The sequence below is a fragment of the Castanea sativa genome, chromosome 11 (assembly GCF_040712315.1).
Source record: "Castanea sativa cultivar Marrone di Chiusa Pesio chromosome 11, ASM4071231v1".
NCBI lineage: Eukaryota > Viridiplantae > Streptophyta > Magnoliopsida > Fagales > Fagaceae > Castanea > Castanea sativa.
The window spans coordinates 36770602-36833675 of record NC_134023.1 but is presented as its reverse complement, the minus strand read 5'-3'; the positions used below and the strand labels follow the sequence as shown (position 1 = coordinate 36833675).

Below are 63074 nucleotides of genomic sequence, written 5' to 3'. Positions count from 1 at the left end.
AGGATAATTAGCTTTATTAGAAAGAAAAATATAGGTGGGTGTGCGCATTCTCTCATGCCTTCAAGCAAATCCCTAAAATTGTAAACCAATAAAAATACCACCTAATTGAAAATCTTAAACGGTTTCACACCAAGAAAAAAAAGGTTGTGTGAGTGTGTTGAAATCATCATTGACAATCAATTTTCTCTAATGGCTCAAGGTTTCAATTTTGCTAAACTTGTCTCTAACATGTACAATATATTGTCAACATTAGTCACTTAATCTCCCACATAATCGAACACCAAACAATCCCTTTCTTTCTCTCTAGCACCAAAATCAAATTAGATTTAAGCTTTTAAACTAAAACTCAATTCTTAAGAAAATCATAAATTTTCATATCTTTTAGTTGAATTTTACACTTGAACTATGAAATTTGATTCTTCATATGAAATTAGTCTTAGTTTGATTAGTATTAATTATGTATTTTTTTATAAAAATTAAGTATTGGGTAGGTTGAGATTATTTGGTAATTTTATTATTAAGTGATCATTTTATTATTCTATTTTGAAACTACACTTTTTCAAAGTAAATAGTAGATGAATTTAATTTTTTTTTTTTGGAAAAAATATCACTATTTGTGTTGCATTAGACCATACAACCATCTGGTTGAACTTAATAAGGGAACCTAACGTAAAAAACCTAATTTTAACATTTGTTTAACCATTCCAATATGGTGGTGATGCACAAATCCTCTCTAACCCAAATTTTGAATGGTATTGGTTTGGGTAGGGCCGTCCAGTGAGTTAGGTGAACCTACTAAACCGACCCGATCCGCCCTACCTGAAGCCCAACGGGTAGGCCTAAATGGTATGGCTAGCCGAATTCGAATCCTTAGCTATCAAAAACCAAAAATTCAGTTTGGGTGACACGTTAAGGAATTTGAAACCCGTAGAAACCGACCTGATCATTCATAAATTTAAAAGGAAAACATTTTGGGTATTACCCATTTTCACGCTTAAGACTTGAAGATTGAAGCATATTCATTCTCTCTCTCTCTCTCTCTCACACACACACACACACGAACACACACGCCCTAACCCTAGCCTCTGTCTTATTGCCATCGTCAACAAATTTCCCCTAATACCACCATCTTGGGTTGAGTTTCGCTTAAACCCCACTCTCTTGATCTGCTTGAAATGGCTTTGATCTTTTGCAATTTGATGGTGGATGTACTAATCTTGTGATGGATGCGGTGATGGTGGGAGGAAGGAGTGGTGGTGGTGGTGCTAGTTGAGTCATATTTCTTGTCTTTCTCTCTCTTTCTTTCAATCTCAGATTTGGGTTTATGATATTTTTTGTGCTATTTGGTTTCATTCTCAAAAGCTAGATCTGGGTCTCCTCTTTCTCTCTCTTTCTTTCAATTTCAGATATGGGTTTGTGGTGTTTTTTATGCTATTTGGTTTCAATTTCAAATTTGGGGTTGTGGTATTTTTGGTATTATTTGACTTCGCTAGTTTTGGATTATGGTTTGAGTTATGTTCTTCAAACCCAAAATCACCTGACGCCTCTAACCCACTCAACTAATGACCTAAGCTACTAGGTCCGACCAAAATATTTTGGTCAATTGTAGGTCCATTTTTTGAACATCTGATTCAATCGAGTTGGTTGTGGGTCAACCCCAAACCTGATTCAACTCGACCCGTAAGCAACCCTAAGTTTGGGGTTTATTGGTGGGTGGGACCCAATATGAGAAAGTTTAATACTCTATGTATGTGTAGGACAGTAGATTATACAAACCTAGCGGAATAAGTAGGTGCTCAAAAAGCATACAGGAGACAGCTTATGGGAGCACCAAATTAGCACTTTTGATGATGAGTGGGTTAACTTTACCAATTATGAGAAAATAGAAGAAAGGGAAAATTCTTAAAAACCAGCACATTTTTTTGGGCTAGACAAATTTTGCAGCTTTTTTCATTTTTATTTCTTCTTAATTTTAAATTCAGTTTCTATAACTTTTTAAAATCTTACCCTTTTTTTAAAAGTATTGTTTTACTTTTACACATCTTATTATTTAAACAAAAATACAACAATAACAGAGCCTTAGTCCTAAATTTTCTAAGGTTGACTATGAATTCTCAGGGTTCGGACACATGTATTCTTAACCTCCACTAATAGTAGCAACTTGGTTGTTCTTGCTGTATTATGAAAAAAAAAATATATATGTATATATATACCTAGTGCATATTTTTGCCTCCATTCCTTAAAAATAGGTTGCAATTGTGGATCCAAAACCCCCTAAATGCATGTATATACCAACAAAAAAAGAACATATTGTTGCACTTTCAAGAATGACCCAATGTTTCTGCCATAACCAATTTGAATACAGGAAAAGGGCAACACCAAAAATACCATACAAGTTTTTTCCTTTGCATAGTATGATGCAATACATTTGAAGGGCTAATTGTTGTTTCCAAACTCACACTATATGAAATCTGAATAAATCCAACAATTATACTCTAAAAAAGCCGTGCTACTTCGTAGCTGAGCACCGAGACTCCTACTTTACAATCTTTGATCCCTCAAAAGGTTAAAACAAAGAAGAAAGAATCAAAAATCTACTTGCTACCTTTGAGACTATAGTCCTGGTGCCTCTCTAAATTCAACGCTGACACTATTTTATAGACCCTTCTTACCATCACCTACAAGGTCTCCTTTTCGCATCATCGACACAAACTCATTGTAATCTATTGTTCCATCTTGCGAAATTGATAGAAACAAATTATAATAGGCATCACACATGAGAGGAATGAGCAATTGCTGAAAAGTGGATTTCTTATCCTTGGCAGGACTTGCACCTAATACCCGATCTATTTCCACCTACCTTTTTACCACTTGGTGTCAAGACTCTTGAGCTGGCTAAATGAAACTTACTACTCTACACTATTTGAATGGAAAGAACGATATGCAGTGTCAGTCATGTCAATGTGATCTAGAACCTAATAATTAGGCTCTTTTGCATCAAATGCAGCCATTAACCATTGCATAGAAATGGTCTTCAAGAAAAAAGTTAAATAGTTGCAAAAACTATATCATCTTATTATTTAGGAAGATCAATCAGAAAAAATTCATATCTCAACCCCCCTCCTTGCTCCAAATGCCTAATAACCATGGCATGATAGTTTTATCTTTTAAATTGTACTTAACTTTCATTTTAAAAAAAAAAACCATTAGTTAAATCCAACTTAAAGTGAATTTCAAGTTCTCTTGGATGGACATATAGCTTGACCAAAGTGCTACCCTAATTAGGTTTTACTGAGTTGTCAAGGTCTCAGAAGGAAGTAGTGAAGAAGGGTTGGCTTCTGAGGGAAGGCCATAAAGATTTTTCTTTCAATTCTTTACCATAGTACTATTGAGAAGATATGATAAGAGAAAACACTCACGTTGTCCTGATCAACTTCTAGGATCAAATCTTCCAGGCAAACGTCTTCTATGCCAAACTCCTCACAAGCTTTTTGAATCTCATCAATAGTAACAAAACCACTTCCATCCTTATTGAAGTAGGAAAAAGCTGCAAATAGATGATCCTCTTTCTCAGTTTCAGATGCAATGTTGCAGCAATGAATTCTCCATAATCAATGGTTCCACTATTATCAATATCTGCCTACAATTTAGTAAAACATCATATTTAAAATATAATTCAATAATACAACATTATTTCATAGTCGTATGGCAACTAACGAAATTCTCAGAAATATTATAGCCCTTTTAAATATTCTTGCCTATAGCACATTCAGTTTCCCAAGTGAGCTCTCTCAGAAAGCAATTCTAGTCACTCTATTTTTTTGGGATATAATAGAATGCATTGATGTTCTCATAAATCAAAATAATTTGGAGAAATAGAAAATTTATACCGCTCGAAGTAATAGCACGCATCCCAATCATCCATGTAGTTAAACCCTCATATAAAAATAACATAACATTAAGGAGGAATTATTGTTTAATTTTCGTTTTCAAAACATTATCCATCATGTTGTTAGTGATATGAAGAAGAAAACACCTTCCTTTTTTTTTTCCCCCTAGCACGTTAAAAGCTCCTTTAGTCCCCAAAAACAAAAAATAAATAATAGAAGAAAAGAAACAAAATAATGAGAACTTTCGTGTTTTGTATTTAACTTTTTTTTAACTCGATAACAACAAGATCCCTTTTGTTGTAAATGGAGGATCCCTTTCCTGTTTTTGAGCCTTGACTCTAGTTGGTCTTTGTTTCTGTTATATGTGTTATGTTAGCTGAGTTTTTTAGGTTCTGTGTGCAATTGCTCTGACAAACATTTAAATTTCAAAAATCTTGATTGCAATCCTTTTATAATCTTCTACCCCAATTAATATCTCACTAATATTACAAATGTTCCAAGAGAGTCAACATGGAATGACTAAACAAGCTCATGAGTCCCTTAGTTGAAAGTAACACATACTAAAAGTTATTAGCTTTAAAGATATGTTAAATTGACATCTTGTTATCAACTTATACGCCTATATAATACATACTACCATGGAGTAATAGCTAAAATTTTATTTTGTACGAAAGAAAGAGAAAAGTTATATAGTGTGTTTTTTTTTTTTTTTTTGTTCCACTGGCTTTCAAATTTTCAATAAATTAAAGTTTAAAGTTGGGACTCTCTCTCTCTCTGCTCCCTCCCCCCCCCCCCCACCTTTCGATTTCTCTCTTCCTCTCATTTTTCTTTGTATACATGTATTAGTCTTTTGCAGAGGTTTGATATTCAAAAACCTTTTTTTCACAACTAATAATGTATATCAATTGCAAGAAACTGATTGAAGTGTTTAGCAAAATACTTGGACCAAAATTCACACAATTCTTGCTGCATGCATTAGATCATGAATTTCAGACTCCTTAAGATTAGCTCCTACTCTTTTCAAACTAGCCTTGAGTTCTTCATAAGTGAATTGACCACTATTGTCCATGTGTATCATTTTGAACATTTCTTATAGGCCAACTATCTTTTCCTTAGATAAGCTCTTTGCAATGACCTGCCAAAAAAAAAAAAAAAAGAAGAGTGAGAAAAGGAATAGTCATTCTATCTAATAGAAATCCAAAAAATTGTTTCAACCTAAATTTGTATACACAAATTATGTAGTAACTCTATCTATTGAGCTTTTCAGTGATTTTATATTCAAATGTAATCAGCCTTCACATCAAGACACTAGAGCCATTTTCTTGAGCTTGTTCATAGTAGAAAACTACTTTAAGCGACTTAAAACTGCAGAAACATGAGGCTTGTCAGGAGCAACTCCATCAATTTGCACCCAAGGATGACCTACAGGAATTTAAACTATTTCTTAGCTAGGAAAACAAAAACCCACTATGTGTAAACTAATATAAGTATTATAGGATTTATATACGTTTATAATGACGATGATTCAAGACAAATGGTAGAAGCAGAAGACCTGGTCATTCTGAACAAGTCTGAAGTTTAAAAAGGGAAAAATAGAAAAATAGGGACAAGATTCTTTGTTGTATATGAAATTTCCATTGACATTATGGATAATATGGCAAACTTGGGCTGAATGAATTCAATGGCATTTCAAGGTTTCAACAATTTAGAATCTGTTTGGTTGGAGGGGTGGAAAAGTAGGAGGATGGAAAATTGTGGGAGGATAAAAAATATTTAGTTTTCCCTCTTGTGTGTCCGGTTGGAGGGGTGGAAAAGTGGGAGGGTGGAAAATATAATTTATATAAATTGACTATTATACCATTGTTACATAATATGTAAGAAATAGATTTATTTGTACTCATTACATAATATAAAATGTTCAGGTAATGTTGAAAAAAAAAACGTTCAATGACGTTGAAGAAAAAAAAAAGTTCAGTAACTTTGAAGAAGAAAAAAAAAGAACGTTCAGTAACGTTGAAGAAAAAAAAAAGATTAGAAGCATCAGGTGGGATGGGGGCTTTTTAGTAAAAGCCCCCATCCCAACGTTTTCTCCCCACAGTTTTCCTCCCAATTTGGGAGGAAAATATTTGTGAGCCCAAGAGGAAATTTTTCCTCTCGGTTTTCCATCCTTTCTTTGTTTTCTTTCCAAACGAACAGTGAAAATGCCTATTTTCCTTCCTTTGTTTTCCATCCTCCCTATTTTCACTCCAAACGGATGGGGCCTTAATGATCCAAAACACAGCCAACAAGACCATAAAACTGCTTTAGTAGTAGTTCTCAATAAACCTTTGAAAGACAAATTTCTTTCATCATTTGGAATACAAAAGCCAACATTACTATTACATTGAAGATACTCTCATATTTCCTTCAATCTAATTTATGTATGCATGCATCAGGGCTCATAAAGTCACAAGAAAAACCTTAAAGGAAAATATTATAAAATCTTATAATGGTTACAATAGAAATAGATAATATTCAACCCCATTCCCTAATCACATAATTCCCACATATTGGAATTAATTGATCAAAAAACAAAACAAAACAAAACAATGGAGGACTTACACAAAACATCATGCATAGTTAGCTGCCTTCTAGGATCTCGAACAACCATTTTCCTAGTCTTCACTAAATCTTTTGCACTTAGGGGTGTTCACCAAACCGCATAAACCATACAAACCGCACCCAAATCGCACCCAAACCGCCCGCAAAATGGCATAATTGCACCGCACCGCACCACACCGCATAGTGTAGTACAGTTTGCGGTTTTATAATAAGAAAACCGCACAAACTGTACTGCAACGCACTTTCTCTATATATTAATATATTTAATTATTTTTAATATTAAATATATTATTAATAGTTTAATAACCCTAGTTTTCCAAAAAAAAATTGTTCGATAACCCTAGCAAGTGTTTATTAGGAAAGCTAGCCCAAAATAAAGAAAAACTAGCTCAATAGTTTAAAATTTGGACCAAAACAAAGGGAAAAATTAGTTTTGAGCTAGGCAAAAAAAGCCTAAAATTTGAAAAATATACCAACTTCAAATCATTCAAACTGCATCTTATACACTCACCGCATATGTGACCACAAAAATGAGGTGCAGTGCAGTTATGGTTTTGGCTAAATTTTAAACCGCACCGCACCACACCACACCGCACATGTGACCACAAAAATAAGGTGTGGTACAATTATGGTTTTAGCTAAACCGCATAGCAAAGTGTGGTGCTAAAAATGGCCCAAAACCGCACCGCACTGCACCATAAACACCCCTATTTGCACTTTTGGATATACTAGGCCATGGTTCAGAAGTGAAGTCAAGATCACCATGCAAGACCTGTTCGAATATCCCTGGCTCGGATTCTACATAATCATTACATGGATGAAAAGAAAAAATGGGGAAAAAGGAAAACAGTAAGCAAAATTTGGAACATATTTAGATAAATACAGGCAAGAAAGTAATGAAATTTCAAGAACTGGTAGATTCCAAACTTCTTACCAACCTAAAAAGGAGGCACTCCACTTAATAGAATGTATAGAATCACTCCAGCACTCCAAACATCTTCTTCTAGACCATAAAGCTTTCCTAGAACTTATTTGTACCTTCAATTCCATCTAAAGTGACCAATCTTTAACCACAAGCTGATATATAAAAACTTGAGAGTAGGGAAAGAAGAAGAAGAAAAGAGAACTATCCATATTTTTTTTTACAGTCTTATCCCATAGTATATGAATCTTTTTAGAGATATATTAGACATATTAGTCCAATATAATAGGCCTAAACCCACTCTTCTTGTACTAGTAGTCTAGGGTTTAGTTGCCTATATATACTCATGTTAGGGTTCATTGTAACATTGATTATTGTACTACACTCTTACATAATAAAGATGTAGCCCTTAAGGGAATCTTTCGTGGATGTAGGCCGACAAAGCTGAACTACATAACTCTTGTGTTCTCGGTGTACTTAATCTATGCTTCCCCTTCCGCATCTACTCTAGCATATACAACATAGTATAACACATCGCGTTGCTAATAATATATTTAACATGGTATTAAAGTCAAACTTCGTTCTTGGCATTAAACAACTATCTCTACGCAGCAAAGAAGTTTCCCATGTAATTAACACAGATCCACCACAGTGACACTGCTTGCCCATAAATCTAGACTTCACGGCTTCACACAGCTCCCATGGAATTACCATTGTTGTCCCACCACCATGTCTTCGATCTCTCAAGCATGCCATACCTCCCCTTTCAGATTTGTGCAAATCTAGCCTTCGCCCGACGAAACCAACCATACAGAAATTCTCTTCAACCTCTCGTGAGAAAAACCCAGAAGTTCGGCAACCATAGGCTATCGCACGCGCCACCATATGCATATAGAGTCCCCTGCTCATTCTCCCACGTGCCGCCACGATTTCCTCATGTGTAGCTCACTGGCCATGTCGACCGCCAATCTGCCTACGGAAGAAATCTGGCTTTCAACCACTGACGCACTCGCCTCCACGTGCCAACTGATTTCTGGGTTCTCCTCCACGCGCCAGTGGTCATGTCATGTGCCAAAAACCTCTGGTGATGCCATCCTAACATCATCCAATGATGTCATCAACCACGCAAGCACGACCACGTTAGCCCTAATCCTAGTCAATGCCACGTCATAGGATGACGTCAGCATCTCTGTAGCACTGTTTTTAGACTCGGACCGGACCGGGAGGTCGGACCGTGAAAATCAAGAATCGAGATGAAAACCGGTTTTTTAAGCATAAAGAACCAGATTTCTTGTTAATTCCGTGAACTCCTAAAACCGGGGTTGAACCGCATGAACTGGTGGTAAGAACCGAGCGGTTCAACCCCTTAGCAATTTTTTTTTTAATAAAAGCAACTTAACACAATTTTATTCTACTTAATTAAATTATCCATCTCTTATAAGGAATAAAAAAAAAATTATAATTAAAATCCTTCAAAGATATTCAACTTTACTTCAAAAATTAATCATAAATTTTAATGTTTTAATGATTATTATTTTAGTTTATTAACTTTCTTATTTAATTATTAAATATATGCTTGAAAATCATTAAATTTACCTCACATATATAGATATAATAGTAAATTTTGCTAGTTTTATAAATTTAATATCTATATTTAGACCTAATTAATTATTAAATTAATTATGACATTATCACAGTTCAACCTCGGTTCGACCTCAAAAACCTTGAACTTCTCCCTTTTACGGTTCAATGAACGGTCTGGGTTTCAAAACCATGCTCTGTAGCCAATCCGTGACCCGACCCGGATTGTATAGGCCATTGACTTTTCTTGACCGTTGACTTTGACCAAATTGTTGACTTTGACTTTGCGTTGACTTTTACCAAAAGTCAAATTTTTTAAAAGGGCCTATCTTGCTCAGTTTTTCACGTAGATTATGATTTTGGACTTCGTTTCTTCATTTGAAACTCCAAAATTGGTCAATTGACATATTCTTCATTGTGGTTTCTTCAAAGGCATTCTTCATGTGATCTTCTCATACTTATCCAACCTCAAACCTTCATCGAGCTTCCGTCTTGAGTTTGAGGAAGGGTGTTAGAGATATATTAGACATATTAGCCCAATGTAATAGACCCAAGCCCATTCTTGCTTGTACTAGTATTCTAAGGTTTAGCCTCCTATATGTACTCATGTTAAGGTTTATTGTAACACATGTTATTGTACTACACTCTTACATAATAAAGATATAGTCCTCAAGGGATTCCTCAGTAGATGTAGGCCGACAAGGCTGAATCACGTAACTCTTGTTTTCTCGGTGTTCCTATTCTATACTTCCCATTTCGCATCCACTTTAGCATATACAACATGGTATAACACATCTTGTTGCTAATAATATATTTAACAAATCTAAAATATTGTTTGGAAAACCACTCTTATGGTAAAAAATATTTGGGAAAATAAGATATTTTTATATAGACAAAACTTAGCTTCAAGTACTGTTCCACTCAAGAGACACTCGTGACCCAAAATTTAAGGCTGGCATCTTTTTCAAATTAGAAGTTAAGCATAACTCCAGAGATCAAAAAAACAATAATGTTCAAAGCACTCTGAAGATACATTGAATGATAAAATAATGTGTTTCAAATGAAACAGAGTAAAACTCACAAATAAGCACTAAAACACAATTTTCTAATGATTTAGAAAACTAGGCAACTTTACTAAAAAAGATTAACCCCACAAGACCTATCATGGTATTATTTTTCAAGCCCCTTTGGTATTTGACTTAAAAACATAAAGATTCTGGGTAGAATTCAGAAGGGTAACTCACAATTAGAAAGTTACAAGTAAAACAAGTTTGAGTGAAAAGCAACAAGTCATAGATACAAATAGATTGTAACTTGCACAAAAAAAGAAAAAGAAGAAAGTATTGACTACATAACTAACATAAATGACATTGTCAATTTGAAATCAACAAAAAAAAGGAAAATCAAATATGCAAATAGAAAAGCACAAAAACAATAGACATCTTCGTCCAATGCCCATTAAAGGTATGCTTTGCAATCATTATATCTACTAAAGTTCAAGCAATATAGCAATATAGCAATATTGTAAATGATAGAAGCATAGATGCATGCTCAATTCTCTTAACATAGAAATTTACCCTAACTGTACAAGTGGACAGTTCACAAGGGTTGTTATTGAGTTAACCAAACTACGAACAAAATTAAAGAATGAAGGGTGGAGGGGTGGTTATGGGGCGCTGGGATGTAATTACTTGAAACATCAGACATTCAGATATATAGTTCAGCAAATTAATGATTAAAAAAAGTATCATCAGACTTAGAAATGGTAGTCTTTTTTATTTTTTGTAAGTCTCAGTTAATAGTCTCAAGGCTCAGAAATCAGAACTAGGAGAATCGGAAATTTCAATCGTTTGACAGTCATCCTAGTCTGCTAATTAACCAATGAGAAATGGAAAATTCATAGCGCTCAGATGCAACTAAACAACAAAAACTATGTGGTTTTAAAATTTCCAGGAAACCACAAACCAAAGTAGCAATATCCAATCCCCAAATACGAAATGATGTTAGCCAATTTACCACAAAAACAACATAAGAAAAAAATAAGGGGAAATTACAGTAGCCCCATCTATGATATGGCCCGTTTTCATTTTGTCTACCCGTGGTTTAAAACTTAACACTTTGTCCACCTGAACTTCAATCTTTTTGCTCTCTGTTACCCACCCCACCCTCAGACGTTACAAAAACACATTTTTAACACAAATCACAACATAACACGAATCAAAACACGAACCCTTTGAAATCTTTCCTCACGAGTCCTAGAATCACGAAAAATCCTTGTATTGAGCTGGGGTTTTGATTTTTTTAACCGTGTTGCATAAAACTTTCATGTTCCCAGACATTCTGACTTTGGGTTGTCTTGAGGCATTGGATATTCAAAGATACAACAAGCCAAGTATGCAAATTTTTGCTTTATGTGTTTTGGGCTTTCACCTTTTGATGCTAGCTTTGATTCACACGAAATTTAGGCAGAAGTTGATAAGCGATGTCTTCTTCGAGTGGAAATTACTCAGGTTCAAGTGGGCATATGTGTACATATGAGACTTCTGTGCTGAGAACAAGTCTAACAGTGGATAATTTTGGGAAAAGGTTTTTGGGTTGTAGCCAATATAAGGTAAGTATAGTTTTTAGTTAATCTAGTTGACTCAAGTGAGTGTGGAATGTGATATGTTCAATTCAATTTATGAACAAGTTGGTCCCAAGTGCCTTTTCTTTCATTGGATTTATAATCCCACTTTTATGCGTGGGAACGAAGCTGCCGATTTGGTGCAACAAAAGCTGGATTTATTGAGTGAGTTGCAACTTGCAAATGAAATGGAAAGAACAACTACCCAGATTGTAGTAAAAGCTACCCAAATGACAAAAATTGCTCAAAAAATGGTAGCACAAGCTACTAAGAGGAAAAGAAAGTTTCAAACTTCCTCTGTTAAAGCCAAGGAGATATTAGTGAGAGTTTTAGAGCAAGAGAGAGTGCAGAATTGCACTAATTCTGTCATGTTCTTTTTTTTTTTTTTGATTATGTTGTTTTCCTATTTTGGCTCAAGTGAGAATGTTGGAATGATGAGATTTAGTCTGCCTGGTGGGTTGTAATGTATGAATAGGTCCTCAATTGGCCAATGTTGGCTTGAAGCCACTATGTATTGTAATAGAACTATGTTAGATGCTATTGGCTTGAAGCCACTTTATAATATAAGCTTCTCAAAGATAAAGTGTTATTTATGTTAGATGTTGTTGGTGTTTTTGTTTAAAGTGAATTGGCAACTTGTGTCTTGTGGTATTGTTGGATGTTGTGAACTGTGTTGGATGTTGTGACTTGTTTAAAGTGCAAAATTATATCTGGTGTTTGTGCAGAAAGTGCATTGTGTGAAAATAATTGTGTTGAAAGTGACTTGTTTGAAATGTTTGTGTTGAAAGTGTATGACAACCATCTATCAACTTACAAGAAAAGACAACAAATGCACACATAAACCTGTTGTATATAACACATAAACTTGCTGTATTCAATACATACACACATAAACCGGCTATGTTAAACTGCAATAATCAACCACATGACAACAACTAGTCAAAATAATAATTTTGAACATCTACCGTTAAGTTGGGAAATTGTATACACATTTAAAGTGGTATTGATAGTAGTTGCAATAGGAGCAGGTTGGCTGCTTGAGATCTACTCAGACTGGCCAGGCATAGGAGGTATGGGTGCCTTGTATGTCTCTACATAAGTATCTTTGTAGTAGCATGGATGGGTGTAATCCTCTAGTTTCTCACAATTCACAAAAATGGTTGCAACTCTATCCTTGTAGGGGATTCTTGTCAAGTCCCATACTTTACAACTGCATGTCTTCCTTAACAAGTCCACCATATGCCCCTCTCTCTCATTGTTAACTTCATACACAAACCTCCTAGATGGCATTGCACAAAAGTCCTTAGACTCTACTTTCATCTTCTCCAACTTGTCCTGTATGCTTGGACACAACTTGCCACCATACTTTTCTATGTCATTCCTCTTTATGTACAATCTGCCCATAAGCCTAACCCTAATCCATTCCAACATTGATAATATTGGCTTGTCTCTAGTTTTCACAGTCATAAAGTTAAAACTCTTACTCAAATTGTTTACTAGACAATCTATCAAAGCCCTAGGAGAAAAGTGGGATCTGGTCCACTATGCAGGATCTATATCTACAAAATACTTTCAAGCTTCTTCATCCAAACTCTTAAGATACTGCATCCCCCTCTCAAATTCCCTAGCTAATGTTGTGCCAGCACACCTCCACAGTACACTCTTCAGCTCCATGCCCTCGTGGTTAACCTTGAAGTTGTTGTATGTGTGCTTCACACAATACCTATGCTCTATAGTTGGAAATAAAGTCTCAATTGTAGGAATAAGGCCCTGAGTATTGCAAGAAAGTAAGCAAGTTAGCAAGTAAGCATTTAATATGAAATCACAGGCAAGTAATAAACATGAGCAAGTTACATTCTACCTGTCACTGATGAATACCAGATTAAGATCCCCTATCCTGCCAATGTCATTTGCAAACTGCTCCAAGAACCATATCCAGTTGTCATTGTTCTCTTACTCAACCATAGCCATTGCCATTGGGAATATATTGTCATTTCCATCCTTGGCAGTGGTAGAAAGTAATTGCCCACCAAACCTACCCTTCAAGTGGCATCCATCCAACCCAACAAATGATCTACAACCACCTAGAAACCCTAGTTTCTGAGCATTGTACCTAATGTACATCTTTTTAAACTTGGGTTGTGGATTCTCATCTTCCATCTCTGTTTGCAGTATCACCTTGCTTCCAACATCTGTTCTCCTTATCATTTTTGCATAATCTCTCAATAGACCATATTGAGACTCTTCATTCCCAGTTATCAAACCCCTAGTTGCCTTTCTTGATCTATACACTTGACTAAAACTTAAGTCAATTGAAATTTGCTGCATAACATGGTTCTTAACACCTGAGACCTCCCAATTAGGATTTTTACTAAAATCTTCCAAATACCTGTTTGCCATATATGCCAATGTAACTTGCCTATTTTGAAATGATAGGAGGTAGGTACACTTAGGATTAAGTGTCTTGATCTCAAATGTGCAATCTCCAGTCACCATAGAGGCATAGCACCTCCATCCACAGTTATTCTTACAATGTACAAAAATCTTTTTCTTCTCATTCAACTTCCATTTGATATCAATGTAATGCTGAATCACATACTCTTTTAAAGCCTTCCTAAAAACCTTGGAGTTAGGAAATGTCATCTCTTTTACCAACTGAACATTTGTCATATCAGTCCTTTCATTGAATTATAGGTTGCCAGGCCTCTGCTCATCATCAGAACCATTGATACTTGCAATATCATCCTCTAGAGCTGGTTCAGCCCACTCCTCATCTAAATCTACAGTGCTTGGCTGAGGTGTATTTGTGTTTGGCTGAGGTGTATTAGTGTTTGGTTGAGGTGGATCATTGTTAGGTTCAGGTGAATCACTGGGAGGTGGAGAAGATTGGCCAAAAACATCATCACCAAAGTCTTCTCCTTCCATACCTTCATTCAACCAATCAAACTCCTCTTCTTCCCCCACACTAGCATCACCCCCTCTAGCAACCCCTCCACCAACCCTTTCACCAACCCCTCCATCTATCCCTCCACCAAACCCTTTAGGAACTTCAACTGCAAGTGGAGCATGACCACTTTCCACATATAGTATGATGGTGCCTCTTGGCCCTCCTTCATGAAGCTTACACATAGACACCACATCTCTATCATCATGTATGAGCCTTAAGTCTTGCTCCAGGAGATAAATAATGAAACTTAGATGGTTCATCAATCCTGAATTCCTCACATATACCTTCTATTTCAAAATAACTAAGCTTATCAGGATCCTTATACACTATTTTAACTTTCCCACTAAAGTATTCTAAACCTGGGTTCCCTAGAAAAGTACCTCCATAATGAACCTCGAATTTCACTTCCTCATCATCCATATATAATAACAAATTACCATTTTACATGTAAACAGTTAAAGAATTGTAAAAAATAGACACATAAAGAATAAACGCTTGTATGTTTTCGTTTTGCCTTTGGGAGGCAACACACACATCAAAGGGACCACATTATTTGCTTTGCTTTTGTTTCTGTTTTACTAATAAGCACATGCAAACACTAAAATTAAAACCCAATAGATTCGTGTAGTCCACAGTGAGACACAATGACCACAATAAAAAAAATGCCCATAAACAAACACAAATCCAAACAACGGGTGGTCACATTTTTCATAAACATCAACAAACACAACCAATATTCTCAGTAAATTACATATAACATTGACTGATTACTCAAAAAATTATAAAACCCAAACAAACCCAAATAAAAATAGTTCGAAAACCCAAACAATGACTGATTTATTACCAGGATTTGAGTCCTTCGAACAACCCGTTGCTCGTCTCGGTTTATTCATACAACACGATTTTAATATCAGATGCAGATGGGGATTTTCGTGATTCTAGGGCTAGTGAGGAAATATTTCAAAGGGTTGTGTTTTAATCCGTGTTATGTTGTGATTTGTATTAAAAATGTGTTTTTCTAACGTCTAAGGGTGAGGTGGGTAACAGAGAGCAAACGGATTGAAGCTCAGGTAGGCAAAGTGTTAAGTTTTAAACTACAGGTAGACAAAGTGAAAACAGGCCAAAACAGGTGGGTTTACTATAATTTTCCCAAAAAAATAACAAAGTTCACATAACCATCTAAATCAACAAAGAGTTCACATCTCATAATTCTCACATCAAAATAATGTCCTTTAAACTGCACATATGATATCTCACCATAGCAATCAAATCTTAGTCTCAAAATTTGAAGCTCAATAGAAGGGATATTTAAAAGAAATGGAATAGTTTAATAGTCCAAAATTAAAGTTATCAAAACCATAGCAAAAGAAATAAAAGTTACTATACCGTCTTGCCCATCCAATCCATGCCAAATACAAGATTTAAATGGCTCAAAACCATGCATTAGAAAATGCGCAAGGCACACTTTCCACTGTATGGGATTCGAGCTACTCAATTTAGTATTTAGGAAAGATTGTAAAGTAGGATAATATAGTACTTTTCAAAATTTTCTTTGATTTTAAAAGCTTTAATTTGGACTAATAAACCATTTTGGGCAGCAATAAACTTCACTTGACAGAGAAATAATTGAAGACAACTATAAAGTTCTCCCACTAGAAGGAAGGAAGCTTTGAAGTTTAAAGTGAAAAATTTTAGACAGAGCAAATAACATTTTATCTAAAATGAAAAGGTTGTGGCTGTTTTATGGGTTTGTGGGGATGTGACTGTTGTGAGAGTCACATTTTATAGAGTTAAAATGATCAGGGCTCTGTATGAGTCATAGTCCATGACTCGTATATTGCCCTGAATGGCAAAGTCAAGAATTTATCTTTGGAGGGGCCATCTATAAAAATTAGTAATGTATAATACTTTATAACTCAATGTGTGCTACAAACAACAATTAAATACATGTTAATTTTTTTTTTGGAAGTGCTAAATACATGTAAATATAGTAGTATATACGATATATTATAATCAAACTAATCAAGTACATTAATAAATTATAATGTCATACGGTATATAATATATTGATTATTATAATAACAAACAATATATTATAAGGAAAAAAAAAAGCAAATGAAAAGTAAAGTAAAGAAATCAAAAGAAAGCAAATGAAAAGTAAAGTAACACGAGAATACTGTACATGGGTGAGGGGCTTACAAAAGCTTCAAGCTTGTCTTTGACTCTTTCTTATCTAGTTTAATCACATAGAGCTTTTACTTTTATATTGTAAATACAAAACTGTAGTAGCAGTGGGAAAATGAAAGAACTAAAAAGAAAAAAAAAAAATTGGATTGTATTCTATTTTATAATATTTTTACAAAATGTTAATGTAGCTAACCTTTTATTGGTTTTCATTTAGACCTACCATTAATATCATTTTTTTTTATTTACTATAACCACTCACTATATTAGCTGTTTGTAATATTTTTGTAAAATAGTTTGTATTTCTAGCATTATTCTTCTATTTAAATGAAAGTTATGTTTATTTTTAGACTTTCTTAAATATATATATAAGGATTAGTAGGAGAGTATCCTATTTTGTAGGCATTTTAAGTCGAGTTGGAAATATATTTTTATCAGGTTGTCCCAAAGTTTTGTTCTTGTTAAACGTAGAGTCTATAGGTATTTCTGAACCACATAAAAAACTAGTCCAAAGAGGTGAATCCTCTTATAGATAGTCCAAAGAGGGAAATCTTCTATTTTTTGTTAATTTGCATCTATTATAATTTAGAAATATATATATTTTTTTTACAAACAAATAAAAATGATAAACTTTAGAGATAAATAGTAACTGTAATTTCTTTTTTGAATGTGAAAGGAAAAAAAATTCTAAACTTTAGGAATTCCTTTTTGAATTCAAGATAGAATTTGTTATTTGACATTTATGATCCCATTTCTAAATGAAATCACCCTACATTAATGGAGGTATTTTTGAACCACATAAAAGTCTAGTTGAAAGAGGGGAATACTTTTATATATTAGATGTATATTACTAGGTATGGGGGCCAAAATGATAAAGTTCTTTTAAAATTTTTTAGATTATTTAGGACAAGTCCAAAAAAATGATTTTTTTTGGGAGGGGGGGAGAAGAAGGCCCCCCTTGGTCCTTGTGATGGTTCGCCTATTCATAATCATGCAGTTTTTGCACACACAGACACATGCCAAAAGCATGTTGAAGACTTTTTTTTTTTTTGAATAACATGTTGAAAGTTGTTGGTCATCTGTGTAAGCAGCTCTCCAACTAATTTTCAAAACACATGAATGAAAGGCATGAATTAACCCTAAAAGGCTATAACATGGATGGGTAATATATTTTGTCTATTACTTAAATGGAAAGTGCAATTGCAGAAAGTTTATAAGTACAAAATTTACATGAGCTATTTTAATATTTTATGATATTTCTAGTAAAATTGAAACAAAAATTAATGGAAAATATGATAATAATCTAGTGATACAAAATTTAAATAGAATATTTCTTGTGCTTTTTCAAAAATGCATAATTATTTATAGCCATTGTAGGGGTATTGGGCCCAGTAATTTATAATGGACGGCCCAACAAGGCCTTTTGGGCTAGAAACCCAAATCCGAAAACATCAAAATGATCGTGGAGTATTTAAGTGTCCCATACCGTCCGAGGAGTAAATTTGTCCTCGGAATGTTAAGCCAAGGATACACAGTATACGTGGAGGACAGTAGAAAGAGCGGTGGAATGTCTAAAGTAAAGCTGCTACCACCGCCCATATATTAAAGACTCTGTAATTGATACGCTGACAGTATAGATGGAAGGATGGGACCTGAGCATAGAGCTTGGAACTTGGTCCCAAATCCCAGCGGACTCTAGGGAAGAATGGATGGGACAAGTATCCAAAAATGAGGGTTGCAGCCATAAAGTGGAAGGTGATGAAGAGAAGAGGAAGAGTATAAATAGGAGGGAAGGCATACGAAGAGAGGGGAGGCATTTTGAGAAAGAAAAAGTATATGATAATCAATATTTGTATCCAAACTTGAGAAATACTATTAGAAACTATCCTCGGAAACAGTCCGAGGAGGAATTCTCAATCTTACTTTTTTGCAAACGATTCTTTGTTTTATTCCATTGGGCCCAAAGCCCGTTCTTTTAGTGATTGTCTAAGCCATCCTTGAAATCTAAATTACAAACCCATCCTCTACAAATTCATTGTGAAGAAAGGCCTTTCAAGCCCATTTTCCTCCCAGTCGTGGTTTGGGAATTTGAATTGTGTCCTTACAGCCATGATTAAATGAAGTACATAATTTAATCAAAATATATCTAAAGGCAAAGACTCTAGATATGTTAAATTATTCCTAGTCCTGTATTTTGATATGTTAACACATAGGAATTACTTTTGCAGCATAGCACATTAGGAATAGCATTTGTTCTTCTCCAAAAAAACAAAAAAAGTATCTATTTAATAATTCATAAAATCAATGTGTATGTCATTTCTTTTAATATCAAGTAGTTCTTCTAATTTGTTTCTAAAAAAAAAAGTAGTTATTCTAATTTAATAATTCATAAAATCAATGTGTATGTCATTTCTTTTAATATCAAGTAGTTATTCTAATGATTCATTCATATTTTTTAGCAAAAATAAAAACATGTCTAGGTGTGCTTTGTGTTTCTTTAAAACTAATCAATTAACGTGCCTGAGGACTTTATTAAATGAGTTTCACTTCAACGAAGTAAAATAATTAAACCTTAAGATTTTGTATTTTGAGCTTTAAGCGCGCCGATCCCAATCCAAACAAAAATAATGAAAGTTCAACATGATTGTCAAATATCTCTCAAGTAAAGCATGTGTGAGATTTAAGTCAAGCAGTAATCTAGATTTAAGTCTATGTGCTATGTGCAATGATGTGTAGTAATTTTATTGATTAATTTTTGTATTATGACTTGAGGAGAAAAATATTATGAATGAAAAATATGTTTGGTAGGGCTACCCTACCTTTCACATTGTCCTTATCTTTTTTCTTTTTTCTTTTTTTAAATGATAATTAAGGCATCTCTTTTATTAGTTTATATAACTAACACAAGAACTTAGGTTTAAATGCCTTTAAAGGGTTACTTATACTTTCCTTCTTGGAACCTTTTTTTTTCTTGGAACTTCTTAGATGGCTTTGGATGGTGATGAAATGTCATCAACATCTGCTTGTATTAAATTGGCAAAATTATAATATTGGTTCCTAAAGTTTACCTTATGAGCGCAATTAATTCTTCAATTTTCAAGTGAGCATTATTAGTCTCTCAAATTTAAAAAATGAGCATTGTTATTCCTTTTGTCAATTATTGTTGGTGTTATTGTCTTGGTAACTAACGGAATGATGACATAACATCCTTTTCACTGTTGTGGCATTTCTTTTAATCAAAATATTACAAAATTGAAGTGAAATCTCTACCCCTCTCTCTTACCCGCCACTCATTTCCTATAACTTGTTCTTCTCTACCATAATGACAGCAATTCCAACCCGATCTCTACCACTTTCACTTAAACTGGAAATTTTCTCTACACCTGAGAGAGAGAAGAGCAACATGACCTTCTGGTCTTGTTATGTGTCACCAAAATATAAATAAATAGTAAATTTTAATTTTAATTTAAAAAATTTGACCATCTTAAAAAAAATGAACAAAATTTGATAAACTTTTCAATGTGAATGAGTTTGAATGGCTCGCGTGGAAAAGATGAGACCCAGATGAGGAAATCTGTTTCTTTGGAATTGAATCGTGTTGTAACAAATGATTAAGGAGATGTTTGGTATATGCACTCAAAAACTGAAAATTGTTGTTTGAAAACATATGCGAAAATACGTGTGGGTGAAAAAGTGTGTGGAAAAACGTGTAATGTTGTTTAAAAACTGAAAATTGTTGTTTGAGATGGTATACCAAACACCCCCTAACAATTCGAATGTTGGGAAAGTTAGAGAATTTCGAGGTTTTAATGTGTAAGTGCAAAACATGGAGAACCCATAAGAAAATAAAAATATTAGTAATAACGAAATTGTGTTTTGATGAAATGGGTGTGCGAAAAGCATGTTTGGTACATGTGTTTAAACACATGTTTTTAGTTTTTAAACAACATTACAACTGAGAAATCAGTTTGGTTTTTATTACTAGGAAGAGCTTCTATTCGCTTACATTTTTCTCAAAAAAGAAAAAGAAAAAAAGGAAGAGCTTCTATTCCGCAAGATCATCTCAGCAAGAAGTGAGAGAAAAATGTGAAAAGATCGGGTCTTTATGGTTGAAATTAGCGAGAAAGAATAGGCAAGAGACTATTAATTTTGCAACATTTTAATATAAAAAATGTCACATAAGTTAAAAAATAACACATCACTTTTTTGTTAGCCACATAAACAATAACACCAACAGCAATTAAGAAAATGACTAACCTCACTCATTTTTGAACCTTGAGGACCAATAGTGCTCATTTGAAACTTAAGGGATCAATTACGCTTGTAGGGTAAACTTGAGGGGACAATAGTATAGTTTCGCTTATTAAGTTTGAAAAAAATTTCTTTCCCCATCTTTCATAATAAAGGGTAATAGTGGTATTTTCAATTTATTGATGATTTTAGATTAGGCTTTAATATGAATTTGAGCAAATTTTTATTTTTATTTTTATGACCCTAAAAGAAAGGCTTAATTGTTCAAATCCAAAGTTGAATGACTCTAATGACACTTCACACTTGTATCAAAGTCTAAAAGGATAAAAGTTACAAAAACTTTAAAAAAAAAAAAAAAACCGTTCTTTCTATTTAAATGATTATGACCTTATCACATAAATTGATCAGTGTTTTTTGCTTTATATTATCAAATGATAGATGAAAGTTTAAGAGCCTTATAATCCAGTTGGTTAGTACCTCATAACATTTCTAATTGAGACATTTAAGTTCAAAACTCTCTAACTCTAAGTATTGAATTTTATATATATATATATATATTAATTGGATGTGAATTTTGACAAATCCACCATTAGATTACATTATTTTCATATATTCTCTATGCTTACAAAATTTAAAGTTGATCAAAGATTACTAATCATATCATCAACCAATCGTTTAAATTCAAGTTTTTGTAGTTTAAAATAATGCATAAAAGATGAGTTAACGAATTGAATGGTAAATAACATACAAATGATACAAAAATTGACACTAATGTTAAGAACATATAGAACATGTAATTCAATAATAGGATTTTCAAAATACAAATTCTATAACAAGTTATTGGATAGTACATTACTTAGAGTTATACCATGTGTAATCGTGAACCCAACCCATAACTATAACTATATATATATATATATATATATATATATATATATATATATATATATATATATATATATATTAAGAGCGAAATTAGAACCCCTAAAATTCTAAGATTGTATGGATTGGTGTGTTGCTTTAGATTAGATACTGCTTGAACACATATTGAGTCCCATTTTAGACATATATTATGTTGATTAGAATTGCATAAATAATTGCAATGAGTTCTGATTATAACTAGTCATTAATTAATACTAGTTTCATGTGCTTTTTGATATTATTTTTGTTCAAAATAAATACTAACTATTCAAAATATGAAAGTTCTAAAAGTGTAGTAGTTACTGTAGGAGGCAAAATTTGTTAAGCCAATTACAAAATGTCACATAAAAAATTTAGTGATAAATTTCAAATTTATGTGTCATTAATTACATTAATTAATGTAGGGGTGTTAAGCCTAGTAATATTTTGTATCCATGTGTATATTAGGCCGGCGGCTCGGTCCGAAGATGCCTAATCGTCCGAGGACGGGATAAGCATTGTTAAGAAGGTCAGCTTTGATGAATAAAGAAAGAAGTCAAGTTACAATGGTCCAAGGAGAAGTCCGAAGAGAGGTGTTTCCTCTAATGAACGAAGCCGAGGTTCGAAGGGGTGGTTTGCCATCCTGGGCAACGTCCTAGGAGATTCTATCGATATGGATAAGCATCATAGAAACGCAGGAGAGAGAGAAAAGTCCTAAAATATCTAAAGAGAAAGCTGCTACCAGCGCATTGAATGCTTTGCAGCTAACTCTTTGACCGTATTAATGAAGAAGTGATACCTGAGCAGCAATGTTCAGCCTTACAACTACTTCCAAAGGCTTCAGGAAGGTGCTGATGGAACAAGTATTCAGGCCAACAATCTGATCCATACGTGAAGGGTAGAAAGAAGAGAGAAGATGGTATAAAAGGGAGAGGAGACTCTCAAGATGAGAGATCGGAAAAAGGGAGAAAAACACTGTAGACTGAAAAACAATATTTGTAATATGTCATTAAGTGTGTTATATAGAATAACCAGCCTTTTCAGATTGAGCCCGAGGACGATTTTCCTTATATAAAATTGCTTCATCTTTGTTTTATAATCATCTTGGTTCATTACAATTGATGCACAAACTTATTAGAACCTAGATTTCAAACCCACTATTTACAAATTCATTGTATTGGACTCTTTAGGCCTATTTCCTTTCTATTTTGGGCTTAGGTACAAATTGTGTCCCTATAATTAATTAAATCAAATGATGACATGTGTCATCCAAGATAATATGACTTTGGCAAATTAAATTTGCCACGTGTTGTTTGGCCCATAAAATAGATATAAATTTCCTATTCATAATTAATGGATAATTATCTTTATTAAAATAAATATATAAAATAAAGATAATTATCTACAAGTAACAAATTATAGTAGAACTTTTGGTTGATTATTATCTTTACCAAAATAGAATATTTATCACAATAAATAAATAGAGATAATTATTTACAAGCAAAATTGGGGCCAATAGAAACTAATACTTATCTTCAAGGAGATCAATCTAAAGTGAGACTTATCTTTTGAAACCACTATAAATAGATGATACTTTTTGGAGGAACTTTTCAAGATGCCAAAGTTTTAGAGAAATTCTGCCTCAAGAATGCCCGAAGAACATTCAAAGAAATTCATTTAAATAATTTTTCCAAGATTTAAAGTTTTATTGGAATCAAGCCAAGAGCTTCCATAAACTTCAAAAAGTTCTAAATCATTGAAGTTCAACGGATCAAGCCTCTAAAGCTCCGAAAAATTTCAACCCAAAATCCTTTAAATTCAAAGAATATTTGAAGAACTTGAAGAACAACAAATCTTTAACAAGCTCAAATCGAGAGATTCGTTGTGAAGATTGTTCGATCAAATCTCCGATCAAAGTGAAGAAGATTTCGTGTTCGAGTAAAGATTACAAAAACAAATAGATCTGAGGATTATTCTACTCATTATTCAATTAATACAAATTTACATTTGTGAAGCACTTTCAATTGTTTGGTTTTTAAACTTGAGAAATTTTGTGCTTACACTTATATTTTAAATTTAGATTTGTAAATGAAGTTAGTTATCTTTAAAATAGTGTTTTTAGTTTAACTATTTTACATTTTTTACCTTTTTTTTTTTTTAATTTTATCCCAATATATCTTTTAACATTCTCTAAAAATATTTATCTTTTAGCCGTTTGGTAAAATAATTTGAACTAAATTAATATGGCTAATTTATTTATTTTTATTTCTTTTAATTCAATAATTACAACCTAATAGGGGGATTTAAAAATACTTGAAAGTGTCAAGGAATTGAGTTATACCTGTATAAGAGTCTTTGGTAAATGAAATAATGAAGAGTGGATATTAAAAAACAAAATTCTAATTATATGGATATAAATAAAATAGGCAAGAATAATGGTATTTATTTTTTTTGACATATTGAATATTGAAATATATGAATTAATTGAAGTATACTTCTAACAAAAAAATCTTCAAAGAAAAAGAAAAAAAAAACAGAAAGGGAACTTTCTGGCATATGCTTCATTGCTTTGTAGTTTGTACTATCAATTGTTAAAGAGGAAAAAAAAAAAAACAAATTATAAAGGGGCCACGCATGTAGTCCAAGTCCAAGCACACATTTGACATTCCCACACTTTCCAGCTAAGCATAAAAAGAGAAGAAATTCCCTTCGCCAAGCCAAGTCTCAGGACAGGAAAACAAAACTCTTTTCCTTCCTTTCTTTCCTGTAAAAAACACCAAACGAAGAAATCAAAAACCCACTTTAAACCCCCCCAACACGACACCGTTTCACCTTGCTCCAGAAATCTCTCTCTCTCTGAACCCTAACCCTAATACCAAATCCACGAATGGATGATAGCAAACGAAAGTCCGACCCGAATACCCGATTCTACGATCCTTACCAAGGGATCCAAGTCCCGATCCCGGTTCGAAACGTCTACCAGCTTCCCACCGCCCCTCAATACCTCTTCGACGAAGAAGCTCGCCGGAGCCGCCGTAATCTCAGCGACAGCCTCACCTTCTACACCGGCTGCGGCTACCTCGTCGGGGCTATAGGCGGCGGAGCTTCTGGCCTCGTCGCCGGAGTCAAATCGTTCGAGCCCGGCGACACCACGAAGCTCCGGGTTAGTCGGGTGCTCAACTCTTCCGGCCACGCGGGTCGGGCGTGGGGGAACCGGCTGGGGATCATCGGGCTCATCTACGCCGGCATGGAGAGCGGGGCCATGGCGCTGAGGGACGTGGACGATGTGTGGAATAGCGTGGCGGCCGGGCTCGGCACCGGCGCCGTGTATAGGGCGGCGCGTGGAGTGAGGTCGGCTGCCGTGGCGGGTGCCTTCGGTGGAGTTTTGGTTGGAGCCGCCGTGACCGCGAAGCAGGCGTTGAAGCGATATGTGCCCATTTGAAAAAAAGATGGGGAACACTTTGATGATGGTTATGTGAGTCTTATATTTTGATCAAATTCTTAATATAATGTGATAATGTCTTTGGGGGTTATCAAAGATTTGAAATTTTGATAGTTGACAAGCAAAATATTGTGGAATTTGATTGGATTAATGAATAGTTTAGAGGCATGGGAGAGTGACCATGCCATGGTGGTGGTGGTGGTAGTGTTTTGTTGTTATTATTATTATTATGATTTTTAATATAATTTTGTGAAAATTGTTGGGTTATGAATAAATTGGTAATGTTTAGACTAAAGAATAGTTTTTGTGTGTGTTTTATGTCATTGGAATAGTAATTTGGCTAATGGTTTTGTGTATTAGATGTTATAGTTTGTGATTGGCCACAGTGTTGTGGTGTTTGATTGGAGGAGTAATGAATAGTTGAGAGGTGTGGGAAAGAGCCTGTGTAGTGTGTTTTAAATGGAAGGAATGGTTGTGGGTTGGTAATTTAGATAATGATGTCGGAATTTGTTGCAGGCAGCTTTTCTTATATGTTTTATGTGTCTAAGATTTGAAATTTTGATAATTTATGAATGGACTGAAAGTGAATAATTTTTGTGTTTTTATGTGAATGGATTTGTTAACCGTTGGTCATTTGGTTGATGATGTGTGAATAATTTGTGGGTAGCTTTTGTTTTATGTTTTTTTACCGCAAAGATTGGAATATTTTGTGGGTAGATATGATTCATTTATTAGTTTGAGACGTGGGAGAGAGACTGGCTTTTTTGAAATTTTTTTGTTTGTTATATAACTACTTAATTTGTATATTGTTGGGTAATTAATAAGAATCAGGATGAATTATGGACTTCAATATAATGTGGAAGGTGAATGATTGTGTGTTTTATCATTTATGCAAATGGAATGGGTTGGTAATTTGGCTAATGATGTGCGGTCCTTTTGTGGGTAACTTGTTATATATGTTTTTGTACTTCATTGATTGGGAAATTTGATGGTTTATGGTATGCGACAATTTTATATAATCTGATTTGATTAATAAATAGTTGAAACTTGAGGCCAGTGAGTTCTAGCTAAAACAATACCTCCTCTTCTCCCCCCCCCCTCCCCCCCCCCCCAAAAAAAAAGAAGAAGAAGAAAATGGGTGGAGTTTAAGGTTGTGGGTTTAAAACTCATTGGCTGTGTGTAAACTTACCAAAAATAATAATTGAGGCATGGGAGAAGGCCATGATTTAATGGTATACTTTGTTGATGTTTTTATCTTAGTTTTTGATAATGTAATTTGTTGAATTGTAGGGTTATGATAACTTGGGTATAATGCGGAGAGTAAATCATTTGGATTGGTCTGTGTGAATGGAATGGTTATGGGTTGGTAATTTGGCTAATGATTTGTAAATTTTTCATGGGTGGTGTGTTATTCATACCTTTTGTTGTACTTCTTTCTACTTAAAGATTAAAATGTTTGATAGTTTATGTTTTGTGACAATTTTTGGAATTCCATTGGTTAATGAATGGTTGAGACATGGGAGAGAGACATGCTCTGGTGCTATTTGTGTTGTGTTATCATGTTTTTTTTGTTGAATGTAATCTTTTGAATTGTTGGGTAATGAATAAGAATTGGGATGAATGGTGGACTTTGGTACAACATGGAAGTGAATAATGTTGTGTATAATGTGATATTGAATGGTTATGGATTGGTAATATGGTGAATGGTGTGTGAATTTGCAAGGGCTAGTAGGTTATTGGTAGCTTGTGTTATTTTGTATGTGCCTTTGCTTAAATATGATGGCCTGGTTGTGTGGGACAAGATGTTGAGACTAATTTACTTAGCAACCCATTTACCTAATTAGAGGGGTTTGTTATGTGTGTGTTGGTCATTTGTTGTTTGATCAGTCAAATTGTTGTCTTGTTACTGAAATGGAGAGGCATTTAATTGATGTTAAGATTATCATCTGTTTCGTAGTTTAGTTATTCCTTCTGTCATCGAAACAGAAGTATATGGGAAGTGGTCCCTCATTGCATTATGTGGTGCCTATGATGTGAAAGAAATGCCAGAAGCTTTGAGGATCAAGAAAGAACTATTCTAGAACTAAAGATGTTTTTTCTTACATCTCTTTTTGTTTGGCTGCCTTCTTTGGGTTTTTATTGTTTTCCTCTCTTTTAGATTTCATTGATCATTGTACTCTACACCATGATTGATGGTGTCTCTAGCATATGACCTGTAAACATTTTTTTTCTTTCAATAAATTAAGTTATTTATCACAAAAAAGTAGTTTAGTTGTTCCTCAAGTCTACTTAAATTCTTGTTCTCTTTGAATAGATAAAAGGAGGGGGGGGGGGGGGACAGAATGTTTCTTTGATTCCTTTAAAAATGGTAGCATAACAGACACATTAATCTGACCCAAAAAAAGATGTAATTCATGCTCTAAGGCTCAAAATAAATAGGATAATAGTTCAAAAGAAGAGGGATATGTGTACCTCATTTCTTTTTAATTTGTGCAGTAGTCAGATGAAGGGTAATAAGAATGGATATGGATTTTGCTCTTACTTTCAAATGAATATCAGGTTTGTGTGAGTTGAGTGTTCTGTTTTTGTTTAGGTTCTTGACACAAGGTGTCATTCGCATTATATTTGCAGGTTTGTGTTGTTCTTCAATGTGTATCAACCATTATTTGAGCTTCATTGAGGGTAATCTGATTTTAAAAAAGGTTATTGGTTACTGCTTGAGCTTTAGTAAAGTTCATCTTAAGAAAGCTGGGTGGTTATTGCTGAAGTGTGTGCATGATGTATGCAATGTTTTGTGAGTCTTTCTTGTTTGCCTTATAAGGAGAAATACCCTTTGGCAATGGCTTCGCTTTCTTATGTAGATTCTCAGTGTGTGATCTTGACTGATTGGGATTGATACGGACTAGGACGTTACATGGTATTGAAAAATTGCATCTTGAATTTTGGAGGATTAACAGCATTATCTGGGTTAAGATCTTACTTATTAGGATTTATATTTTTTGAAATAAATGATCCAATTCAAGTGATTTACTTAGTTGTGCTGGCAGTATGTTAATAATCATCCAGTGACCGATGTAAAAAGTCTGATATTGGTGAGGCCCTTATCTTTCATTGTGAAATGCATTTCTTCTATTGCTAGTCAATATATTCATATACAGGTCGACCGCAAGTTTTTCGCTTGTCACCAGCATAGACTCTTTATTGGTAATTACCATACAATCCCATTTAACCTTGAGACATGACATTTTCTTTTAGTCAGAATGGTTTTGGGATGAATGGATTGTATATTTTCTTTTCTAAGATCCAAAAAATCCTTAAAAAGAGTTAAGTTGTGATAGTTGCTATTTGAATTTTTGTGAGACTAATCACTAATCCCCCAAGCATGAACATTTAGGGTGTGTTCGTTTGGGGTGAAAATAGGGAGAATGGAAAATAAGGTTGGAAATGCTGTTTTTCACTATTCGGTTGGAGAAGGAAAATAAAGAGGGAAAACTCGGGAGAAAGTTTTATCTCCCGGACTCACATTTTTTTTCCTCCTAAATTTGGAGGAAAATATGGGGAGAAAAGTGCTATAGTAGCACTTTTACAAAAATCCCCTCTTCCCACCTACCCTCATTCATGACCTATGACCCTCTCACCTACCACACCTGATGACTTTTGCCCACAAAGATCCTTATCGCTCTCCTTCACCAACGGGTCTAGGTTCTCTATTTTTTATTTTTTTTTTCAACGTGACCTGATCTATTTTTTTTTCAACCCTGATTTTGTAACCACCTTTTTGCTAGTTACAAAATCCTTTGCCCAATTAAATTTATATGTACACTATTATAATTTTTACATTATAAAAATAAAAATAAAAATAAAAATTTATATATATGATGTGGTAAATTTTATATTATTTAATGAATATAAATAAATTTATTTCTTATATATTATGTAACAAGGGTATAATAGTCAATTTATATAAATTATATTTTCCATCCTTCTCTTTTTCTCTCTAACCAAACAAAAGAGTTTTCCATTCTCCCACTTTTTCACCCCTCCAACCAAACACACAGGAGGGAAAACTAAATATTTTTCATCCTCCCATAATTTTTCATCTTCTCACTTTTTCACTTCTCTAACCGAACAAACCCTTATATTATGACCATGCTCAAGCATGTCTTCACTTCAACTAGTATGTTGCATATTCTAACTTATAATTTACTTGCTTTTCATAATGGGTAAAAGTCAAAGTCCAAGAGGGTAAAAGATTCGAATGCCACATTCCTCACTTATTATAACTACTATTGAAATTTTTATTTAAAGGCAAAAAAATCCTAATTAAATTCAACTATATGGTTGTATTGGCCAATAAATCATGCAGGCGAATTTTCCCTTTAAAAAACACATAGGTGAAATGTAATTGTTTTTGGAAAAAATATCACTGTTTGTACTGTATTGGTCCATAGAATCATTTTGTTGAACTTAGGAACCTAATGTATAAAACCAAAAGGCTTGTATTTAAGTTTAACCATTCCATTCCAAGACATTATATAAATCTCTCCCCTGGTAGGAGTCCCTTCTCCCTCTCTCTATGGTAAGAGCTATCTTCCTCCCTTAGGGCTCTTTCTTTAGGTAGCGCCGCCAACCATAGACGGTGGTTAACCCTCAACCAACTAGAATGGAACAAACAATACTAGATAGCCTCCAAAATCTACAACTCACTAAAGAAGAAGAAGAAGACATTCAGATTACAAACCAAAGTAGACCAGAAATCTTAGAGGAATGTGCATTAAGCCTCTTTGGTAAGTTACAAGTCAATAGGTAGTAGAATCAACGTGCTTCGAAGAGCACACTAAGATCGGCCTGGAAGATGGGCTTAAACTTGAGAATCATTGAGGTGGGTAACGGCACCCTCCAATTCAAATTTAGCTCTCAGTATCAGATGGAATGAGTTGAAAAAAAATGGAATTTCGATAATAACTTACTACTCCTTCGGCGATGGAATAAAGGATTGATGACAGCAAACATGGAGCTTACACACTCCCCTTTTTGGGTCCAAATATGGGGATTGCCTTTTGAGCATATGTCAGAAGAAACTAGGAAAGACATCAGAAGTAGGCTCAGAAGGTATGTGGAGACTGATAAAAGGTCATGGCATTCTGACCAAGCTAAATTTATGAGAGTTCGGGTAGAGCTAATGGTGGACAAGCCTCTGCGAAAAGGTGGGTACCTAACAAGTCCAAAAGGTGCAAGACTGTGGGTCACCTTCAAATATGAGAGGCTCCCTATAATATGTTTTTATTATGGAAGGATTGGTCATGATGTTAGACATTGCACAGAACCAGTGGATGCACAAAATAAAGAACCCTAGTATGGTGATTGGCTTAGGGCCAACAGAACATATAAAGGAAGTAATGAAAGAAGCAAACCTTGAAATGATAGTAGCAACCACTCGAATGGGGTGTTAGGAACGGAACGGTCACAATCATCGATGGAGGAGACAAGGGAAATGTTGGTGAACTTAGTGAAGGCGGTCGCAAAGATGGTGCAGACCACAAGATGGAAAAAGCAGAGAATTGGGTGGCTTAAGGTGATTTGGCCAAGTCAGGAAATCAGGCGGATAAATAGATATCTAGATGGGACAGCTCTGAGGAAGCTGGACCTAACCCGCAGATAGAGAGTAGTACCAGTGACCCGCGGAAGATGCTGACATATGGGTTAGCAAAAAAAAAAAAAGGAAAAAATTATTGGAGATGGAAGTTCAGTAATGGGCCAACAAAAGCAAAAAAGAAAGGAAGAGGGGGAAGTGAGAAGCCCAAGACCGACCTTCACGATGTAGGCATCATTGGCCATATGGACTTGGGCCCAAGCAACGATGGGTAGAAGAGAGGTAAAGGAAGGCTAAAGAAATTGGCTAGGGAGCAAGGCCCACGGGGTGAAACTTCTATAATGGACCAAAAGGGTGAAGTGGGGGCTAAACGAATGGGCAAAATAGAAATATTGGAGGCAGAGGAAGTACCCACGAAGAATGGGAATTCTATGAATGGATCGGTGGTGGTTGCTAGGCAGCATCGCCGGGGGCTATGAGTACCTTTGCCTGGAACTGCTGGGGGATTGGGAACCCTCGGACAGTGAATCATGGAATTTTCTTGCCACTCTAAACAATCAATTTTAGCACCCATGGTTATGCTTGGGTGACTTCAATGAGATCCTTTTAGGAGAGGAAAAATTGGGGGGCCTTAAACGACCTCAATAGCAAATGGAAAGCTTTTGGTGTGCAATTAATAGATGTGGCTTCAAAGATATGGATATAGTGGGCAAGCCTTCACATGGTGCAACCAACAAGAGGGCGAGAGTAGAATCTATCTAAGACTTGATTGAGCTTTTACAACGATGGATTGGCTTAATCACTTCTAGAGAGTCAAAGTTCATCATTTAAAGGACACAGCGTCCGATCACTACCCACTTTTACTCTCGGAATTAGATGTAGTTAGTCTATGCCGAAAGCGTAGATTTCTTTTTGAGGCAATGTGGACAAGAAGAGCTAATTGTGGGGATGTAATTGAAGAGGCATGGGGTGGGAGTCTAGTGTCATGAAATCCAGCAGGCATTGCCGATGGGCTTAAGTGTTGTGCGGTAGCCTTGACAAGCTAGAGTAGCGAGGTCTATGGCCACATCCCTAAAAAGATTCAAGAAAAGAAGAAGCTTTTGACTGAATTAACCATAAGGGACAAGGATGGACAGAATGGAAGGGAAATAAATAAGCTTAGAAAGGAGATTAATGAGCTGCTAGATGGAGAAGAAACCTGGTAGTCACAAAGATCGCGTGTCCAATAGTTGAGTGAAGGGGATCGCAATACCAGATACTTTCACTTTCATGCCTTTAAGTGACATAAAAAGAATACAATCACTGGACTATGGAATGAGAATAAGCAATGGTGTAAGGATAGGAGTAGTATTGCAGTTGCAACAATATCCTACTTTGAGGATATATACACTTCAACGCTTCCTAGCCGAATTGAAGGGGTGACCCACCTTATCCCAGCCAAGGTAAATGTAGAGATGAATGAAAGCCTCATCAAAGAATTCACAGTGGAGGAAATTCAAACACTCTCCTTCAGATGCATCCAACAAAAGCGTCCGGACCAGATGGTATGTCAGCTATTTTCTAACAAAAATATTGGAAAATTGTTTGGGTTGATGTAACAAACATGATGCAAAATGTGCTTAACTCTAACATGTCTATAGTTGATATCAATAAAACCAACATAGCCATTGTGCCAAAAGTTAAACACCCAACCAGAATGAAGGAATTTTGTCCTATCAGTCTGAGTAACGTTGTATACAAGCTTATATCGAAAACACTTGCTAATCAACTTAAATCTATTTTGCCCTAAATAATATCAGAAAACCAGAGTGCTTTTTTATATCAGAAAGGCTAATAATTGATAATGTTCTTGTAACCTTTGAACTAATGCATTATTTAGATCACAAAAAGGAGGGGAAGGAGAGCTTTATGGCGGTCAAGCTAGACATGAGCAAAGCGTATGATAGGGTTGAGTGGAATTTTGTGGAAAGGGTTATGAAATGATTGAGTTTCAATGAAAAGTGGATTGACTAGATTATGAAATGTGTAACCATTGTTTCATACTCTGTTCTAATAAATGGGGAAGCATATGGTAACATTGTGCCATCAAGAGGGCTCCGACAAGGCAATCCACTCTCATCCTATCTCTTCTTGCTATGTACTAAGGCTTTCTCGGCTCTTATTGCTGATGCTAACAATTCTCATGAGCTCAACGGAATTTCCATATGCAGGGGTTGCCCCAAAGCCAATCATTTGTTATTTGCAGATGACAACCTCCTCTTTTGTAAGGCGGAAAGACAAGAGGGTCACAAACTAGTAGAGCTTCTCCAGCAATATGAGGCAGCATCAGGGTAGAAAATTAATGCAGATAAGTCCTCGGTATTCTTCAGCCAAAACACTCCACATGAAACAAGGTGTGAAATGCTGGACATTTTGGGGTTGATGCAAGATATGAGGCATGGCAAGTATCTTGGGTTACCATTAGTAATTGGAAAATCCAAGAATCAAGTTTTTCCAGAAATAAAAGAGAAAGTACACAAAAAGCTCTTTGGGTGGAAGGAAAAGATGCTTTCCATGGGTGGTAAGGAAATTCTAATTTAGGCGGTTGCATAAGCAGTCTCAACATATATGATAAGCTATTTTCAATTACCGAAGGGGTTATGTGAGGAGTTGGAGGGGATGATGAGAAACTTTTGGTGGGGTCAAAAGAGAAGGAAGCAAAAATGGCTTGGGTAGGGTGGAAGAAAATGTGTAAATCAAAAGTTCAAGGTGGTATGGGGTTTCGCAATCTCTTACTCTTAATTTATCTATGTTAGCAAAGCAAGCATGGAGACTACTCACAAACCCATCAACTTTGGTTGCTAGAATTTATAAAGCTAAGTACTACCCAAGTTGTGATGTTATGGGAGTAAAGCTAGGGAGTAGCCCCTCGTATGCTTGGCGTAGTATTTACAATAGCTTGGAAGTCATAATGCACAGCACCAAATGGAGAGTTGGAAATGGAAAGGGAAAGCTAATGCATATATGGGAGGATAAATGGCTCCCCACCTCAACCACTCACAAGGTATGTTCCCCTCAGCATGACTTTGATGACTTCCTCATGGTTTCCTCCCTAATTGATGTGGACACGAAGAGATGGAGAGCATGTTTGATTTAAGCCTTATTCTTACCCTTTGAGGCTGAAATTATCCTCAGTATTCCGCTGAGCTATAGCCTCCCAGATGACAGTATTGTGTAGATTGGTAACAAGCGATGAGTTTTTTAAGTTAAAAGTGCTTACTATGTGATGCTCCCTAAAAAGACTGAGGTTGGTGAGAGTTCATCTGGAGATTTTAGAACTCCTTTATGGAAAAAAATGTGGCAGCTCAAGATTCCACCAAAAGTCAGAATTTTTGCTTGGAGAGCATGTATGAATGTTCTCCCAACCATGCTGAAGTTGGGAAGAAGGGGAGTTAATACTGATGCTTTATGCTCTCTGTGTGGAAAAGAAGTGGAAAGCACCATACATGCACTGCTTTTGTGTGGAAAGGTCAAAGAGGTCTGGTGGAACTAGCAAACCTATTTAGTGAATATAATGGCTGAAAACCATGACTTGGTGGATGTTGCTTTGCATATTCTCCAAGCTAGCACGCCTAATGACCTGGAGGTGTTCTTCATAATTGCTTGGTCAATATGATATACCAGAAATCAAGCAGTCCATGAAGGAAACTGCTTACCATCCTCACAAATTTGGGGGTATGCCCAGAGGCTTTTGGGGGATTATAATGGGGCCATGACTGCCTGTTCCTTAAAGCAACAGACTCCTAATGTGGGATGGGCAGCACCCCCTCCTGGAGTGTGCAAAATTAACATTGATGGAGCAACGTTAGAGAGTGGCTTGTTGTCTAGCGTGGGAGTAATTGTTAGAGATTGCAGAGGTGTTGTAGTTGCGGCAAGAGGAAAGCTATTACCTGCATTTACACCGTGGAAGTAACTGACGCTTTTGCTATTGAGGAAGGGATAAAACTAGCATGTAAATTGCAACTGCCTAGAATAATACCTGAGTTTGATTCAGCTATTGCTGTCCAAGCGTTAAATTCCAGATCCTTTGGAGCTAAATTTGGTATTATCCTACAAGGAGCTCTCACCATGCTGTCTCCCTTTAGGAGCTAGAGTGTGAAACATCCGAAAAGGGACTACAATAGAGTAACGCACGATATAGCCCAGATCACCAAGAGCACAGAGACATCTCAAACGTGGATTCGATGTTCTCCACCTATAATACAGAATATATTGCTTATTGATCGGTCCAAATGTTAATCCTAGGTAGTTAATATGTAGTTGTGACCTTTCTCACTGTTGTACTTCAATTTTGTGATTAATGAAAACCAATCAAGGTTCAGTGTCAAAAAAAAAAAAAAAAAAAAGTTTAACCATTCCAATACAGTAATGATTCACAAATTTCTACACCAAAATTTGAATGATATTGGTTTGGGGTTTATTGGACACTCTCGTTTGGGTGGATTGAGGTTTTGTCGTGGTGACAGCTTAAATAGCACTTGTGATGATGTGGGTTAACTTTACATTCTCTACCAATTACGAGGGAATGGAAGAAAGGGAAAAAAAAGAAGGTAAAAGTTAACATATTATTACCATGTTTGGGCTGGACAATTTTTGCAGCTTTTTTCCCCCTTTTTTTTTCATTTTTTAATTTTAATTTTAAATTTGGTTGCTATAACCTCTTAAAATCTCACCTTTTCTTTTTTAAGTATTGTTTTACTTTTACACATCTTATCACTTAAACATAAATACAACAATAACAATAACAATAACAAAAGCCTTAGTTCCAAATTTTATAGGGTTGACTATTTCTCAACAAATTAATCCAGGTTGGGCACATGCATTCTTATCCTCCACTAGTAATAGCAAGTTGGTTGTTGTTGCTGTATTATGAACCCAGAAAAAAAAAATAATAATAATAAAAACTATAACTAACACAGTTTTGCCTCCATTCCTTAAAAACAGGTTGCAATTAATGTGAGATAGAGGATCCAAAACCCCCTTGATGCATGTATAATTTACCAACAAAGAGAACACATTGTTGCACTTCCAAGAATGTCCGAATGTTTTTGCCCTAACCAATTTGAATACAGGAAAAGGGCAACGCTAAAACCATACAAGTTTTTCGTTTGCATAGTATGATGCAATACAATTGAAGGGCTGATTGCTGTTTCCAAACTCACTGAAATCTGAATAAATCCAACAATTATACTCTAAAAAGCCTTGCTGCTTCTTAGATGAGCACCAAGGCTCCTACTATACAATCTTTGATCCCTCAAAAGGTTAAAACAAAGAAGAAAGAATCAAGAATCTACCTGTTGCCTTTGCGATTACAGTCCAAGAGCCTCTCTAAATCCGATGCTGAAACTATTTTCTAGACCCTTCTTACCAACACCTACAGGTTCTCCTTTTCGCATCATCGCCACAAACTCATTGTAGTCTATTGTTCCATCCTGCAAAATTGATAGAAATAAATATTATAGGAATCACACACGAAAGGAAAGAGCAAATTGCTGAATAGTGGATTTCTTCTCCTTGGCAGGACTTGCACCTAATACCTGACCTAAATCCACCTACCATTTTACCACTTGGTGTCAAGACTCATGGGCTGGCTGAATGAAACTTACTTCTCTACGCTATGTGAATGGAAAGAACAATATGCAGTGCCAGTCACGTCAATGTGCTCTGGAACCTAATATTTAGGCTCTTTTGCATTAAATGCAGCCATCAACCATTGCACAGAAATGGCCTTCAGGCAAAAAACTACATAGTTGCAAAAATTGTATCATCTTATTATTTAGGAAGATCAACAATAAAAATCCATATCTCAACCCCCCTCCCTGCTCCAAATGCCTAATCACCATGGTATGATAGTTTTAGCCTTTTAAATTGTACTTAATTTTGATCAGGAAAAACCTTTAGTTAAATCCAACTTAAAATGAATTTCAAGTTCTCTTAGATGGACATATAGCTTGACCAAAGTGCTACCCTAATCAGGTTTTACTGAGTTGTCAAGGTCTCAGAAGCAAGTAGTGAAGAAGGGTTGGGTTTTTGGGGGAAGGCCAAAAAGATTGTTCTTTCAATCCTTTACCATAGTACTACTGAGAAGATATGATAAAAGAAAACACTCACGTTGTCCTGATCAACTTCTTGGATCAAATCTTCCAAGTGAACATCTTCAATGCCAAACTCCTCACAAGCTTTTTGAATCTCATCAGCAGTAATAAAACCACTTCCATCCTTATCGAAGTAGGAAAAAGCTGCAAATAGATGATCCTCTCTCTCAATTTTGTTCAGATGCAATGTTGCAGCAATGAATTCTCCATAATCAATGGTTCCACTGTTATCAATATCTGCCTGCAATTTAGTAAAACATCAGATTTAAAATATAACTTATCAATACAACATTATTTCATAGTCTTATGGCAGCAATGAAATTCTCTGAAACATTATAGCCCTTTTAAATATTCTTGCCTATAGCACATACAGTTTCCCAAGTGAGCCTCTCTCAGAAAGCAGTTCTAGTCACTCCATTTTTTTAGGATATAATAGAATGCATTGATGTTCTCATATATCAAAATAATTCAGAGAAACAGGAAATTTGCACCGCTCGAAGTAATAGCATGCATCCCAATCATCCATGTGGCTAACCACTCTTATGAAAAATAACATAACATTAAGGAGGGATTATAGTGTGATTTTCATTTTCAAAACAGTCCATCATGTTGTTAGTGATATGAAGAAGAAATCACCTTTCTCCCCTTTACCCCTAGCACGCTGTAAACTCCTTAGTCCCCAAAAACAAAAAAATAAATAGTAGAAGAAAAGAAACGAAATAATGAGAACTTCCGTATCTTGTATTTAACTTTTATTAACTCAATGATAACAACAAGATCCCTTTTGTTGTCAGTGGAAGATCCCTTCCCCGTTTTTGAGCCTTGATTCTAGTTGGTCTTTGTTTCTGTTATATGTGTTATGTTAGCTGAGTATTTCAGGTTTTGATGGTGCAGGTCGTGTTTTCTGGTGTTCTGCAGCTCAGCTGCTTCTTTGTATCTCTGGTGTTGTAATTAATGAAATTTCACATCCAATAAAAATAAAACATAAAAATTGGAACAAGTATACAATTGCTGTATAGGCATGGTTTCTCATATTCCTATACTCATTAACTGTTAGGAACCTAGAGGTTCTTAATGGGGATGAGTATGAATTGTAAGGGGATTGATGGGAATTGTAGGAAAATTGACTTAAATTGAGGTAGTCACCCTCTAGAGAGAGAGAGAGAGAGAGATATACTAATACACTAAGAAATTGGTTTATTCTTCAATTGATCTCTAATGTTGAATTACAATCATGTATTTATAGGAGACTAGCTCTAATGTCATGGGCCCACATGGCTCAAGATAATTAGCTAGTTAATTCAACATGTGCTCTATGAATTAAGCCATGTGTTAAATTAGCTACATGTGCTCAAATCCTAACTAACTCATCCTAATTCTAATCTCAACCAACTAGCTAACTACCTAATTAAAGGGATTACAACAATTATTTCATATTCCCAACATTAACAATTCTTTATGGCTTGAAGCTATAAATTCATAACCTCCTCTCTAAACCTCTACCAGCAAGGGCCCTCTAATTAAGGCTCCAGATTCCAAATCTATATCATGGAGTGGTTGGCTAGCCAAACAATATAAAATTGTTCTGTTTGCAATTGCTTTGACAAACAATTAAATTACAAAAATATTGATTGCTATGCTTTTATAATCTTCTATCTCAATTAATATCTCACCAATATTACAAATGTTCTAAGAGAGTCAATATTGAATAAATGGACAAGCTCATGAATCCCTTAGTTGAAAGTAACACATACTAAAAGTTAGTAGCTTTAAAGATCTGTTAAATTGACATGCTGTTATTAACTTCTACACCTATATAATACATACTACCATGGAGTAATAGCTAAAATTTTATTTTGTAGGAAAGAAAGAGGAAAGTTATAGTCTTTATATTTTGTTCCACTGGCTTTCAAATTTCAATAGATTAAAGTTTAAAGTTGGGACTCTCTCTGCCCCCCCAACCCCCACCTTTCTTTTTCTCTCTCCCTCTTATTTTTCTTTTTATACATGTATTAGTCTTCTGCTCAGGTTTGATATTCAGAAACCTTTTTTTCCCAACTAATAGGGTATATCAATTGCAAGAAACTGATTGAAGTGTTTATCAAAAGACTTGGACCAAAATTCACACTAATACTTACTGCATGCATCAGATCATAAATTTCAGACTCCTTAAGATTAGCTCCTACTCTTTTCAAACCAGCCTTGAGTTCTTCATAAGTGATTTGACCACTATTGTCCGTGTCTATCATTTTGAACATTTCTTTTAGGCCAGCTATCTCTTCTTCAGATAAGCTCTCTGCAATGACCTGCAGATAAAAAATAAAAAAAAAACAAAAGAGAGTGAGAAATGGACTAGTCATTCTATCTAATAGAAATCCAAACAATAGTTTCAACCTGAATCTGAATACACAAATTATGTAGCAACTCTATCTATTGAGCTTTTCAGTGATTTTATATTCAAATGTAGTCAGCCTTCACATCCAGACACTTACTTTAAGAGCCATTTTCTTGAGCTTGTTCATAGCAGAAAACTGCTTCAAGCGACTTAAAACTGCAGAATCAAGAGGCTTGTCTGGAGCAACTCCATCAATTTGCACCCAGGGATGGCCTGACAGGAATATAAACTTTTTATTAGCTAGGAAAAGAAAATCTCGTGTGAAATGTTATAGGATTTATATACATTAATAATGACAATTATTCAAGACAAACAGCAGAAGCAGAAGACCTGGTCATTCTGAACAAGTCTGAAATTCAAAAAGGGAAAAATAGAAAAACAAGGACAAGATTCTTTGTTAAATATGAAATTTCCATTGACAGCTGTGGATAATATGGCAAACTTGGGCTGAATGAATTCAATGGCATTTCAAGGTTTCAGCAATTTAACGATTCAAAACACAGCCAACATTACTTCTTTCATCATTTGAAATACAAAAGTCAACATTACTATTAAATAGAAGATACTCTCATATTTCCTCCAATCTAATCTACGTATGCATGCATTGGGGCTCATAAAGTCACAAGAAAAACCTTAAAAGGAAAATTTTATAAAATCTTATATGTATTACAATAGAAATAGATTCTACTCAACCCCATTCCCTAATCACATAATTCCCACATCTGAATTAATTGATCAAAAAACAAAACAAAACAATAGAGGACTCACACAAAACGTCATGCGCAGTTGGTCGTCTCCTAGGATCTCGAACAAGCATTTTCCTCACTAAATCTTTTGCACTTTCGGATATACTAGGCCAAGGTTCGGAAGTGAAGTCAAGATCACCATGCAGGACCTGTTCGAATATCCCTTGCTCGGATTCTACATAATCATTACATCGATGAAAAGAAAAAATGGGGAAAAAGGAAAACAATAAGCAAAATTTGGAACATATTTAGACAAATACAGGCAAGAGAGTAATGAAATTTCAAGAACTGGTTGATTCCAAACTTCTTACCAGCCCAAAAGGGAGGCACTCCACTTAATAGAATATATAGAATCACTCCAGCACTCCAAACATCTGCTTCTGGACCATAAAGCTTTCGTAGAACTTCAGGTGCAACATAATATGGGCTGCCAACCACATCAGAAAATCTTTCGCCTGGATGGAGAAACCATTGATTTTTTAGAAATTAGAAAATCAAACCTACTGCTTCTAGTTCTATTTAGTGTCAAAGAAGCAGAGTGGTGGAACCATGAAGTCAAAATGCAGCTGCCCACAACTTACATAAAAAATGGGTTGATTACATGTTTATGCCCGAAAGTAAAGCAGTATCATTGCATCATATTTTAATGCACCTTAATGTAAATCAAAGTATTGTTACAATTTTTTAATTCCATCTTAGAATCTGCTTTTTGGGTGATAAATGCTTAACTCAAAAAGGAAACTAAATCTAGAATGTAAAATCCTCCCTTATAAGTTACGATGGCATTTGAGTGGAATTTGTGGTGTGCATTTGTGTTAGAACCCCTTCGCCTCTCCTATGTGTGTGTGTGTGTGTGAAAGAGTGAGTGTTTGTTAGTTTCTCAGGGAATTTTTTTTTTCCTTCAATTCCATCTAGAATGACCAATCTTTAACCTTAAGCTGATATTTAAAAACTTGATAGTAGGGGGAAAAAAGAGAAGAACATAGAAATATTGTAAATGATAGAAGCATAGATGCATGCTCAATTCTCTTAACATAGAAATTTACCCTAACTGTACAAGTGGACAGTTCACAAGGATTGTTTTTGAGTTAACCAAACTACAAACAAAAACAAAGAATGAAGGGTGGAGGGGAGGGGGGGGGTGTTATAGTGCGCTGGGATGTAATTACTTGAAATAGCAGACATTCAAATATATAGTTCAGCAAATTAATGATTAAACAAAGTATCATCAGACTCAGAAATGGTAGTCTTTTTTATTTTTTTAAGTCTCAGTTGATAGTCTCAATACTCAGAAGACAGAACTAGGAGAATGGGAATTTCAATGGTTTGACAGTCATCCAAGTCTGCTAATTAATCAATGAGAAATGGAAAATTCATAGCACTCAGATGTAAGTACAACAAAAACCACTTGAAAATTGTCTACTTAAAGCTCAATAAGATTCAAATCAGACCTATGTATGGTGTTAGAGAATCAATTTTATTTGGAAGTTTGAAGCTAATAATTGACAATTTATAAATATTGTTGCAAACCAAAGAACTGAGATGGAAGGCAAAAATGACCTTATGTGCTTTAAACATTAAGAATAACTATATACAGATGATCATTATTATCCTGAGAGACTGAGATCAGTAGCCAGCTATTTCAGGCTGACAAGTGGTGTTATATTTCTATGGACCAGGGTAGGTTTCTTGAACTGGAAACAAGTCACCACGTCTGCTCTTCTCCTTCCACAACTGAAGAAGCTGGCTCTGCCAACACAATATTAGGGCCATTGCTTTCAGTCTATGCTGACCTGGGCCCAGGGGTAGCTAGATGGCTCGGTAGAGAGATACAAAACTAGATTAATAGCTAAAGGATTCCTTTATAAGTTATTTAAAAATTTCCTTTATTTAGGGATGTATGATCGTTATTCTTATCAGTACTTTCTGTGACCATGGATTACATCACTAATAAGTTCATAATTTTATTTAAGAAGATTAACATCTGATTGTACCTAAAGTTTAAACTGTGACCAAGTCCTAAACAAAAATTCGAACTAAAACCATACATTGCATAAAAAGGACCAATTATGAGATTGAAGGGATTTGCTAAGATAGGTTTGAACAAGTATTGGTGACTCAAAATAATTTGCAGACATCAAATGCAGCCCACTCTATATAGAAGATTAGAACTTCAGGCAGAGCAATCTATACAGAAAGCTTGTAGTACACCTTGTTACATAATACAGCATTATCACATCATCAATTTGTGAAATCTTACCAAAGCTACAATTTCAGAACGACATCAGCAGAGCAATTCAAATAATTTCCAGAAGTACAAGCAACCATAAGAAAATACCTGGTTTGAAAAATATCGATAGGCCAAAGTCGATAGTTTTGAGAAGTGAATCCTCTTGGTTATTGACGAAGAGAAAATTCTCAGGCTTAAGGTCTCGATGCATCACTCCAAGCGAATGACAAGCTTCCACAACCCCAACTATAGTCCTAGTAAGCTCAGCTGCCTTTCTTTCTGTGTAATGCCCACGCTTAATGATCCTATCAAAAAGCTCACCACCTGCACATATCTCCATCACAACATGAACTGCCATTGGATCTTCATAAGCTTCCTTGATAGATATAACATTAGGATGTCCCTTCAAATGGTGCATGATCTGAATTTCCCTTCTCACATCCTCCACATCCTCATGTGTTATCAACTTCCTCTTTGCAATAGTTTTGCACGCATACTCTATCCCTGTAGCCTTCTCCACACATAGAAATGTGGTCCCAAATTGGCCTTGTCCTAGTTTCTTCCCCAAAGTGAAAAATTCCTTAAAATTACCAGTCCTTGTTTGTAAAACTTGGGTACGGAGCCCTGCACTAGACACCCTCTTCAAGTGAGGCTGTTTCTTGGCTTTTGTGACTTGTGCTGGTTCTGGCTTTGTTTCTGGTTTAGTTTCTTTTTTAGTTTCCGGTTTTGGTATTGTAACTTGTTCTGGGGGTTTGCTTTGGACAGGCATAGGTGATTCAGGTTCACTAGGTGTACCCTCATTGACAGTTTCTCCATGAGTATGAGTAGAAACCGAGTCTTCAGGCATTCGGGTCCGCCACATTGCAGCAGAAACTGATTGGAAGAAACTATTTTTAGTAATGCTAGGTCCAACACAAGTATTTCCCATTGAGCCCTGCACCAATTTCTTTCTAAAACTTCCTCTACTTTCAACACCAAGATCCAATCTTTCTTAATATGTTAGCACAAAACATAGTAGATCTGATCTTCACAAGCTGAGTAATAAATTCAAGTCAACCCCTCATCTTCCTATTTTGCTCTAACCTTGACAGAAATAACAAAATCAAAACTTCAACTATAGCGTATCATATGAACTATGAATAGATACCAAAAAAGAGAAACAAACACAAATCAACAGATAGAAGAAGTGCTCACCAAATCCCACAGCTGCTGATTCCTGTCAATACAGAGAAGACAATAGTTGCACCAAGATAGTCTAAAAGTGAGATTAGTTGAACAAAATAAAATCAAATAAGGATACCCAAAAGCAGTCAAAGCCTCCCTTGATCAAGTATAAAATCAAGTAAAAGTAGCATAGTGGAAAGAAGAAAAAATCCCTTTAGATTATTGGATCAAAGAGCCAGTCATCAATAAAACAAACTGAGAAAAAGTCTACAAAAATAAAATAAAATAATAGTAATCAAAATTGAAGAATTCCAACAAGAATCAGCACTACCCAAGAGAGTAAGAAACTAATCAAATAAAAGGGTTGGTGGAAAAGTAGAGAAATGGAACTCTGCTTTTAACAGGTCTCCTTGAAATAAATATTGGAGAAGAAAGAGAGCAAAAAAGAGACAGATTTTCTGGTTTTCTGGTGTGGGTGTTACTGTGTGTGCAAGTCTTTTGGCTTTGTTTCCATCTACTTTGGTTACGAAGTAGTATTTATATTTCAATTTTCAAACCTGTTGTTTTGGTGTGAAAACTTCAACTTGGGCAGTAAAGTGCGTACGCATTCGGTCGGGTAATATTCCAACTGAGGCTTTTCAGTTGGAGGTTGGATTCTTGTATCCATGGGAGATTTTTTTTTTTTTTTAAATTACTTTTTTTGCTCGGAAATTTAGGGTAAAAATATTTAGTTACAAGCAATGATTATCGCACACTCTATTAAACAAATCTAAATATTTAGTTAAAATCATGATTTTTTTCCCTCGAATAAATAAAGAAATTTTGAGAGGAAAAACTAAGGGCTGCCAAAGTAAAAGGCCACCGAGTTGGACTCTTTGAATTCAATAAGTATTGAGGTATAATAAATTCCACAATTTTCATTGATATGTCAAGCCTATATATATTAAGGGTCGTGCTAATAAGTGCTTTTAAGATAATAGTTAATAATTTATTTTAGAAAAATTTTGACATTATTTTTATGAAAAATAAAAAAAACTGTTAAAACATTATATATTAATAGAAAAAACTTAGAAAAAATTCAATTAAATACTACAATTGAAGTCTAATGTTGTATTATGTGTTCTAAATTATTTATTTTTAGAGAGAGTTTTATTTATTAATTTGAGTCAAATGTGAGACCACGTCATAAATATCCATCTAAGTAAGTTATTGCATACAAAAACCAAAGAGCTTAAAATTAATGAACATAAAAAAAAGGACAATTTACATTTTCTACCTAATACTCTCTCCGTCCCAATTTGTTTGTTCTGTTTGAAAAGTCAAATTTTTTAAGAGAACACCATTTATTGTCTTGTCTACCTTACAAAAATGTATAAGTTTTCAAAACTATCCTTAAATAAATTAATCAGTTTTTATTTTTTTATTTTAATAAAAGATTTATTCTTAATGAGGCAACTAAAAATGTGTTCCAATTAGATTAATTTTTTAAATATTTGTTAGTTTTCTTTTCAAATAGTTTTGATAATAAAGTAGGGGTATAATAGGAATACTAGTAAATTAATGACTTTTATTTTTAGAAACTGTACAATATTTTGGGATATCCCAAAATGGAATAGAAGACAAATAAACTGGAACGGAGGGAGTAATATTCTTACAAGGTTTTTTTTAAAGAGTTTAAAAATATAAAAATGACTATTATTAATATTTAAATTATATATGTAAGAATTATACTATACATTTTAATACATATCTTTTAAGTATATCCATGCATATGCATGAAGTTACAAGCTAGTTATAAATAATGGATAATAAAAAGATGTTAACGATGACTTCAACTGAGAATCAATAACAACATATCAACTCAATAATTATGAAATTTATTACGAAAATGTTATGTGTGTAGCACTATTTCTAACAATTTACCCATTGTGCTAATCTCTTTTACAATTTTTTTTTTTTTTTGGGTAGAAATGATAATAGACTATTCATTTAGGTTTACACTATATACAATTAGAAAGAGAAAAAAGTGGCATTCTTTTAACTAAACAATAGCTTCCTCATTCTCTTTTGTAGGATTTAGCAAGAGCTAATGCTATACTCTTTTTTTTTTTTAGAATACTAAGGGTTTGTTTGGATACCGCTTATTTTGCTAAAAACTAAAAACTTATTGCTGAAAACACTGTAACAAAATATTTTTTAAATAGCAAAATACTGTTCACACGGTGTCGTGGGTCTGTGTTTTTCTTCATTTGTTTGCAACAGTTCCATGGGTCCCACACTTAAAACGCGTGAACAATGTCTAACGTTGCAAAACGCGTTACCCAAATGCACGCCAAGTGTCTATTTGGCTAGCTTATCTTTTGCCAACTTATTTTACTATTTAGCTTATTTTTTTACTATTCATGAGTCTCATTGTACTATTTCAACTAACATTTACCTTTATCTATAGTACTTTCAGTAAAAAGGTTTCAATTTCAGCAAAATAAGTGGATACAAACAGAATCTAAGTACTCGTTTGGGTACTAATGAAAAGGCTAGCTTATTGCATCTATTTTTTTTTTGGTTGAGAAGCACGTTTTTGTGGTTATTAGCTTTTCCAGTGGGTCTCGTGCATTGTTCACGGGGACCCATAAACCTCTTTTTTTAATAAAACTTTCATTAAAAATGGGTCTTACAACACTATTCACACATTTAAAAATTATTTTGTTACAATGTTTTCAGTTTTCAGCAATATAAGCGGTATCCAAACACACCATAAGTATTTAATACTCACATACAGGAGGGAGGAGAGCTAAAGCTATACGATTACAACCTTTAATTACACAAAGTTTCAATTATTACTATAAAGCCACAATTTACACCCAAACTCAAAAAATAAGATTGGGATAGGCTCAAAAAGCCCAATACAGTGAATTTGTAGAGAGTGAGCTTGAAATCTAGGTTCTAGTGATTTTAACTAACAAAGATGATGGACTAGATTGCAACATCATACAGAGGGGATAATTTATATAACAAAAATTTCCCTCGGACTCAAGCTGAGGAGGCTGGATCCTATATTTCTCTTCCTTAAAGATAGGTTACAGATATTGATCTTAATGTTTACAGTATTTTCTTTCTCCTATTTTTGATCCTCCTTCCTAAATGTCTTCCCCTCCTTTTATCCTCTCCTTCATCTTCTCTCCATCCTCCACGTATGGATCAGATTACTGGTTTGGATACTTGTCCCATCAACTTATCCCTGAAGTCTTTGGAGATAGCTATAAGGCTGAAACCTGATACTCAGACATCATTTTCCCATTAATGCGGCTAGAGGTTTAGCTACAAAGCATTTAATGCGATGGTAGCAACTTTATCTTAGATATTTCATAGCTCTTATTCCTATCCAGTACACCTTCCATGCATATCCTTACTCATAGGATCTCCTAGAATATTGCCTTTGGAAATTGGGCAACCCTTTCCTATCTCGGCTTTATTTAGCCGAGGACGGACTCCTCCTCGGATAACTTTCCGGGATGACCTTGATTAGCCTCCGCCTCTTTATTAATCAACACTGGCTCTTGAGTCGATATTCCCACATCCTCAAACCATTCAGTGTCCTCAAATTGGGCCTCTGGCCCAATACATATTCCTGAGCCCATTGACCCTACAATTAAATTTAAATCATTAAAGTTTAGAATAAAATAAAACTGATAGGTTTCTATATAAGTTTTCATAAATCATTCTTTTTTTGTTTACACAGGCTTATTTTGAAAATAATTTTCCAAGATAAAACTGATAGGTTTCCCACACCCTTTTCCATACAATTTTTATTTATTTTTTATTTTTACACTTAAAAAATAAGCTTCTTATTTATAGTTTTGTGTTTAAGAAAAAAAATTAATACTTTTTAAAACTCTTTGCCCCCATACTTTATTTCTAAGATTTATCTGATCTTTCAGGTGTTTTTTTGTGCTATATCCCTAGCTAGGAGCTTGATTGGTACAAGCATGCATAGGGCTTTCGCATGAGCCGAAAAGCCATTTTAATGGAGTGAATGTCTCTTTGATGGTTTTGAATTTTGATGTTCAGGTACGCAGAGCCGCATTTCTAATTTACTGATTAAGGAAATTTTTATATTTAGCAAGATATATGAGCAAAACGTGAAGCCATATCTGTTTGCACTATCCATAAATATTTTTAGAGGTGTCCTCTTTCCACTTGATCCGTTGTAATTCCTTGGTACTTAATTAATTTGTTTTTATGCAACTAGATACATATATTGCATGTTGTAAATTTTTGCATGGGAGAGAGTATAGGACATGATTTGACTACAAACAAGTTAGTCTCTGATGCTTATGAGAAATGTCCTTTGCCCGAAGAGGTCTGTATCCAATCACTCTGGTGGTTTTGACAAGGGTTTCCCTGTTGTTTACAAATGGGTTGGATTAAAGGCCTCTTGTATTTTGGCTTATTGAGTGCTACATTAATCATAACATATTATATTGACAGTTGTAAAAAATTTTGTGTCCTTACCAATATTGTTTTTTACGGTTGAAAAAAGAAACCTTGATGGGTCATATTTGGTCAATTTGGAACACCCTCCACCCACGCCCCACCCAAAAAAAAGAAAAAGAAAAAGAAAAGCCAACCCACCAAATTTGATATCCACATTTGAGTTAACCCTAAAATGATTAGTCAAACTATAATTAATGAAGGCTCATTGTAATTGCCTGGGCCAGCCGAAGGCCCTTAAAAAAAAAAAAGGTGCGAGGATAAAATATTACTACTAATACTCTTTGTTTGAATGGTTCAAAAGGTGACAATAAAAACACATTTCACAATTTAAATCCTAAAACTCTCCCTCTCTGCTACGGTTGTACCCGAATTCTTCTTTGAATCAAGAAACCCTTAGATCTTAGTTTATAATAATAATAATAATATATAACAAAAGGACCAGGTTTGATCTTGAAATAAATCCCAAATTCAAATTATGTTAAAACCAATTAATAAATATCTGAAGTGACTTCGGCACCTAAACACATCCTTTTTCTAGGGCTTAGCTAGGGGATGTTTTTTTTTAATAAAAAAATGATTACGATAACAAGTGCTTTTAGGACAATTATTAATAAATTGTTTTAGGAAAATTTTTATAAAAAAAATTTGAAAAAATCATCAAAATATTGAAGTAATTGTTTTTTCTCTTTTCTTATAAAAAATTTTCTGAAATGATTCACTAGCTGTAAAAATAGTACCAGTAGTAGGGTAAATTAGACCTTGTCTTTTGATTGTGTAGGTAGAAAACTTGACTTAACTTGAGCCATGAGCCCACTAAATATGGCTTGTTGAGCTTGCAAAGCATGTTTGTTTACATTGTTTAATGTTATCAATTATCTTCAAATCTTTGATTCCAAAAAATAAATAAAATCCCATAAAAAAAAGCTTTTAATCTTTAATAATAAAAAATTGCTATCAATTATCACGCGGCTTTAGATAACGTGTAATCAAAATCAGCTGAACCGTGTTTTTTTTAGCTCCTAGGACTATGCAAACAAATGTTGTTGTCACAATGTCACCGCAATTCGTGCCGCAATTCGTCGGCCATTTTTGGTTTGTATGATTTGGGCAAAATAGTGGAATTGTTTGACTTTTATGTGTAATTTAAAAATTTGTCTTTTAACATTTGCCATATTGTGTATGTGCCTTGTGTGAGAATTCCTACCAAAAGAGAGAGAGAGAGAGAGAGAGAGAGAGAGAGAGAGAGAGAGAGAGAGAGAGGAGTGGAGATGGGGTTAAGAAGATAGATATCTTATTTAATCTACTCGGAGTTGCATGTGAGCCTTGTGTGCAATGATGGTGAAAGCTTGAAAATGACTCATATAAGGTAGGAGAATTTCAACATTCTCAAATTAATGTTTGTACAATGAGAAATGATATGTCCACAACATTTTTACAACAAATCCTAAGTGGCAGGATGTTACTGGTTGTTATTGTTGGGGCAAAAAAGTAATCTTAGTATTAGGTTCAAATTTGAACCAATAACAACTAACCACCTATGATTTGTTGTAAAAATGTTGTAAAAATGTTGTGGACGTAGCACCTCGAGGAACTACCTCGGCTGTCGCCACGTTCGGTTACCCGAACGCGACGCCCCTGTCTTCGAGACTTGAAAGATTTATAGCAAGGCAAATTTTCTAGAAAAATAAAAGAGGCAGAACAACGAAATAGATGAAAGGCGAAGCGCTACGTAGTGAAAGAAAAAAAGTTTCAAAAAAGATCAACAAACCAAACAACTACACGTTAAAACAAAAATGAATAAAAAGAAGAATGAAGTGTTTGACCCCAAGGAGAGGCCGTCTGATTCTAGGTGCATATCGAGGAAAGGGGCTCGGCAGCCGGGGATTGAATCCCACCTACACTACAGCTACGAATGTGGAAAGGGCGTAGTGCAGCCAGCAAGCTGCATGCCTGGTCTCGAGGAGTGGGTTCATACCCGTCAATACCGAGAGCCCTCGAGTCCGCTTTGGTTAGGGAAGGCATTAAGTTGGTTGATCACTGTTCGCCTCATCAGTGTAAAGCATAACATGAAGCGGATATCAAATCAGCGATTGTTTGGGTTGAGGAATAATATTCATATTCATAATATTCATTTTTGTTTTGAATCTTTTGATATATACTTTATCTAATATGCGTTATTTTTGAGGAATACAAATCCTCTGTACTACATTTTATGTTCTATTTTATATTCCACTAATCACAATTTATTATGTGTTTATTTTTTTCCATTTCAAAATTTGGCTATTTTATAAGGAAGTTAAACAAATACATGATAAATTGTGATTGGTAGAATATAAAGTGAAACACAAAAAATGGTACAGAATGGTACAGAGGATTTGTATTCATTTTTGAGTGGTTGGGAATCTTGGGATTTAGAAACTTATAGGTGAACCACTTATTTTTTTGATGGGAAGGTGAACCTTTTTTTTTGGTAAACACTTATTGGTGAATAAAGGGTAAAATTTAAATACTATTCTTTAGGTACAATGTGTTAGGCTTTTTAATTAATTTCAAGCATATGGTAGATTGACCAATGGAATATAAATAATGTTATCTTTTTTGAAACAATTAGATTCAATACAACCATGCCATGCATTTGAAGATAATTGAAAAACCTAATATATTGCATCTAAAGAATTGTATTTAAATTTTAGACTAAAATGTAAAACACACCATTTAAGTTTCATTAGAATTTGAAATAGATAGCAATCAGAAAACAAAGTTTCTCTATGGAATGAAAGGTAGTGCTACTGCTCTGACCTCTCTTACACGGTAGAATTAGTGGTCCCTTCTTTGGAAGGAGTTGTTAATTACCTCAGAATAACAGGTGTATTCCTTGGTTTGTTGGGGTTTTTTTTCTTCTTCGAGGGTTTTGGGAAATAGTAATCAGGTGAGAAATCCAAGTAACTAGTGGATGACTTTGCACAATCATGGAATCGCCTTACCCCTCTCGGATAGAGAAGGGCTGGGCTGTTGTCTTACTAATGAGGAATGTTTCAACGATTTCGCAATTGCAGCAAAGTTCCTTACTAGGATAGCTATCAATGTGGATGCCATAGCTAGAACTTTTACCCCGTTATGGAGAGCTAGGAATGGTTTCAAGATGAAAAACATTGGCGATCACAAAATTCTATTTACTTCTAATAACAAAGAGGATGTCGACAGGATTCTGAATAGCGAGCCATAGAGTTTTGACAAACATTTGGTCATTATGAATCATCATGAAAATGAAAGGCCTTTACAAGACATAAGTTTGATAGAACTACTTTCTGGGTGTAGGTCCATGGGTTACCAATCAAGTATATGACTATTGAAGCAATTGAAAAAATTTGTGGGATTGTGGGAGAGGTGATTCGACAATCAGAACCAAGGGTTTTCGATAGTGGCAATTTCTTACGGATTCAAGTCTCCATTGATTTATCCTTACCTTTGTGTTATGGACGGCTTATCTCCTTGAACAATGATAAACAAATATGGTTGACTTTCAAATATGAAAGATTGCCAAACAAACATTTGTTACTGGTGTGGCCGACTTATTCATGATGATAGAGATTGTGATCTATGGATTGAGAGCGAGTGTACCTTATGGACTAAGTAGAGGGAATTCAGACCAAATCTATGTTCACTGCCATTTGTAGACTCAAGGAAGTAGTGTATAACTATGCATGGTTTTTACACTACAAAGAAGAAGACAACCATTGGTTCTAGTGAAGCCACGACAGAGGGAGACACGATTCACCAACACCCTTCAGAGAGGACCACTGCGCCGGAACAGGAGTCAAACACCACAGGCCGTTACACAAACCCTGGGATATCCTCATCAATGCACAACGTAATAAGTGGAGTAACTACATCAACTGAATCGACCCTTGGAGTAACAGATCAACCTAATCCCATGGTTATTGAGGAATTAAAGTCTCCAAGCATGATTTATGGAGTAACCAACCCATAAAAAATGGTCCCACAATCCTCGGATCCAACAAATTCTGTGGTTAACAAGGCTTTTACTTCTCTATGTGCGTTTGCTTTAGCGATTAGGGACATTGATGAAGGATTGATTTTTTACAACAAAGTAGGGCAGGCCCATGCAAACTCTAGTGACATACGTGACCTCATATGTAAACCAAATTCAACACATCAAAATGTGTCACATATGAACCATACCTCTCCTAGGGTTTCCAATCCAAAGGAAACATTGAGCATCCTGTCGTCTTGGACCTGTAGGAGCAGACTTGTCCCTAGCAATCCTTCAACGCCTATAGTAGTTGTTCCAGGGAAGAAACGAGATCATGCAGATTTAGTGGACCATTCAGAGTTGCCTTCAAAGCGTTTCCAAGCTTCTAAGGATGGCGATATTGCATCTTTTGTATTGGTGGAGGCTGATTATTAGCCTCGCTAGCACCAATGAGTTGCCTAGCATGGAACTGTTATGGGCTTGGGAACTTACATATAAGGAGAGAGCTTGTCGATATTGTATGGGCTAAAGATCCCTATGTTGTGTTTCTGGTTGAAATAATGACAAATGAAGCAAGACTAGAGTTTGTACAATGAAGAATCAAATTTGATGGTCGATGGGTGGTCCCAAGAGAAGGTCGAGGAGGTGGTCTAGTTCTCTTTTGGAGGTTATCGATAAATTTGATTGTGGAGAAATCGAATAAATATTACACTGATGCAATTATTGATAAGGGTACAGATAGTGAATGGAGACTAACGAAATTCTATGGTGAACTTGAGACAACAAGAAGGATTGAAGGGTGGAACAAGTTAAGGAATCTCAATTCATAACCACATATTCTGTAGTTTTGTTTTGGAGATTTTAATGAAATAATCAGACAAGAAGAAAAATAGGGGAGTGCAACATGACCTTATAATCAAATGCAGCTTTTCAGAGATGTCATCGATGAGTGCGGATTTATAAATTTGGGATTTGTAGGTCCAAAATACACTTGGAGTAGACAGTTCAAAAATGGCAACTCAATTTGGGAGAGATTGGATAGAAGCTTGGCCACGGACAGTTGGTTTTTAAAATTCCCAGGATTGAGGGTACATCATTTACGTTGTGGAGATGTGGTTATCTAATGTAGGTTGTGAGGTGAGGAGGTTGTTTATGCGGCTTGGAATAGTATCGGTGGAATGGGGGTGGAGGGAAATATTCTAGCCAAAGTTGACAAATGTGGAAGGGATTTGAAATGGTGGAACAAGAATGTATTTGGGAATGTACGAAAGGAGTTGGACCGGCTTAAAAAATTGCTCCTTAGAGCTGAGAGGGTAGCCATGATCAATGGCAATAATGCCTGGGTTAGACAATTGAAGTCAGCGATTGATGTACTGCTAGATAAAGAAGCAACTATGTGGGCCCGTCAAGATTGCTATGGGCTATGCAGGGAGATGGAAATACCAAATATTTCCACAGTTGTGTTACATGAAGATATCGAAGAAATTTGATAGAAGGGATTAAAGATGTTGATGGTATTTGGAGAGTTCAACCTGAGGTTGTTTCTTCAATATTGGTAGACTATTACAAATCACTTTTTTCATCAAGGGACCAGATTGTGGCTACAGATATCTTGGGGTGTGTGCCAAATTTAATTACAAAGGAGATAAATGACTCTCTTTGCCGTGAATTTGATGAGAATGAAGTTGATACTTTTTTACAACAAATGGTCCCACTCATAGCACTAGGTCGGGATGGTATGCCTCCACTTTTTAACCAACACTTTTGGGGTACTGTCAAACAAGATCAGGGACGGACCCAGGATTTCAAGCTGGGGGGGGGGGTGGAGATAAGCGAATTTTTTTTTTCAAATACGCATCCATATAATCCAAAGAATCAAGATCAACTTTTTGAAATTGTGTTTGAGAGAGATGGTTATTTTCTGGAATTGGGGAATGAATATTTCTTGAGAATGGAACATCGACATTTTCCGGAATTAGGGAATGAATATTTTCTAAAATTGGAACATCCACATTTTCTAGAAATGGAATAGCAACATTAGTTGTTGGCAATCTCATGTTGACTTCGGAAGAATTTGAACCTTTTCTTTTGAAAAATCAAGCATTGTATTTGATTTTTTCATGATCTACAAATAAAATAAGAATCATATAAGAATCACTGTTATTTTCTTAAATTTGTGTGACAATTTTCTTTATTTATGTCTTTATGTTGTCTCTATCTTTCTACAACTGATCCACTAACCCAATGAATCCCACTACCGACATTATAAATTTATTCCGCTTTCTGCACTACTAACAAAAACTTTTCTTAGCGTTACTTTTTTTTTCCTGTCACTTTTCCGTTGTCCCTATTATGCCCAACTACCAGTCAACAAAGAAAAAACTAATCTCTACAAACTCTACTCTCTTAGTCTCTCTCTCTCTCTATCTCTCTTATCTATATAATATAAGAGAGAGAGAGTCACAAACATAGAGTGGCAGAGAGTCACAAACACAGAGTGATAGAGAGTCACAAAACCAAAAAGCCAAAAAAAAAAAAACACCACAGGCAGCACAAAATCAATTCACAATCACCAACATCAGTTCAGTTCATCACTCATTAGTAAAAACACAAACATGAAACACCACAAGTCCACAAGGCACAAGCATAGTTTCTGTGAATCTCAGATCACAAACATCTTATTAGGTTTTGAATGAAAAGATAGAGTAAATACCTGTGAACTATGAAGGCTGGAGCAACAAAGCTGGGCTAGGCAAATCGAGCAACCGGGGGTGGCCGCAAGTGGGTCTCGTGTGGGCGGCGATGACAGCTGATAGGGAGACTCTAGCGTGATGGCGTGGCGGAGTGGGTGTTGGGTAGCAAGATCAAGGTGGTTCTCGCAATCGTCATGGCGTCACGGCGACACGGCGTGGGCGTGGGTGGCGGCGTCACAGCGTGGGTCTCTTTGAGAACTCTCCATATCTCTGTCTCGCCTCTCACTTTCCTTCCTTTTTTTTTTCTTTTTTTTTTCCTTCGTTTTTCACCTTCTCTGTTTGGTTTTGGACTGCTGACTCGCTGAGAGCTGATTTTTCTTTCCCCCCCCCCCCCTTTTTTTTTTTTAAAGATTTACATGGGTCATGGGATCTTGCCTCCTGGGCTGGCCGGCTGGGCTTGGGATTCAGATTTTGGGAGGGGGCCCAAGCATTTTTTTTCTTTTTCTTTTTTTTGAAAATTTTACCTACTAATTTTTTTTTTGGGCCTAGGGGGGGCTAGGCCCCCTTAGGCCCCTACTTGGGTCCATCCCTGAACAGGATGTTACATCTTCGATTTTAACATGGCTGGATTCAGGTATTCTATCAACACCCTTAAATCATACTTTTATCACCCTGATCATGTACACCAATTTCGCCCCATAAGTCTTTGTAATGTGTTGTATAAGATTTATTCAAAGGTCCTAGCAAATAGATTGAAAAAATTGCTACCCTCTATTATTACAGAGCACTAGTTGGCTTTTACTAAGGAGATATTAATTTCTGATAATATCCTTGTGGCTTTTGAAACCTTACATTACTTGCAAAAATAAAATCAAGGTTCTCATGGTTTTATGGCACTGAAATTGGATATGAGTAAGGCTTGTGATAGTGTAAAGTGAGATTTGCTTGAAAAACTAATGGGAAAAATGGACTTTAATGAGAGGTGGATCAATCTTATGATAGGTTGTGTGAGACCAGTGACCTACTCAGTTTTGGTAAATGGAGAGCCATGTGGTATGATCAACTCAACAAGAGGGATTAGGCAAGGAGACCCACTTTCCCCTTTCCTGTTCTTACTTTGTACGGAAGGGTTGAATGGAATGATTAAGCAAGCTGAGAGAAATGTAGATATCCATAGTTTCTCTATATGTAGGATGGGCCCAAAACTAACACATCTGCTCTTTGAAGATGATAGTCTTCTATTTTGCAAGGCAACTATGGAGGAGTGTGGGAAGGTGTTGGAGATTTTGGATATGTATGAAGCAGTCTCAGGACAAAAAGTAAATAGTGCCAAAACAACACTATTTTTCAGCAAAGCCACTGTTAGGACATATGTGTTTCACATGTTAGGAACATATGTCAGTATTTATGTAATTGACTAATTTTTTGACAAAACACACTTTACTTGTAATTGGGTAGATCTAAGATGTGTTTAATATTTCAAGAAACCTTGTTTCAAGACTAAGTGTGAAAACCATGCAAGTCTGTCCAAAATACAAGTGTGAAAAGTGTTGTTCATTAAACCTCGACAGTTAGCATCTATCGAGCCTTGAAGAGCTGTTCCAGCCCGTGGCTTAACAGCAGCTCGACAGATAGATATCTGTTGAGATTTATGAAATTCAGTTTTTCTAGACTGTTTTTCATCCAATATGTGATTATATGTTTGAGCTTTCTTTTCTTACAATCCTAGACATATAAAATGATTATTTTAAGGGCCGTATCAGGTTACACAGCCAAGAGCACAATTGCACAAGAGCATAATTCATTAAGTGCGACCAGAAACCTAGTTTGCCATAGTTCTTGAGAAGCTGTTGTGTTTTCTACACCATAGGGTTTTGTGATCAAGCAACTTCATGATCTTCTTGTGTTGAAGAACAAAAGAACTTTGCAGCCAACCTTCTTCTCTAGTTGGTGATTGAAGTCGCGTACTAGGATCCGCGTAATTGGTTAGTCACGTACTGGGAGCCGTGCATTGAAAATGAGAGATTGTCACTACAGAATAAGTCCAATTGGGTATTGGGGTAAGGGTTCAACTGTAGGTTGGTATAAGGTACTGGGATTCCTTTACTTGTAACCGCTTGTTTTGATAATAGTGGATTCTCAAGAGTGGTGACCTTAAATTCACCCAGTGGGGTTTTGCCTTGGTGGTTTTCCCCATTCGTAAACAAATCACCCGTATCAAATTTAATTTCCACTGTATTTAGTTATTAGGTGATTTGTTTGTACTACCACGCGTTTTGCATGTTAATTAACTTAATTAATTCACTTAGCTAAATTAATTGGTTAATTTATCAAGAGGTCAATACATTTTTGGCCTATTAAGTGGTATCGAGCTGGTACATTCCAATTAGGGTTTAGTCTTTGTTGTGAGATTCATTGACCTCTGTTTGTCATGGATAGAGGACAATCTCTTATTGTACCTCTTTTATTTGATGGAACTAACTATGCATATTGGAAAGTACGCATGAGAGCTTTCTTGCAGTCTCTAGATGAGAAGGTGTGGCAAATTGTAGAGATTGGCTGGACAAAGCCAAAGGAAGTGCTGGCAGATTGGGATGATGCTAAAATCAAGGCGGCAAACTTCAACAGTAGAGAATTGAATGTTTTATTCAGTGCAATCACTAATGAGGAGTTCAAGAAAATATCCTCCACTGAAACTGCTAAGGAAGCATGGACCATCCTTCAGACAACCTATGAGGGAACCAAGGCTGTCAAGGACTCGAAGCTTTAGAGACTCACTACTTGCTTTGAAGGAATCAAGATGGAGGAGGATGAGTCATTTGATGAGTTCTATGCCAGGCTCAAGGACATTGTGAACTCAACATTTAATCTTGAGGAAACTATTCCCGAACCCAAGATTGTGAGAAAAGTGCTCAGATCTCTGCTCGAGAGGTTTCATGCAAAGATCACCGCCATTGAGGAATCTAAGGATATTGACAAGATTCCTCTAACAGACCTATAAGTTGGGTTTGACAAGGCTTGGGAACTCAAGCAAGAGCAAGAGCATAGCACTAAAGGCCAAGAGCAGTGACACTAATGATTCTTCTGATGATGAAGATTCTAAAATGAAGTCCTACATCACTCGGCAGTTCAAGAAGTTCATGAAGAATGCCAATGTAAAGGGCTTCGACAAGGACCTTAGGCAATCCATTTTTTCTCAGTTCAAGAGCCAAGACAAAGGGAAGAAGGATGCAAGGGATGGTGGTCAGTACACTGTTTCCTCAGGACCTAAGTGCTTTGAGTGTCAAGGCTTCAGATATATGAAACAGGAGTGCCCTATATATCTCAAGACCATTGGGAAGAGTAAGGCACTTGCTGCTACATTAAGCAATATCGAACTTGAGGATGATTTCGACAATGAGGATGACGGAATCCTGAATGCCTTCACTGCTATTGTCAATCCTACTGAGGGGATTGTTGAAGATATGGATGAAGAAGAGGACTTGGTAGAATCTAAATTTGAGAAGATGGATGAACAAAATGACATCCATACAACCTATGCAAAGTTATACAAGGTCTCGAAGAAACATGAGAAGTTATATAGGTTGGCCACCAAGAAGCTCAGTGATGTGAAGCTTGAATGAGAATAAATCTCCACAAAGTTTGATGAAGCAAATCAAATTATCGGAGCACTAAGGTTTAAGAACAATTTCTTGGTTGAGAAGACCAAGAAGCTCGAGGCGGAACTGTTCCAAGTGAGAGCTTAGTTGGAGAGGACCTCAAGTGCAAAGCTTGATGAGATGCTCAGCATTCAAAAATTTGCCTCTGATCGAACCGGTCTAGGGTATGATTTTTCTTCTTTTAATATTGCTTCTACTAGTACTACTGTTTTTGTTCCTCCTAATAATAATGTTGAAATTGAGAACACTAATGTCAAAACTGATTTAACTAGTGAGAACATAAACAAGGGTAAATATATCTTAGAAGCACCCCCTAAGTAGAATAAGAAAGAAGCTAAAAACTCTAGGGCTAAGAAGGCTAACTCTTATAAGCCTAAACAGAAGAAGCAGCATTTTTGTCATCACTGTGGAGCAGTCCGTCATACTCAACCTAATTGCTATAAGTGGTTAGCCATTCAACAGAGAAATGGCATGATCACATCGGGAAACCAGAATTAGTTTCTATCCTCTCCTACACCTTTTGGAGATCTTATCAAAGCCCTTATGTTCCTTTCGAACTTGAACGGTTTCAATTATTCCCCCTCACCGCTAACTCAAGGCTTTGCTCAAAGGAAAGGTTCTTCCAAGGTGTGGAAGGAAAAGGGCCCCAAGTGATTTTATCACTTCTTTTTTCTCTCTCTCTCTGTTTTTGATTGCATTACTTGTGTGTTTTTGCTTTCTTGTTTTGAGTCAGTCTAGTTTTATGCAATGCTTTGCTTTGTTTAACATGTTTTTGTTGTTTATTTTTAGTTTGTTTTGTTTTGTTTTCGATAAAAATAAAATAAAAAAAATTGAAAAATATAAAAACAGTGTGTGTTTGTGTACATTAGTACTTGTGTATCTTGGATGACTATTGAAACAAAGTTTTCTAAACTTTGTATCTCTTGTAACTTAGATGAGTATCTCTATGCACAACTAAGCAAGTGAGCTTTGTGGCTCTTGTTTGTGATGAATAAGGTTAAGTAATCTCTTATACTTAATACTCGTATCACTCTTTTTGACGGAAATGACAAAAAAATTCTAAGAGAAAGACATAAATAACCATCTCACTATTGTTGATCGCCAATTAGGAAATGACATTTGTATGCTTCGGCATAGCAAAAGTGCAATGTCAATGACATCTGTATGCTTCGGCATAGCAAAAGTGCAATGTCAAAAAGCTTAACATAATTGAGTATTTTTTTTCTATCTCTTATATGCCCATGCATGGTTTGCTTAAAAGGAAAACATGCAAAGAAAAATAAAAGCAAAAAGATCAAAATGCTTTATATATGATTGCAAACGTGTATTTTAGGATATGTGGGAGTTATAGGATGTACCTCGAAGGTGATAGTCCCCATCAAACAATTATGATTGTGTGTGAGTTAAAGTGATTTTCTCATATCTCAAATCGTCATAACATAGATACACTTATGTAACCTTGCAATGTTTTTCACACACAATACGTAATATTCTTTGCTACTTTTGATACATGTGCAGGTACAATGTGATTTGACCATCACAAGATTTACATGTGTTAATGTATGCTCACTAAACTGTCTTAACTTGTTTTTGAAATATAAAATTGGTTAGACTTGTTTAGTGTGTGTGTGTGTGTGTTTTGGGATCTATGTGCTTCACAATGTATGTTGAGAGAAGTTTTTGAGAGATCAAAATGTTGTTTGGATTCTTGGTTGAGTTGCATGCTTGATTGCATCCATGTCTGTGTTTTTCTCTTCTTTGAAAAACTGTTTTAAGCAATCTCGACAGCTCCTTGACACCTCTCGACACCTGGCTTATCTATCGAGCTCATCAGTTGATTTCTTATCGCAATCTTGACACCTCTCAACAGCTAGGTCAATCGATCGAGAATCTTTCTATCCCCTCGATAGCTCCTTAACAGTTCCTCGATCCATCGAGCTTTCTTTTGCCTTGGACACCTCTCAATAGATGCATCTGGCGAACCCTTTAAAGCTCAACACCTCTTGATCTGTCGAGAATTACTGGGTTTCTATATAAAGGGTCTTCGTGATTCTAATCTCACTTTCCTCGATCTCTCTCGCCTGCTCTCAACGGTTTCACCTCCCAAACACATTTTTCTCTCTCTAAACCTCTTCCTCAAAGTATTTTCGGCCTTAATCAAGTTTTTCTTCATTTGGTAAGTGTCCTAATCCCTCATATTCATGCATTTCATGTTTTTTAACCTAAGTTTTTGGATTTTTGAAAATTTTGGGGTTTTTCAAAATCAAAGAAGTTTTTGCAAAATTTTTGGGATGGGCTGTGTAGTTTTGATCTTGAAACCTCATGCATTGCATCTCATTTGAATTTTAACTATATTGTCATGCATTTTAGATGTGTGCTATATATGTTCTCTAATTGTGTGCTGGTAGGATTAGATTGGGCTGATCCCATGATGCAATTACCTTTGCATGTCACATGTTCATGCATTCCCATGCATACGTTCTTTCTTCAATATATTTTGATATTTTTGAACTGCTTGGGACTTTTCTGATTGTCTCCTTCTCCTTCTCTCTCTTCTGTTTGTGTTAGTTTGCTTCTATGGCACCCAAACGTAAATTTACTCTGTCAGAACACTCTACATTCCAGGGCATCCACTTCTTCCGATCCTACTCCCTTTCACGTCTGGTCCCGTGATGAGAAGGCCAAATTGGACTTCTTTAAGAACTTTTCACGACAAGGCATTCATTCGAAACGCTAAGTCATTTTGTCGGACTTCTTTGACACTGACCTACCTATTGTTATTCACAGTAGGGGTTGGGAGTCACTGTGTGACATCTCGGTCACTTGTCCATTCGTGCTGATCTAGGAATTCTACTCCAATATGCATGGATTTGATTATTCAGTACCTCAGTTTTCCACTCGTGTTTGAGGTACGCGCATCGTTGTCACTCCGGTTCTTGTAGCCGATATGCTCCATGTCCCTAAGGTAGCGCATCCTGACTACCCTAATTGTGATCGTCTTAAGACTGTGTTTAAAGAAGAGCTTATGTCTGCCTTCTGTGAGCGCCCTTTTGATTGGGGTGGGCGTTAGTTCTTTTACTGTTCGACCTTTGCTAAAGGTCCTAGTTTCATGAACATGGTCATAACTTTTGTGTTACATCCCTTATCTCATTATAACTCTATTACAAAGCCCCATGCTCGGTTTTTGCTTTCCCTTCTTGAGCATCTTAGTATAGATGTTCCCTCTCATTTCATTCTTTCTATCATAGATGTGTATAGGGATATGGTGACTCGTAATAAGCTCATCTTCCCTTCTGCTATCACGAGGCTTTTACGTCATTTTTCTGTTCCCTTTCCCGTGTCCGACCACTTTTCTACCATGGGTGTTATAGATGCCGCTATCGTTAAACGAAGCGAGGCACAGTTTCGGTCAAGGCGGTCTGGGTCAGCAGCTCCTCCCACTCCTTTAGCTCCATCCACACCCGCTCCCTATTCTTCTACGTGTGGTGTGATTCTCGAGGACATCGGCTCAGTTTCAGTGCATGGATGCTTGCCTTAACACTCTTAGTGATAAGTTGTGTCAGGTAAACACCCGTGTAGGTCGTATTGCATGACGCCAGCGGTCATGGGTGGCTTCGTTTCTTCTCCTCCACCATCTCCAGAGGCTTTTGAGGATGAGGACGATGATGGTGATGCTGATGCCTCTGATGCTGATGATGGTGATGCTAGCTCTTCCAGTGCTAACAAGATGTCTACTTGATACTCTTACCCTTTGTCACTCGTGACAAAAAGGGGAAGTAGTTTTGGTTATGAGAGTAGTCATAGTTAGGGGGAGAGTTAGTATTGGAGATTTGGAGATTCTTGTTAGGGGGAGTGTTGATATTGAGGGATGTAGTGAGGATACTTGTATCTTTTCTTTTCTTTCTACTTTAGATACATTATCTTTTATACATGGGTCTTGTGACCATTTTGACATACATTGTACTTATCTTCTTTATATGTTGTTGCATGTATGTTTTTCACCTACCCTTACATGTGTTGTTTCTTTTCTCACTTTATGCACATGATTCTTATATATTGTATGCAATCTTCTATTTCTATTTCACATAAAGATGTCTTGATGAGTTTTGTTTAAGTGTTTCAGAAATACAGGTTGTCAAAGTCTACTTGTCATAAACTCTCTTCTTGCAAAGTTTTTCAAGAGTTTGTGTTAGGATAGATTTTATTGTATTTAACAAGTGAATATGAGTTGAGTGATTTATGACTTCTCTCATATGTTCATTTGTTTGTTGTGGTTTTGTCACGGATTGCCAAATGGGGAGACTGTTAGAACATATGTGTTTCACATGTTAGGAACATATGTCACTATTTATGTAATTGACTAATCCTTTGACAAAACACACTTTACTTGTAATTGGGTAGATCTAGAATGTGTTTAATACTTCAAAAAACCTTGTTTCAAGATCAAGTGTTAAAGCCATGCAAGTCTATCCAAGATTCAAGTGTGAAAAGTGTCGTTCATTAAGGCTCGACAGCTAGCATCTATCGAGCCTTGAAGAGTTGTTCCAGCCCGTGGCTCGACAGCAGCTTGATAGATATATATCTGTCGAGATTTATGAAATTCTGTTTTTCTAGACTGTTTTTCATCCAAT

The 63074-nt window shown here is 35.6% G+C and overlaps 4 protein-coding genes across 4 annotated transcripts; 1 reads left to right on the top strand and 3 right to left on the bottom strand.

Moving 5' to 3' along the window:
* Window positions 1-12661: 12661 nt before the first annotated feature.
* Window positions 12662-13084, bottom strand: LOC142616440 (uncharacterized). The gene has a single exon (XM_075789298.1). The coding sequence runs from the start codon at window positions 13082-13084 to the stop codon at window positions 12662-12664; it is 423 nt and encodes a 140-aa protein (XP_075645413.1).
* Window positions 13085-13189: 105 nt separating this feature from the next.
* Window positions 13190-14287, bottom strand: LOC142616439 (uncharacterized). The gene is made up of 3 exons (XM_075789296.1): window positions 13580-14287; window positions 13496-13534; window positions 13190-13387 (listed from the first exon to the last, which is right to left on the bottom strand). Exons 1-3 carry the CDS (start codon window positions 14285-14287, stop codon window positions 13190-13192), a joined length of 945 nt encoding a protein of 314 aa, XP_075645411.1.
* A 10296-nt stretch (window positions 14288-24583) lies between these two features.
* LOC142614984 (mitochondrial import inner membrane translocase subunit TIM23-1-like) lies at window positions 24584-25636 on the top strand. Its single transcript, XM_075787632.1, has one exon. The coding sequence runs from the start codon at window positions 24787-24789 to the stop codon at window positions 25339-25341; it is 555 nt and encodes a 184-aa protein (XP_075643747.1). The 5' UTR covers window positions 24584-24786; the 3' UTR covers window positions 25342-25636.
* Window positions 25637-35998: 10362 nt separating this feature from the next.
* Window positions 35999-44114, bottom strand: LOC142615836 (calcium-dependent protein kinase 1-like). The gene is made up of 8 exons (XM_075788691.1): window positions 43634-44114; window positions 42548-43522; window positions 40521-40664; window positions 40232-40384; window positions 39561-39676; window positions 39207-39374; window positions 37085-37309; window positions 35999-36405 (listed from the first exon to the last, which is right to left on the bottom strand). The coding sequence occupies exons 2-8, from the start codon at window positions 43365-43367 to the stop codon at window positions 36283-36285; spliced, it is 1749 nt and encodes a 582-aa protein (XP_075644806.1). The 5' UTR covers window positions 43368-43522; window positions 43634-44114; the 3' UTR covers window positions 35999-36282.
* Window positions 44115-63074: the final 18960 nt, after the last annotated feature.

Bases quoted from the DNA above. Each gene is read 5' to 3' on its own strand.
- LOC142616440 (XM_075789298.1), bottom strand. From the start codon at position 13,084: ATGACTGTGAAAACTAGAGACAAGCCAATATTATCAATGTTGGAATGG.
- LOC142616439 (XM_075789296.1), bottom strand. From the start codon at position 14,287: ATGACAAATGTTCAGTTGGTAAAAGAGATGACATTTCCTAACTCCAAG. The intron at 13,535-13,579 runs GTTGAGTAAGAG...TTCTTGGAGCAG, and splicing joins TCCCAATGGCAATGGCTATG to TTTGCAAATGACATTGGCAG. The intron at 13,388-13,495 runs GTATTCATCAGT...TGCAATACTCAG, and splicing joins GGATAGGGGATCTTAATCTG to GGCCTTATTCCTACAATTGA.
- LOC142614984 (XM_075787632.1), top strand. From the start codon at position 24,787: ATGGATGATAGCAAACGAAAGTCCGACCCGAATACCCGATTCTACGAT.
- LOC142615836 (XM_075788691.1), bottom strand. From the start codon at position 43,367: ATGGGAAATACTTGTGTTGGACCTAGCATTACTAAAAATAGTTTCTTC. The intron at 39,375-39,560 runs GTAAGTGTCTGG...TTTTATCTGCAG, and splicing joins TCAAGAAAATGGCTCTTAAA to GTCATTGCAGAGAGCTTATC. The intron at 36,406-37,084 runs GTGAGTGTTTTC...TCAATTTTGCAG, and splicing joins AAGAAGTTGATCAGGACAAC to GATGGAACAATAGACTACAA.